We start from the raw sequence: 72,089 nt of genomic DNA on the forward strand, positions 1-72,089 counted from the left end.
TTTGCGTAGTGGTGTGATGATGGATGGTGTTTTTCACCCTCAGAATACCTACATGCAGACCCTAGGGGACTGCACAGCACAACTGGCAGAGCTCAAGGCTCTTATCTTGGTACTGGAACAAACAGATCCTGCACATCTCACACTAATAGTGTGTAATTCGTATTATTGTGTCCAATCCAACAATGATTATCTTAATCACTGGTGTGTTAACGGGTTCAGAGACTCCAAGGGGAACTCATTAAACACAGAACTCTGTGGGGGAGGGTAGCTGATATTAAAGACACACTACCGGAGGCTCATTTAGTACGTACATTGGGCCATCTACACTTTGTAAGAAACACTTAGGATGATGAAGCTGCCAAATCTGCAGTTGCTACAACTTCTGTTGCAGCATTAACTCGTTCTCACACAAAGTTAGACAATGAGACAATAGCTGCCATCAAAACTTTAGCTGATGGCCAGCCTTTGCCAAAATAATTCCCTCCAAAATATTCTCATCACATCATTGCACATCATTTTGCTTTTGCAACCCTTCCTGCGTTGGGAGATTGCGTGATTCCCAATGAAGACCAGAGATTAGATCTCATCAAAGCAGCACATAACGGAGTTGCTTCTGCTTATGCAGGGGTGGCAGTGTTGTGGGTACACAAGCACATCCAAGAGCTCAAGTACAGTAAGATGTTGTTGCTTACTTTGGTATATTCATTAAATCCTTGAATATCAAGTTTGCAATAACCAAAGTTTGTTAAATGTCTCATTTATCATAACCAATGCTTGTTGGCTATCCACATTGTATTTCACCTGCTCCAACTGTACCTGCTAAAGCATGTGCTCTTCACAATGTAATCTGTATTGAGCATGTGCCACAATAAGGAGAATAATTGCTCATTTCCTTAACACACAATCAACTGCCAAAAGGCACATGTGCACATTTGATTACTTCAGGATGCTTGTGAGTCAGAGGCCTTGCCTCTCATCGTACCCATTGCTCTGCTCACCTGTTTCCAATCAAGTCCAGTTCCTTGTCCTCCAGCCTGCCTTCAATCGAGTTCCAGTGCAAGTTAAGTTTCTTGTTCTCCAGCCTGCCTCCAGTCCAGTTCCAGTGTTCTTTGTTCTAATGCCAGCTTCTATTCGAGTTCTAGCATTCTCGTCCTCCGAACAGACTCCAGTCAAGTTCTGGCAATCCTTGCCCTCCAATCGACTTCCTGCAGACTCCTGGGTCTCCTGTTCTGTCTTCAGCCGATGATCTCATATTTCCTGTAAAAGAGAGAAAATAAGAAACGTAAAAAGACCCAGTTTGGGTTCCTCTGAAATTTTCAAGCAAGTAACTTCATTTCAAGGTTAAAAAAAAGTACTCGCTTAAATGAAACAAACAGAGCTCTGCCTTTTATATATTTAATGACAATAAGAAATAGCGTGATTTATCGTTTGAGTGGGTATCCAAGATACCACTAAACAGACATTAAAGAAATATATAGGGGCATATTTATACTCTCTTTGCGCCGAATGTGCGTCAAAATTTTTGACGCACAATCGGCGCAAACCCTGCCCCATATTTATACTTTGACGTCCGACCCCGCGGGCGTCAAAGTTCCACCATGTGCGTCATTTTTTGGAAGGGGGAACCAGCCTTGCGTTAATTATATGCAAGGTAGGCGTTCCCTTCCAAAAAATGACTTTAAGGCCTGTGCGCCTTATTTATACTGTGACGTCATTTTGACGCACAGGAGGGGGCAGGCCTTAAAAAACGGCGCCCAGCCTGATGGGCGCCGTTTTTTAACGCCTGGGTCAGGGCAGGCGTTAAGGGACCTGTGGGCTCAGAAGGATCCCAGAGGTGCCCTCCCATGCCCCCAGGGACACCCCCTGCCACCCTTGCCCACCCCAGGAGGACACCCAAGGATGGAGGGACCCATCCCAGGGAAGTTAAGGTAAGTTCAGGTAAGTTTTTTTTTTCGTATTTTTTTTGTGGCATAGGGGGGCCTGATTTGTGCCCCCCTACATGCCACTATGCCCAATGACCATGCCCAGGGGACATAAGTCCCCTGGGCATGGCCATTGGGCAAGGGGGCATGACTCCTGTCTTTGCTAAGACAGGAGTCATTTCAATGGGGGTTGGGCATGAAAAAAAATGGCGCAAATCGGGTTGAGGCCTGAATTTTGCCTCAGGCCTGACTTGCCCCATTTTTTGACGACCAAGCTCCATTTTCCCCTACGCCGGCGCTGCCTGGTGTGAGTCATTTTTTTTGACGCACACCAGTCCGCAACGCCGGCTAACGTCAGTCAATAAATAAGGTGCCCGCATGGCGCTTTGGAATGGCGTTAGCCGGCGGTAAAAGTTTTGACGCACGACTGCGTTGGCGCAGTTGTGCGTCAAAAAAGTATAAATATGGGCATAGTTCCTGTAACAAGTGCTCCCCTTTGAATTAGGAGATTGGAAATAGAGCAAGTTTATCAAAACTATTATTGGCAAGAGATTACGCCAGAACTCAAAGAAGCTCTTTAGTCAAGTTGATTCTTTTTGAGTTTGGACATTTCTCCAGATAGTCTGAAAATATTGTAAAAAGAGGAAGAGACTTGTTCAGCCTTATAGAAATGTTTGCACAATGTGTCAACAATAAATGACATTATGCGAAGTACAATAGTTGATGCAAGTTGAACTCATTCTTTTGCAGTCCAGAATCCTAAAAACCAGGAACCTAGTATTTTGAGAAATCAGAAGTCCTGATGCCCAACACAACACACAGTCTAGGGTCCAGCAGTTTGATTCTGCAGTCCACAAAGCAGAAGCTGGTATCTTCTCTTTTTCTCTTCCTAAACCCCCCTTCCCCTAGACGACCTGCAAGAGGGCAATGTACTCTTCATCATGGTCACGTTAGTCCTCACCACGATGGGGGAATTCTCATCGCCCCATCGGAATACCTGGAATTCAGGTGAGTGGCTCGCACAGAACAGGCAGCCACTATTTCTGTCTTTCAGAAACACTTTTGGTGGCCATGGCTTATACAAACAGACCAAGCAATATGTCATTTTGTGACCTTTGCCAGCAAACAAAGGGCTCAAACATCAAACGCCCAACACAGACCTGTCCCTCTTAGTGTCCAACAGGCCACCACAATGTGGGTACCTGGACCTTTGCAGTCCCTTAAAACCTGACGGTGCATACAAATACATCTTAGCTGCTGTAGGTTCTCGTTCTAAATTCCTGTAGGTATGGCCACAGTGGTCGGCTGACACTCAAACTGTTACTAAAGACTTGCTGTTCTTTATCGGTACATATGTGGTTACATGATTTCACTTAGACCAGGGCCCTGCCTCTACTTCCAGGACAATCAAGGACAAAATGGGAACAATGGGTGTCGAACTCCATTACTCCTCACTGTATCATCCTGAGGGTAACAGTGTTGTAGAGAGGAGGAACTGAGACTTAAAGCAGTCCTTAACAGCAAGAGTATTAGGTTCAGGCCATAGTTGGCTTCATCACCTATATGGGGTTCAGAGAGCACTGAACAATCTGCCAAGACGGTCCTTGCTAGGGCGTACTCCATATGAGATCCTGTTTGGGATACCTATGTATGTCACAGATCTTGATGGTCCTTGCATGGTGGTGGCTGACACACAGTTTGACATAAATGAACTTGTCACTGTTTTACAGGAACTAGAACAATTTTGAGATTAGAATTCATCTGCCTGTGCTGCCACCTTGGGAATAAGGGATTCACCAACAAAATCTACAGGCTGGATTCCCAAAGTTGGGGATCTGGTTTGTGAAAAGATTGCTGTGGAGAAAGAATTTAGCCCGTCTTACAGAGCACTGATTCCAGTCCTGGGAATACATAGTACCAGAACAGTCATCATACCATCGCTGCCTAGTTCCAAAGGGAACAGGTTCGTCTCCATTGACAACATAAGGCTACACCATGTGGCGTATTCTGCACAATAGATCCAGAGGTCCCTTGGGTAGTACCTGCTCCCTTCTCACTACCTAATAGGACATACCTCTAAAAACACTAAATAGCACTTTTGCAACTACATGTACAAGCAACAATGCTACAATTGCCTCTCAGAGCATGGGGAAGGCAGAGAACAAGCTTTTGATGACTCCTGTTACAACTTCTTTGACAAAAACTGTCCAAGACATGGAACAATACTACTCCAATTCAACGCAGACAGATGGAATGGTCTACTATGAACCATTGCAAAAAGTGAGTCCATCCACCAGTGTTAAATCGGTTCCTGTGTTTGCACAGACTACTTCTGGTTATTTCATCAATATTGGTCACTTTTGTTAACTTCATCTAATTCTGACACAGAAACTGTTTCAATGACATGTACGCTTAACACTATGGCTTAAAAGTAACTATTTAAATTATCCCTGGTTTTATTTGTGGATATCACTGACATTGTTTGACTTTCTATTTTGGATTGGGTTTGTCATTGTTTTCTTTCATTTGATAAATGGACATTATCTTCCCGAACGCGGTGCTGTTGAGCCAGTAGATGAAAGTTTTGAACTCCTTAACTTTTCTCCCATAAAGTGAGTAGAGACTTGTCCATTTTGAGCATTTGAACAATTCCTATTCCAGATGGGATAGTATGGGATAAAGTTCCCTTACATATATACGATCCTATTAAGGTCACTTAAAATAGCATTGACTGATGTAATTACACCTGGTGTTTTTTCAGATGACTGGGATATTAGGACGGTTAATTCTGTGCTTGTTGAGCTAGATTACTATACTGATTTTGAAAGTGAAGATGTGTATATGAACCCCGCAAATTATGGGGAAATGTACTGTTATCATCATTGGGGACATTACCTTCTGCGCCAATCTAGCAAACACAGATTAGTTTACTATTACACACAATGGGAACAGTGTTCAACTCCACATGTGGAAAGTTCCAAAAGATATGTAGATAAGTTTGCATATTTCACTAGGCATGACACTAATAAGGCTGAGTCATATTAATTTAAATTACCACCATCCACAATGCGGAAAGTACTGCTCACTGACACCAAATTAATCTATTCAGATTCCTTTGTTTCCCAGCTTGCTGTCGAAGGCTATGAGTTTGAAAAAAACACTATTGAAATGAAGAGTGTATGGGGGACAAAAGATTGGCAAACACAGGGTAAGTAGGCTTTATTTGGAGCATGCCTTATTTCTTTAAAATTGATAGTTTTGAATGAAACTGTAAAGCAAACATCCTGCTTAGGGTTAGCTAAAATAAAAGAAATGAATGCGCCCAGTATTCCCACACTAGCAACATGTGATAACTGGCAAACATTCCAAAATGTCACTGAAGAAGTTTTAATGCTTGGGTTTAGATTGGTACCTTTAATTCCTCACTTTCCATTCCTGGTGGGTGGTTATTTTGGCCAAAGGACAAAAATGTTTGCCAGGCATGTTTTGTCAAATCCTCAGGGGGTTTCAGGACTAGACAGCCGGACCCTCACTTTGTCTCGGGACTGCTCTCAGGTAGCATCAGTACATATAGTGTGGGTAAACTATGCCAACAATGGTTATGCTCTTCCACCTTACCAGCAGTGAAGGAACATCTTAGTCTCATGTCAGAGGAAGCTGACTTACAAGATTTCTTGTTAGGTCCAAGGAAGCCATGCTCGAAACGATTCTTGTATGCCATTTATAATGAAATATGGAAGCTTTCCCAAATGGAAGCAGCTATACGTCTAAGGCAGATAGATAAGGAAAACATGGCAAAGTCTTTAGCTGTTGTTGATAATGTCACAAACACTGTCCAACAGAATGTATACCCTAAATAACATTGTGTCTTCTGAGATTGAAATCATTCAGAATGACGTGCCCTTTTTACAAGTAGGGCAAAGCCAGCTGCGTTCTATTATGCAGCTAAGTTGGCACTGCAGGTTCTCAAAAATGGCTGCGTGCCATGGAAACACATTAACAGTAGCAATTTATGTGCTGCTTTTAATTTATTTGTCTAGAAAATAACAGATAATGGCTAAGAAGGAAGCTACTTACTCTATGCTTAATATCAAAAAGCTTGAAAAGCTGCCTTTCACTGTGGTAAAAACACCATTCGCTGTATTTTTAGTACATTGAGTTATAAATTAGCCTATATCCACTTTTCCATTTTACAAAATGTTTGAAACATCTTGCTGTAGACAAATATGAGTAGTTAGGAGATAGTTACATACACAAGGAGTGGGAGTTGCCTTTCAATTTCAGGTGTCTGAATGGTGAAACGGAGGGCTTTCTTAGCGGAAACTAATGTGAGACTACTGTGAATCATGCAATGATCTGTAAGTGTCCTTTCATGGCCTTTGCAATGCTGAGGTTGCCTACTTGGCATGCTTTCTGAAGAGTACTCCTGTTCCTTTGATTCATCCAATATTTCATATTCTTTCAAATGGAAGTTATTGGTTCTGAACGATCAAAGCTGCTGAGGCATGAAGCCTGACATTAGCTATGCAATTTCGGTTTCTCAACTAGTAACTTGTTGTGGCCAGGTTTTATTACCCCCCACACATGGGTTAAGGGTAGCAGAAATGTGGCTACGTTTAGTGTGAAATTTGTCAAGCTTAGCAGACTGAAAGCACTATTGTTCCTGAAATAAGAAGCTCTGACATCAGAAAAGGAGACATATAATCTCCAGATAGCAAGATCATCTGCTGAGATTCAGTACCTATTAAATACCATCTTCTCTAAGCATTTTGGAGAATTGGTGGCAGGAATATTTACCACATCTGACACTACGAGGATTGTTCACTTCTTTAAAAGCTGTCAGTTCTGGATGTGTCAGCACCTTCCAGACCTTGTTTGGAGTGATTCCTTCAGCCATACATGCGTTCTTTTTGAGTGTTTTTGGTGGATTCCCAATAACTTTGGTGTTAATTGGCAGAATTCTGCTGCTGCTTTTTTTTATATGTAGTGGCTGTCCCATCTCAGCAAAGCGGACTGATGGAGCTACCACCAGCCCAGCTGTGTCGTGAACGTATGATGCAGTACTTCAGTGCACTCTTTCTGGAGGAGCTGGAGAACAATTGATTGTTGTCATTCGGTCCAGCCTTATGGTGTGTGCAGCCTGTATTTCATTGCATCTAGTGCTTCTTCGAATGCGCACCTACAGTGTGTTATTCCATACAGCCTGTGCTTTCTGTGGACAAGGAACTGTTAATGTTCTCAATGAGGGTTCTACCTATGAGCCACCATTTGTGAACTATATGGCGCCAACACTGTTTGGCGCAATGGATGATGCCACATATGCAGGTTCCTCTGCATTTGAGACTTCTGCACACTTCTGCTCTGTGGATCCTTTTGCCAATCCACTGGTCACTCTGACGACTGACGAAGGAGAGTCCTTTTTGGGTTCTGTCTCTTTTTATGACATTGAAGACCTCCTGCATGAGCACACGTATTGTTGAGATTTTAATTTTGGCTGTTTTTAATGTACAAATTGTGGCATCAAATTTCCATTTGATTCGGCCTTTCTCTTGGCCTGCTTTGCTTGTCACCTTTGACATTATATATCTCTCACATATGTTTTAAATTGCTTTAATGTATGCTTTTAACATGATTTTCGATTTTAAGTTATAGCATTTCTAGGTCTCAGGCTATTGCACCCTTGTTTTCGGCAACGGGGAGGGTGTTGTGGATTTATTTGAGTACCCGGCCTGGAAACACAAGATAGCTTAGCTTTTATCTTGCAGACCTATTGCCCTTTTTACCTGATCACCTTTGACTTATATTCATGCTCTGTTTTATTCTATTTAATTATTTATTTCCTTTCAGCACTGTTTGCAGTTGCGTGTATTTTAGAGAAATGTTTTCATTTTCCAAATCAGTTTTATTCTGAGAAGGCGTCAGTATCAGTGAGGTACATGGGTAATGTCATAATGCTCCTTTTGTTTTACATTGACAAGAACAGAATGCAAACATGTCAGGTATTTGTTATGTAATTGCTGTGGTGGAAATGGGGTCTCTGGTTGGCAGTCAGTTTTCACTCTGTCCAAACAGGGACCCTCACTATAGTCAGGGTAAGGGAGATGCACACCTAGGATAACCCTTGCTCACCCACTTGGTAGCTTGGCACAAGCAGTCCGGCTTATCTCAGAGGCAATGTGTAAAGTATTTGTACAATCACACACAGTAACACAGTGAAAACACCACAAAAGAGCTCAGCACCAGATTAGAAAAGTAGCCAATATTTATCTGAGTAGAAGACCAAAATAACATCAATTCAGCATACACAAAGCAAAGTTGTTAATTATATTAAAACTTTCATATAGCGCTTAGAAAACACAACTGCTTTGAATTGGTGATACTGCGGTGTTGTGACGGAGTAGTTCTCAATACTCCAGTGCTAATGGTGGTCAAGGAGTCACACTGAGCCCCAGTTACAGTAGCATGTGAAAACGAGGAAACAAGCCGGTGCACAGAGTTGGGGACTGTCCGTTGCTGTGGAGTGGAGGTGTCTATGTAAGGCGTTGGGTCCTTGCTGTGGAGCTGTGAAAGTGAGGCGGCATTTGTGTGGAGCATTGGATCCACGCACTTCCTTCGGATACATTATCCGGCAGTCACGGCGTGGTATGGCAAAGTCAGATGTCATGGTCGGTATATACACAACACTTTGGGACTCACGGAGTCGTGGACTTTAGGAAGGCTGCGGGCACGTTAGCCCTGTGAGGTTGTCGCACTCCAGCGAGGACCACAGCTTCAGTTGCAGGTGGCGTTGGGGAATCCAGCAGCAGCGTCACTCCGGAGTCGTCCAAAGTTGGTGCACTTGGTTTGTCTTGGTTTTTTAGCAGCTTCTCCTTTCGAGGGCCCAGGGACTGGATTATACACCACTTGGCAGGATAGGAGTCTCAGCAGAGAGTCCAAATGCTGGCAGAAGAAGTCTTTGATGGCCCTCAGACTTCAGAACAGGGGGCAAGATCATTCCAAGACCTTGCAGAAACTTCACAAGCACGATTCACAGCAAAGTCCAGTCTTTGTCCTCTCTAAAGCAGAAGCAGCAACTGAAGACCAACCCAGCAAATAAGACACACAGCAAAAAAGAGACATGGTACTCAGCTTAGTTTTGAAGTGAAAATGTTCAGGTGAGGTGGCATGAAAAAAGGGGGATATTGTGGAAGAAATTGTTGTCAACATTGGGCACGATGTTGGCTAAGGAAGGATATCCAGATTTGTGGTTTGTCCAGGTTGGGGAGAATGACCTGGTGAGAACTAAAAGATTGACATCACTCTAGGCAATAAAGAAGAATTTGATGAAAATAAAAGCGAGATGGTCAAGCACTTAAACATTGTGGATGGTACTGAAGCCTCATAGGGAATGAGGGAATAATGTGAGTGGGAAGGGCAAGCAGCAATTGACAAGGCTAGGAAGAAAATTAACAGGGAAATGAAAAATTTTTGGAGGGAGGTGGCAATTTAAAGACTCTACCAAACAGACACAAAGGGCCATATTTATACTTTTTGACGGAAAACTGCGCTAACGCAGTTTTGCGTCAAAAAAATTAGCGCCTGCTAACGCCATTCTGAAGCACCATGCGGGCGTCGTATTTATTCAATGACGTTAGCCGCCGGCGCTGCCTGATGTGCGTGAAAATAAATGACGTACACCAGGCAGCGCCGGCGTAGGGGGATATGGAGCTTGGGCGCCAAAAAATGGGGCAAGTCAGGATGAGGCAAATTTTTCGCATCAACCCGATTTGCACCATTTTTTTCGACTCCCAACCCCCATTGAAATGACTCCTGTCTTAGCAAAGACAGGAGTCATGCCCCCTTGCCCAATGGCCATGCCCAGGGGACTTCTGTCCCCTGGGCATGGTCAGTGGGCATAGTGGCATGTAGGGGGGCACAAATCAGGCCCCCCTATGCCACAATTTTTTACAAAAAAAATACTTAGCTGAACTTACCTTAATGTCCCTGGAATGGGTCCCTCCAGCCTTGGGTGTCCTCCTGGGGTGGGCAAGGGTGGCAGGGGGTGTCCCTGGGGGCATGGGAGGGCACCTCTGGGCTCCTTCCGAGCCCACAGGTCCCTTAACGCCTGCCTTGTCCAGGCGCAAAAAAACGGCGCAAAAGCGGCTGGACGTCATTTTTTTTGACCCGCCCACTCCCAGGCGTGAATTTTGCCTGGGAGTGTAAATACGGCGCACATGCCTCGGAGTCAATTTTTTAGACGGGAACGCCTACCTTGCATATCATTAACGCAAAGTAGGTGTCCACGCTAAAAAATGACGCAAACTCCATGGACTTTGGCGCTAGACGCGTCTAATGCCAAAGTATAAATATGGAGTTAGTTTTGGGTCGGAATTGCGTAAAAAAAAACGACGCAATTCCGCCGCAAACAGAGTATAAATATGCCCTAAAATTTGAGAAGGTGCAGTTCTTTCGAGATGATGGAGTACACTTGTCACCTATGGGGATGGAGCTCAACATCTTGAAGCTGAGAAAATGTCTGGGAAAGGAATTAGGGTGGACGTCTTGAAGGCAGTACGTCCAAGTTTTGGAGGGGGACTGAAAAACTCCTTCACAGGGATTTTCTGTGTGGCAGAATTTTAAGAAGATTTCAATGTTAAATATCAAAGATGGGGATGAGGATAACATTACATTTGTGAAAGATAGGAAGTTGTAGGTAGGCTATGAAATTCTTAAAGTTTTGGATTTAACTAATTTTACAGTGACAGCTATCTGAGTTGTGGGGTTATAAGTGGTTCTTAGAGGTGGAAAGACGGGGTGATGTCCACGAATACAGATATTTAACAAAGTAGTATAGTTTTGTATGGCAAAGTTACCTAAAGATATGTTTGAAATGTAATATGCATCTGCTTCATCAAAGCAGCCTTTTCCACACTGTACGTGTGATGAAGGCTGGGGGGGAAACCGTGACAAAATATCAAAACCAACAATATCGAGATACAGAAATATTGTGTTAAAAATAATAATTCTAAAAATATTGTTTCAAAAAGTATAGCGCCTGCTTGCGCCATTCCAGGATGCCAGCCGGGCACCAAATTTATGGAATGATGCAATCCGGCCCAAAGGGTGGGCTAAAGTCATGGAAAATGGTGTTAGCTAGCAACCAAAAAAAATCACGTTAGGCTGGTTAGAGTAAAAAAAGGTGACTCTAGCCAGCCTAGCATCATTTCTTGATGCAAAACCATCCATACCACACAACTCCTGTCTTATAAAAGACAGGAGTCATGCCCACCACCCCAATGGCCAGCACAGGGGACAAGGGTCCCCTGGGCATAGTCATTGCACCTAGTGCCATGTAGGGGGGCAATTTCAGGGCCCCCAATGAACTTAAAAAATTATAATAAAATACTTACCTCTACTTACCTATACTTACCTGGGATGGGGGCCCCCATCCTGTGGTGTCCCTCTTGTGTGGGTGAGGGTGTTCCTGGGGCTTCGGGAGGGCACCCGTGGGCATTTCCCATGGTGTTTGACCATGGAAATGGGTGCACAGGTCCCCTAACACCTGCCTTGACCCAGGCATTAAATAATGGTGCTAAGCAATCTTTATGTAGGCCCGCCTTCCTTCGAGCACCATTTTTGTAAGGGCGGATAAATAAGGCGCTAGGGCCTTGGAGTAATTTTTTGGATGGGAACGCCCACCTTGCATCTCATTGATGCAAGGTGGTTTCACGCATCCAGAAAATGAGTTTAACTCCAATATTTTGGTGCTAGACTAGTCTAGCACCGAAATATAAATATGGAGTTAAGTTTGTACTGAATTAGCGTAAACAAATGACCCTAATTCAGTACAAACAGAGTATAAATCAGGGCACTAGTGTCTATACAAAAAGTGTTTTTTTACTTACCTATATCTTTGGTGCCTGTTGATGAATCGTCACAAAATTGTACCCCAAAACTTAACATTTACTTCAGCTGCTGTCTGGAAAGATTGGGGGTGATCCATCAAGCGGGGTCATGGAAAAGGGGTAGTCCCAAGAAGTGATTTCCTGGTGTTAATTCCCATAGGGTTTATGAACAGGACTACAGTTCGAACCACTGGATGGAATGACACCAAATTTGGCATAATGGTAGTTCTTGGTCCAGAAAGTGTCCTTTTTTGTTATTTGGTGTAAAACTGTTCAGTCGTTTTTGAGATATTAAAGAAAATTCAAATTTTTATATACAGGGACTCAACTGCTCTGCGAAACCTTCTGATCTAGTGCTGAGATCTGATTGGCTTCCACACTTCAACAAGGCTGTTGGCAGCCATTGTGGGGCTCTGCTTCAGCCGAGTCCCTAAAAAAAAAGATTAAAAAAAGAAAGGGACACCCGGACCCCTTAGCTCTGGTGCAGGACAAAAAAGCAATTTTTTAACTTTTCACTGAGAGCTGCAGCAGATCCTGGGAAAATGTTTAAAAAAGAAGTGCAGGCTCCTGCACTTGTTTTGGAAAAAGCCCCCAGGTGGGCCAGGTCCAGCGGCATTTTTTTTAAAAAGGAGAGGAGTGCACGGGTTCCCCCTCCCGATGCTGAATGAGTCCCAGAGAACACCACCTCCCTAGGGCTAAATATTTGTAATGAGGTGGCCGCCCGGACCCCCCCAAGCCCAGAGACCGCCACCTCAGCAAGGCTGTTAAAAATAAATGGTGGGACCCTGGAGACCACCATCTCCCTGCTGCCAAAACACGTTTTGAAAGTGGGAAGGGGGCCACAGAGCCCCCCCAGGCCATATATGCCCCAAAGACCGCAACCCCCCCACAGCTGGTTCCTACTATGTCCCGGCCTTTGACAGCTCCTGCCAAGTCAGAGCAAACACTACTCCACTCCCAGGAATCCAGAACTGTAAAACAGCTCTCGCTTGCTGGGAGCGGAGTTTACATCTGTTTCCCAGACACGAAGGCAGGCAAGCAGATGAAAAGATTGCACTCACACACAGGGAGCTGAATATTAACAGCTCCCCATGTGTTACAGCAATGCCAGCTCACGCATGAGGCGGGGAGCTACCTGAGACCGCAGGGCTTTCAGGCTCCCCGCGGTCCCAAATGCTGCAGACTGGGTGCCCTGGGGAACACCCAGGAGACATGGCTGGGCCCAGGGGAATGGGGCTCCAGGGTCAAAATCAGCCTGAGAAAGGGGACTGCTTCATCCCCCACACACATTAAAAAGTAATGTATTTTAAGGCTTGGCCCCGGTGGATGGTGGCCGAGGGATGTGGCACCCTTCCCCTAATAAAATGTGACATCCTCACTGGAGGTGAATGCATCTTTCATCTATTGGAGCTCATTCTGTATGTGACTGTGACGAGTGAGTTCTTTCTTGTCCTCTCCTGGTGAGAGCAGAGTCCATGGTTCTCCCTTTAAATTGCTATGAGTATGCAAATGTACAAATTACCTGGAAACTGTGCCAGCTTTGTCCTGCTCCATCCACCATAGTAGTATGCAAAGATCTTCCCACCTTTTGCCAGCATGATGGACAGCTTACCAAAAGGCCTCCCAATGCCTTTTTCCACCCATTTGGCTGGTGCATTCTTGACGGCGAGGAACATGTGGACATTTCCACAAAACAAAGAAGCACTTACCTCATATAGATAAAAGGTTGTGACAGATGAGGCCAGTCCATGTTCACAGCCTAATACACACACCTGTTATCTGAGAAAGAGGTCTGACAGGAGAGGCTACATCATGTACATGTCCTACTATGCACAGCCATCATCTGAGACAGAGGTCTGACAGAAGAGACCAGTCCCTGTACACACCCTAATAAGTGCAACATCATCTGAGAGAGCGGACTTAGGCCCTCATTCCGACCCTGGCATGACGGAAGCACCGCCAACAGGCTGGCGGTGCTTCATTCGTCATTCCGACCGCGGCGGTACAGCCGCAGTCGCCCAGCTGGGTCCGGCGGTTTCCCGCCGGATTTCCCCCGGCTGGGAGAATCCTCCAGGGCAGCGCTGCCTTGGGGATTCTGACCCCCTTCCCGCCAGCCTGTTTCTGGCGGTTTTCACCGCCAGGAAGAGGCTGGCGGGAACGGGTGTCCTGGGGCCCCTGGGGGCCCCTGCACTGCCCATGCCAGTGGCATGGGCAGTGCAGGGGCCCCCTAACAGGGCCCCATGATGCTTTTCATTGTCTGCCTAGCAGACAGTGAAAAGCGCGACGGGTGCAACTGCACCCGTCGCACCGCCGCAACACCGCCGGCTCCATTCGGAGCCGGCTCCTGTGTTGCAGCCCCCATTCCCGCTGGGCCGGCCGGCGCTAACTTGGTTAGCGCCGGCCGGCCCAGCGGGAATGTCCGAATGCGGGAAGCGGTATTTTGGCCGCATGGCAGCCAAATGCCGGTGCCCGCCAGAGTCGGAATGAGGGCCTTAGTGGAGAGGCAGTCGCTCACCATACACCGTCCTGCGCAAACCATCATCTGAGAGAGAGGCCTGGAATGAGAGGGAAGTTTATGTACACACCTTACTATGCACTCTCGTTATCTGACAAAAAGGTATGGAAAGAGAGGGCAGTCCATGCAGACACCCTACTACGCTTACTCTTATGTAAAAGGGAGATCTGAGGGAAGAGGCCAATCTCTCCTCACACGCTACTACACACACCAATCATCCAAGAGAGGGTCTCAGGAGAGAGGCCAGTCTCTCCATACACACTACTATGTAATCCTGTCATCTGAGAGAAAGGTCTATGTGGAGAGCCCAGTCTCTCCCTACACCCTATTACACACAACTGTCAGGTAAGAGCTGTGTCTAAATGGAGTGTATACTCTGTCCCACATACTATTTTCAGCAAAGTGGCAGTAATCCTCCTCCTCCAGCTCTTCAGCTCTTCTCCTTGGCAGGTTCCTCTTGGTTCCAGAAGTATTCTAATAATCATGGGTTTTGTGTCAACTACTTATGCCCCTTTCTGCCTTTGAAGTAGGCATACTTCAAAGGAAAGTCTCTGTTGTTCACAAGATCATGCCATGCCAGGCCTTGCACCAGACATACACAAGGCAGTTGGAAACTACATTGTATGTAGGTAGGCACAGCCCATTCCGGTGTAAGTGTCAGCTCCTCCCTCTATCCTAGCCTAGAGCACCCATCAGGCTATGCAGGCTACACACCAGCTCCCTTTGTGTCATTGTCTAGTGGAGATTCACACCAGTACATGTCCTACATTTAACATACACTGCACCTGCCCATGGGGCTACCCAGGGCCTATCTTGGGGTGCCTTACATGTACAAAAGGGAAGGTTTGGGCCTGGTGAGTGGGTACACTTGTCAGGTCGAATTGGCAGACTAAAACTGCACACACAGATACTGCAGTGGCAGGTCTGAGCCATGTTTACAGGGTTACTCATATGGGTGGCACAACTAGTACTGCAGGACCAATAGTAGCATTTGATTTACAGGCCCTGGGCACCTCTAGTGCACTTTAGTTTGCATACACAATCTGATGTTTAGGTACATACTCACATCAGGATTCCAGCACAAACAATAACATGTGCCCTATGAATACACCTCACAAGTCCAAGGTCATAGAGGTGTTTCCACCAGCATACAGCATCTAGACTCCACGCTGCTTTGCAGTGAATCACAGCTTTGTGTCTCCACGATTCCTGATCCTGAGACTATGGGGCCGATCTCATCCCAAGGTAAAGGGGTTGGGGTGTTTCTCATGACACTATACTGGCAGATTAGGCTTTTCATGCCCAGCTCTTGCTTTAAGGTAGGGTATAGGCCTTATTACTAAGAATTGCATATTTGATTTCATTGCAATGTGTCGGGGTTTTTCATTTTACCACTTTTATCCTCACCATTCTGCTTCTCTTATTTCTCATTGTCATTATCATTGCAGCACACACATTGTATTGTAGATTGCAGTCTTTTCAATAAATAGATTGAAAACTGTCCTGCATCTTCTTCGTTGCCTGTGTGTGTAAGAGACGTATTTCTAACAAGTGAAAAGGGGTAAGATTAGTTATACCACAACTTCACTGAGTGGTCCCCACAGTCCATGTGCTAGGCTGCCAAAATTCACTTTTACTACTTATGGTTTGGGTGAGGTTCTGGCAGAAAGCTAGGAGGTTCCTAACAGCTTCTAACTGGTATAGGAGTGACTCAGCCACCTACAAACAAAATGGTTGCTGCCCCTAATCCAGCAGTCTTGCTAAGAAGCTAGAGTCATTCATGACAATGGAGGTTAGGGTGCCTGAGGAGAAAAAGCAGGGCTTGGTGACATTGATTGATGATATGTTGAGGAAAAAGGAAGTACAAATGAGAGATAATCAAATATTTCTGGGCCACTTTAACTTTGCCTTTAAATTATTTCAGGCTGGCAGGATGCTTTTCCAAAGGTTAGGGATTGGCTCTGTCAGGCCTGACATTGCCACATCATAGGATATGATCGGCAGCAGGTGTCAAAGAAGACTTATGGATGTGGAGCCACTTTCAAATACACTGCCATGGAATTTTGCTGAAAGGTCTTGAGGAACAGGCAGAATGGCATGTACAGATATTCTTTCATATGGCAGGAGGTGTGGGGTATGGCCTATACTGATAGGGAAAATGGTGTTCGGAGGAATGACCAGCTGCTTGGAAGAACAGAGGCAGAAGCATTGCCTTCTGGAATTCTTCCCATTGTGGGAAGACAGGCTTGCAAACTATGAACTGGCAAACTCCAAGGGATATTAAGTAGCACCATGTACCAGGTATTGGCAATGATATTGCAGATGCTTTGTCTCATTCATAGAGGAGGAGATTCTGACGGCTTGCTGTAGAGGCAGATGAAAAGAAGAAAGCGATGCCAGCAGAACTGTGGGCACTAGGAGAGCGAGATTCATACAGTTAGTGCTGGGTTCATTATTACAATCGGCTAAGAGGGCTTATGCTTTGGCATGGCAGGAGTTTTTGGCATCCGGGATGTGTTGGAGAGAACCTAGGGACAGAGAGAGGATGTGGTTTAGTTCATGATGAACATGAAGGAGCAGGGGTTGTCCAAGGTAATTATAGCAGGTAAGTTGACAGAGATAGCTTTTGTGGGAAAATTGTTCTAGAGTTATGCTGCATTTGCTGGGGAATTGGGTAGCCAACTCTTGGAAGGATGGGCGAGCAAAGGGGGAATGGGAGTAGATTGCAGAAGGCACTAACATGGGCTATGATATGGGGGTTAATTGATGGCCTTCAGTTGACATGTTCAGATGAGTCAGACGTGTTTTCTTAGACACTAATGTTATTGAGGCTTTATGGAGCCTTTCAAGTGTCAGAGGTATTAGGATAAAAGGGTGGTTTGGGGCTTTCTACTGGAGATGTAGAGCAGGGAGCAGATGGAATTGAGAAGGACAAAGACTGATCAGGGGCAAAGGAGGACAACATTGTTGATTTGGGCACACTCTGGGAGGTGTTTCTGTGTGGTATTCTGGTGGAACTAATACAGAGACAGCAGTAGGAGTACAACAGGCCAGGTGTTCCTGCACCAGGATGGGTTAATGGCAAAAGTCTTTCAGTTGTTGGTGGTGTTGAGGTAGACTTTCTGCGATTTGGGACTGGATGGTGCAGAGTATGGGGCACTTCTTCCCAATAAGGGCAGCAACAGAGGCCCGCAGCTCAGAATAGTCAGGAAGGGTGACAATGCAGCTATAGCGTTGGGCATCACAATGCTACAAAAGATAAGTTAGGACCAGGGAAGAAGCCAGAACTACAGGTTATGTTGATTTTGATGTTGGATCCCTTCAGGCACCACTCCAGGCTCAAAGAGGGAGGACCTGACAGTCTGAAAATTGTGAAATTCCTTTGTAGAATGAGCTCAGAAGCAAATTGTTGTGATCCTGTGGGAGTGAAGCTTAGTGCATTGACACATGCGATTTTGCAAGAAGCTCTGGAGGTCTGAGGGAAAATGACTGAGCCTGCCACCAAGTGTTTTATGATCCTAAGAGCCTGCTGCGATACCCGCATAGAAAATTACTTGCCCTGCCACAAAGTGTTTTATGATCCAGAAATCATCTTGCAGGAGTTGTAAGTCTGTTATCAAAATAGCTATTACAATATACATACTATACTATAGTAATAAAGATTAGTGTCCAATAATAACTGACCAGTTGAAAAAAACTGTACATCAGTTTAGAGCAAAATGTATAACTCCACGATCCTGCAACTGTTCATTGAGAGAGATCACATACCTTAACCACTTCACAGCCAAGGACGTAATGGTTATGTCCTTGGCTGCGGCGCTGTGGTGCCAATGACGTAACTGTTACGTCCTTGGACTGGCTCATGGGGAGAGTGCTAGCGCTCCCCCATGAGCCTCGCGTCAGCACCCCCAGGGTACCCACCCCTGCCCGACCCCCCTTGGCATCTGATGACGTCAATGTGCAATCGCGCACTGACCTCATCAGAGGCCTACCCTTCCCCTCTTGGGGGCAGATCAGTCTATTTTTATTAGGCCGATCTGCCCCCCCTTGGGAGGGAAAAAAACACTAGGCACCAGGGATTTTTTATGCACCAATTTCATGCAAGGGGAGCCACCCCTTAGGCAAGGGTCGCTCCCCTGGGGGGGTGGGGGATTTATTTTAGGCCATTTCTGCCCCCCTTGGGGGCAGATCGGCCTATTTGTGGAAGGCTTACCTGCCCCCAAGGGGGGCAGAAAGCCCACCAGAGACCAGGGAAGATTTTTTTTTTTTAAAAGAGGGTGGGGGCATGGCCATACTGTAGGAGGCTGGCCTGGTTTGTAGTGGTACCAAGGGGTACTTACACTCTGCACCAGGTCCAGTTATCCCTTATTAGTGTAGAAGAGGTGTCTAGCAGCTTAGGCAGATAGAAAAGGGTAGCTTAGCAGAGCAGCTTAGGCTGAACTAGGAGACGTGTAAAGCTCCTACTATACCCCTGGTGTCATATGCACAATATCATAAGAAAACACAATACACAGATATACTAAAAATAAAGGTACTGACAATATGCCAAAAGTATCTCAGTGAGTACCCTCAGTATGAGGATAGGAAATATACACAAGATATATGTACACAATACCAAAAATATGCAGTAATAGCAATAGAAAGCAATGCAAGCAATGTACAGTCACAATAGATTGCAATGAGACCATATAGGTATAGGGGCAACACAAACCATATACTACAAAAGTGGAATGCGAATCACGAATGGACCCCAAACCTATGTGACCTTGTAGAGGGTCACTGGGACTGTAAGAAAACAGTGAGGGTTAGAAAAATAGCCCACCCCAAGACCCTGAAAAGTGGGTGCAAAGGGCACCTAAGTTTCCCAGAGAGCACAGAAGTCGTGTTGGGGGAATTCTGCAAGGAAGACCAACACCAGCAATGCAACAACAATGGATTTCCAGACGAGAGAACCTGTGCAACAGGGGGACCAAGTACAAGAGTCACACTCAAGTTGTGAGTGGGCAGATGCCCAAGAAATGCCAGCTGAGGCTGCAAAGAAGCTGCCACTGGATGGTAGAAGCTGTGGATTCTGCAAGAACGAAGAGGACTAGGAACTTCCCCTTTGGAGGATGGATGTCCCTCGTCGTGAAGAAGCTTGCAGAGGTGTTTCCGTGCAGAAAGACCGCAAACAAGACTTGCTAGCTGCAAGGGTTGCAGTTAGGGTTTTTTGATGCTGCTGTGGCCCAGAAGGGACCAGGATGTCGCTAATTACGTGAGGAGACAGAGGGGACGCCCAGCAAGACAAGGAGCCCACTCAGAAGCAAGCAGCACCCACAGAAGTGCCACAACAGGCACTACAAAGAAGAGTGAACCGGAGCTCACCCGAAGTCACAAAGGAAGGTCCCACGATGCCGGAGGACAACTCAGGAGGTTGTGCACTGCAGGTTAGAGTGTCGGGGACCCAGGCTTGGCTGTGCACAAAGGAAATCCTGGAAGAGTGCACAGGAGCCGGAGCAGCTGCAAATCACACAGTACCCAGCAATGCAGTCTAGCGTGGGGGGGCAAGGACTTACCTCCACCAAACTTGGACTGAAGAGTCACTGGACTGTGGGAGTCACTTGGACAGAGTTGCTCAGTTCCAGGGACCACGCTCGTTGTGCTGAGAGGGGACCCAGAGGACCGGTGATGCAGTCTTTTGGTGCCTGCGGTTGCAGGGGGAAGATTCCGTCGACCCACGGGAGATTTATTCGGAGCTTCTAGTGCAGAGAGGAGGCAGACTACCCCCACAGCATGTACCACCAGGAAAGCAGTCGAGAAGGCGGCTGGATCAGCGTTACAAGGTTGCAGTAGTCGTCTTTGCTACTTTGTTGCGGTTTTGCAGGCGTCCAGAGCAGTCAGCGGTCGATTCCTTGGCAGAAGGTGAAGAGAGAGATGCAGAGGAACTCTGATGAGCTCTTGCATTCGTTATCTAAAGAATTCCCCAAAGCAGAGACCCTAAATAGCCAGAAAAGGAGGTTTGGCTACTTAGGAAGGAGGATAGGCTAGCAACACAGGTAAGAGCCTATCAGAAGGAGTCTCTGACGTCACCTGCTGGCCCTTGGCCACTCAGAGCAGTCCAGTGTGCCAGCAGCACCTCTGTTTCCAAGATGGCAGAGGTCTGGAGCACACTGGAGGAGCGCTGGGCACCTCCCAGGGGAGGTTCAGGTCAGGGGAGTGGTCACTCCCCTTTCCTTTGTCCAGTTTCGCGCCAAAGCAGGGCTGGTGGATCCCTGAACCGGTATAGACTGGCTTATGCAGAGATGGGCACCATCTGTGCCCATCAAAGCATTTCCAGAGACTGGGGAGTCTACTCCTTCCCAGCCCTGACACCTTTTTCCAAAGGGAGAGGGTGTAAAACCCTCTCACTGAGGAAGTCCTTTGTTCTGCCTTCCTGGGCCAAGCCTGGCTGGACCCCAGGAGGGCAGAAACCTGTCTGAGGGGTTGGCAGCAGCAGCAGCTGCAGTGAAACCCCGGGAAAGGTAGTTTGGCAGTACCCGGGTCTGTGCTAGAGACTCGGGGGATCATGGAATTGTCTCCCCAATGCCAGAATTGGGGTGACAATTCCATGATCTTAGACATGTTACATGGCCATGTTCGGAGTTACCATTGTGACGCTATACATATGTCGTGACATATGTATAGTGCACGCGTGTAATGGTGTCCCCGCACTCACAAAGTCCAGGGAATTTGCCCTGAACAATGTGGGGACACCTTGGCTAGTGCCAGGGTGCCCACACACTAAGTAACTTAGCACCCAACCTTTACCAGGTAAAGGTTAGACATATAGGTGACTTATAGGTTACTTAAGTGCAGTGGTAAATGGCTGTGAAATAACGTGGACGTTATTTCACTCAGGCTGCAATGGCAGGCCTGTGTAAGAATTGTCAGAGCTCCCTATGGGTGGCAAAAGAAATGCTGCAGCCCATAGGGATCTCCTGGAACCCCAATACCCTGGGTACCTCAGTACCATATACTAGGGAATTATAAGGGTGTTCCAGTATGCCAATGTAAATTGGTGAAATTGGTCACTAGCCTGTTAGTGACAATTTGGAAAGAAATGAGAGAGCATAACCACTGAGGTTCTGGTTAGCAGAGCCTCAGTGAGACAGTTAGTCATCACACAGGTAACACATACAGGGCACACTTATGAGCACTGGGGCCCTGGCTGGCAGGGTCCCAGTGACACATACAACTAAGACAACATATATACAGTGAAATATGGGGGTAACATGCCAGGCAAGATGGTACTTTCCTACACATACCCCCACCCCAAATAAATGAGGCCCCAGTTGTTCTGCACCCTGGTGGGAAGATGTGGCAATTACCCCCGATCCACTCCCTGGGGGGACAGAAAGCCTACTAGATGCCAGGCAATAAAAAAAAAAAAGTGGGCTGGTGGCTACCAACCAGTATGGGCATGGTTATGCCCTCACCCCAACTGAAGGGGGTAAAAGTCTTTCATCTCTCACCGGCACACTAAAACATCTTATCCCATGGCAAACAAGAGGACATTTGATTATTTGGGGTTTTGGTTTCACATTTGGGCCATGAGAGCTTGTCTAACTCTCAAAATCGTCACACCTGGAATGGTGAGGGCTCCATTTTTTGGACTTTGGGACGCTGCCATGTAGAAAAATCCACAAGATCTAGACACATCTGAAAACTAAGCACTCCATATGCACCCCACACCATTTTCTTACCCACAATGCCCTGCAAACCCCAAACTTAGCTGGAAATCACATATTTTCCCCACATTTTTGTGATGGAACTATCCGGAACCTGCAGGAATCCACAAAATTCCTACCACCCAGCATTGTCAGCCTAAAAATGTTTTTTTTTAAACTGCCCTTTTGGACCCGCTTTGGTTCCCCCTCAGTTTTGACATGTTTTTGGTTCTTCCCTGTCACAGGCACTTGGCCCACCTGCCCACCTGTGAGGTATCATTTTTACCAGGAGACTGAGGGGAACGTTGGGCGGTAGGAAATTTGTGCTGGTGCGGTGAGCCCACAAAGAAATGGGGGAAAAATGTAATTGTTTAGCTAAATTGGAGGTTTGCTGAGGATTCTGGGTAAGAAAACACGAGGGGGTCCATGCAATTCACACTTCCCTGGATTCCCTCGGGTGTCTCGTTTTCAGAAATGTTTGGGTTTGGTAGGTTTCCCTAGATGGCTGCTGAGCCCAGGACCAAAAACGCAGGTGCCCCTCCCCTCAAAAACAGGTAGTTTTGTATTTGATAATTTTGATGTTTCCACATAGTGTTTTGGGGCATTTCTTGTCGCAGGCACTAGGCCTACTCACACAAGTGAGGTACCATTTTTATCAGGAGACTTGGGGGAATGCTGGATGGAAGGAAATCTGTGGCTCCTCTCAGATCCCAGAACTTTCTGTCACCAAAATGTGAGGAAAAAGTGTTTTTTGGGTCAAATTTTGAGGTTTGCAAAAGATTCTGGGTATCAGAACCTGGTGAGATCTACACAAGTCGCCCCATCTTGGATTCCCCTAGGTGTCTAGTTTTGAAAAATGCACAGGTTTGGTCAGTTTTCTAGGTGCCGGCTGAGCTAGAGGACAAACTCCACAGCTAGGCACTTTGAAAATAAATAGATCTAGTTCTTTGGGAAAATGTGTTGTGTCCATGTCGTGTTTTAGGGCATTTCCTGTTGTGGGCCCTAGGCCTACCCACATAAGTGAGGTACAATTGTTATTAGGAGACTTGGGAGAACGCTGGGTGGAAGGAAATGTGTGGCTCCTCTCATATTCTAGAACTTTCTGTCACTGAAATGTGAGGAAAACGTGTTTTTGGCCAAATTTTGAGGTTTGCAAAGGATTCTGGGTAAGAGAACCTGGTGAGAGCCCCACAGGTCACCCCATTCTGGATTCCCCTAGGTGTCTAGTTTAAAAAAATGCATATGTTTGGTAGGTTTTCCTTGGTGCCGGCTGAGCTAGAGATCAAAATCCACAGCTAGGCACTTTCCAAAGAACACATCAGTTTTCAATGTAAAAATGTGATGTGTCCATGTTACGTTTTCTGTCACAGGCATTAGGCCTACCCATGCAAGTGAGGTACCATTTTTATCGGGAGACTTCGGGGAACACATTATAGCAGAACAAGTGTTACTGCCCTTTGTCTTTCTCTACATAATTTTCTTCCAAATGTGAAACAGTGTGTAAAAAAGATGACTATTTGAGAAATGCCCTGTAATTCACATGCTAGTATGGGCACCCCGGAATTCAGAGATGTGCAAAAAAACACTACTTCTCAACCCCTTATTGTGTGCCCATTTTAGAAATATAAAGGTTTTCTTGATACCTATTTTTCACTCTTTATATTTCAGCAAATGAATTGCTGTAGACCCGGTAGAGAACAAAAACCCATTGCAAGGTGCGGCTCCTTTCTTGGCTCTGGGTACCTAGGATTCTTAATGAACCTACAAGCCCCACAACTAGAAGAGTCTAGCAGATGTAACGGAATATTGCTTTCAAAAATCTGACATCGCAGGAAAAAGTTACAGAGTAAAACGTGGAGAAATATGGCTGTTTTTTTTCACCTCAATTTCATTATTTTTTTATTTCAGCTGTTATTTTCTGTAGGAAAACTTTGTAGGATCTACACAAATTACCCTTGCTGAATTCAGAATTGTGTCTACTTTACAAAAATGTTAGCTATCCGGGATCTGGTATTGTTTTCATACCCATTTTTGTCAATACCTGGAAGGAGGCTAAAAGCACAAAAAATTTAAAAAATGGGGAGTGTCCCAGGAAAATGCCAAACTTGTGTTGAAAATGTGGTTTTGTGATTCAAGTCTGCCTGTTCCTGAAAGCTGCAAAGATGGTGATTGTAGCACCACAAACCCTTTGTTGATGCTATTTTCAGGGAAAAAAACACATGGCTTCTTCTGCAGCCCTTTTTCCCCATTTAAAAAAAATAATAGTCTTTTTTTTATATTTGGGCTAATTTCTTGGTCTCCTCCATGGGAACCCACAATCTCTGGGTATCTCTAGAATCCCTGGGATGTTGAAAAAGAAGGATGCAAATTTGGCGAGGATAGCTTAAGTAGACAAAAAATTATGAGGGCCTAAGTGCAAACTGCTCCAAATAGCCAAAAAAAGGCCTGGCACCTGAGGGGGGAAAGGCCTGGCAGCGAAGGGGTCAAAAGTAGATGTACATATTGAAAACACATAGTTTACAGTATAGGCACTGATCAGTGTATTTTTGAAATAGAAATATGAAGTTTTTGTATAGATACATTCAAGGGCTATGTAAACCATGCTGGGGATATTTCTCTAGATGTGAGTTACAAAAACTATGAAGTTCAACATTCTCAGCGCAAACACTGTTGGAGTAGTAAGTGTCTGCGTTTTATTAAATATATTTTTAAAAACCTTGAAATTCACAGGAAAAAACAACGGTTAAAGTAACGTTATGGTTATGTGTAATAAAATGATGAGTTTTCGACTCAAAAAAATGTTAGAAATTCACTTGAGATGTCATCAGAAAATTCATAAATGATGTTATATAACAAGTCATGAGTGATGTCATGTGAGGTCATAAGCAGTACTTGGCAGGGGCGCAAGTTATAGTTAGTGTTGTTAACTATAACAGTATTGCTCCACACACCCTACTATGCACATCTGAGAGGGGTCTAAAAGAAGAGGTCAGTCACTTCCCACATCCTACTATGCGAACCTGTTTTCTGAGAGAGAGGTCTCAAAGGAGAAGCTAGTCCATTCACACACCCTACTATGCACACCTGTTATCTGAGAAAGAGGTCTCAAAGGAGAGGCCAGTCCATGCAGACACCCTACTATGCCTATCCATCATCTGAGAGAGAGGTCTCAAGGGAGAGGCCAGTCACTCTCCATACACCCTACTACGCACACCCGTCATCTGAGAGAGAGGTCTCAAAGGAAAGACCAGTCCATCTATACATCCTACTATAAACATCTGACCTGTCATCTGAGAGAGAGGGCTCAAAGGAGAGACTAGTTCATCCATACACTCTACTATGCACACCCTTCATTTGAAAGAGAGATCCAGAAGGACTGGCAAGTCCCTCCCCATTTCCCACCATGCACACCCATCATTTGACAGAGGGGTCTCAAAGGAGAGGCCAGTCGCTCCCCATACACTTTATTATGCATGCCCATCATCCAAGAGAGGGGTCTCAGTATATAGGCCTGTCCGTCCACACAACCTACAATGCATACCTTTCATTTGGGAGAGAGGTTTGAAAGTAGAAGGCAGTCCCTCCTCACATTTTAGTATGTACACCCAATATGAAAGAGAGGGTTGTCATTGGAGAGGCTAGCCCCTTCCATATACGAATATTTCCCTACAATACTTCTACGATCTAGCAAGAGCCTCACCAGAGTAGAATGCAAACTTCGGGCCGTGAAGCTTGCAGCATGAGGCTCGTTCAGTTCTGTGTGATTCTCGTAAGACGCAAATGGAAAGTTACTGAGCCCGGCCCAAGGTGTTTTACAATCCAGCGAGAGTCTCGCAAAATTGTATGGGGAGAAGTAGAAAAAAGGGCCAAAGTCAGCCAATAGTTAACATTCTTATTAGATGGTTTTAAAATCATGCTGTGATTGGCTGAAGAACCAGATAGCTCAGATTGTTCTTAGTGCTTTGGAGATGAAGTAAGTCTTTTTGAGTTGTGCTCAGCAGGTGTGACTTAATTTGGAGCTGAAAGAGACTGGTGTTTCAGCTGCATTTAAGAAACACTGCCAAACTCAGGTATTTAAAAATATACAAGGACGGACATAAAGCTCGGCATTTGGTCCCGGGACAGCCAGTGATTAACCTTCCGCCGGCCTCTTGCCCTTATGTTGCAACTTTGGCCAGAGTACTGGAGCTCCAAGTGGGTCAGAAGGAGGGCCAAAGAGATCTGACTAATACACGTATCTACTGGTTGGTTCACCAAAGGAACTTCTCCTTATCCATGGTGGAAATTCTTATTACACTCTGTGTGGGTTGGCCGAGGTCTGACGGCTATTGAGGGTGACTGTATCATAAATTTTACATCCCCGAATGTTGTGCAAAGGCTGCTTTTTGGGCCCCATGGCAGTGATGCTACTGAGGGCACGATAAAAAAGAGCAGTTCCATCCTAAGTCCCCTCTTTGTGTTTTTAAAGTATTGCCCTGGAACATTGCAGGGCTTGGCTCTAAACTCAATATCCCTGAGTGGGCTTTATTTATTGATCTACATACTATATGCCTCTTCCAGGCAACCTGGTCTGTCTGTCTGTCTACTTAATCCACCCAGGTTTGCAAATTTTAGTAAGGAGGCCATCTCTGGTTGAAGAGGTCACCCTTCTGGGAGCTTAACAACCTGGGTGTATACAAGTTTATCTTGCCAAGTAAAAGAAGTTGTGGTTAACTGCTGGATATCCAATGTGTTGCACTAAGCTTAGCCTCTCAAACTCTTTAAATCTATAATGTGCACCACAGGCCGGGAGGAGCTAATAATGATGCTCCCATAATCAAGATATTGAACTTGCATATGTCAGAAGCCACAGCGGGCATTCTTAAGATTGTAGGGGGAGACTTTAATTGTCAGTTTCAACCCCTAGATAATAGTGGTCCCACTATTACTCAAGTAGAGGATGATGTCGGCAGAATTCCCAAGCTGGATATGATGCCTATTAAGAAATGGCATGCTCTGGCCCTGCAAATTAATGTTTTTACCTTGAAGCAGGGCCTTCGAGCAGAGAATGGGAGAAGAGGTCAGATAAAGAGTGGAGCCATCCTTTTACCCGAGCACCTTGCACTAATCTTATTGACTATATATTTTAGTAGGTATTAGGTTGTGGCCATTAATGATGGATATGTCCATTATCCCCGCCAAGATAGTGACCATAATGCATTGGTCCTATCAGTTGCCCTTTCCTTTGTGGGTAGGGATTTTAGTGTAGAAGAGCCCTCTGATTGTGCTTTATAACTAGCTAGTAACATGCACTAAGTGAAATGGGCTAATTTGGTCAACTCTGAGAGTTTGTTGGGGAATATTTACTCTTTGGTTGCAGACACCATTGGGTACCTTTGGGGGGCGCTCTGACAGGGCTGAGAGGGACAGATCCATTTGATCCATAGAAATTTGTTTGCCAATCTTAAGAATATTTTCTTTGTGGCTGATAGACATCCCAACGGTAGGAGGGACTCTCATACTTGGTCTAATAAAGCCTGTAGAGCTGCCAGGCTTCCCTTGGTCTCTGCAATCAAACAACAGGATAGTGGTGAGATTCAAACCCAGAGGGCTACATATAAAAACAATATTGTTTCTGCCAAAAGAGAGAGTAAATGACCAAGTGGAAGGATATGTTAGACATGGCTGGGAAGGGAAACCACTGTGGGTTTTGGAATCTGGTTTTGGTGGGCAAAAAGGAGGTGGCTTGTTTTGCAGGGTCAACAGTTTTAGCAGCTGAATGGTTTTCTCATTTTTCCAACCTCTACTTCTTGAACAGGAGAATTGCCCCTTGAACAACCTTTACTGGATGATAAACCTGTGAAAGAAATGGCTGTGTTTAATAATTGTGAGTCTTCTACCCTACTCACGGAGGAGGACATCCAATTGTCTATTGCCAGAAAAGCCTCCAATAAAGCCCATGGCTGGATAAAAATCCAGAGATCCTTTTCTTAATGCCCCATATGTTTCAAGTCCTTACTTTATTGTCATTTTTAAAAACATCATGGATGGTGCCGACATCCCTCCAACTTGGGTGGGTGCTGAGATTATTCCTATTTACAAAAAGAGATCCTTAGAGGATCGCTGCAATTATAGGCCAATTAGCCTTCTTGATTGTTCCCAGAACCTGTTTAGTTCCTTCCTTTTGGATCAGTTGCTCCTTTGGGTGGATGAAAATGAAATTTTGACACACCACCAATCAGGTTTCAGGGAAGAAATGAATGCTATCGATCAGGCCCTTAGATTCCAGTTACTCTATTGGAAAACAGTGGTGTTAGGAGGCTGTAGTTTTTATGTCACCATTGTTGATTTGCCCTCCACTTTTGATTTGGTCCCTCAAGCAAAGCTGTGGCATACTTTGGCAAACCTGGGGGTTCCTGCTGATCTCTTGAACATGCTAATTAGAGTGCATAATAATAATTTTGTGCAAGTTCGGTGTGGATCCTGTGGGAAGTTGATGGTTCCTTTTCCTGTAGATAGTGGGGTTAGACAGGGTTGCATGTTTGTCTCTACACTTTTTCAACTCTGTTAATGATTTGGTTAGCCACCTGAACCTGTGCTATGGGGATGTTCCCTGGTTGGCCAACTTTAAGATCCCCGCACTTCTTTTTTCGGATGGCACTCTCCAAATCACCAATGGGTTTGCAAAGAATCCTGGATCATTTTAAGAGGTTTTGTGTGATGAAGGGCCTTGAATTCAATGTAGGTAAAACTAAATTTATGATACTGAATTCGGGTCACACTTCTAGGTCCAATCCTAAGCTGTCTTGGGTACGTTTAGATTGAGTGTATGTATTTCATTTTTGGGGCTGACTTTTATTTCTAACCTAAATTGGTGTTGCCAGCTAGAAAAACAAAGGCTTAAATTGGTGCACTGTTTGGGGGTGCTTGTGAGTGTCCATAGAAAGTCTTGTTTTCATCCGATCTATCCTGTTATTCAAATATATAAATTGCAGGCACTAGGAACAGCACTTTATGGGGATGAGCTTTGGGGATATAAGAACTTGACAAAACTCCTTGTCCTGGAGAACTCTTTTCTGTGCCAATTAGTGGGCCTTCCAACTAGTACTCAGCTAATTCCTTTTGGACTTGATTTGGATATAAAACCTATTACATTGGAAGAGGGTTTGAGGCCTGTTCTTTTCTGGAGAAGGCTGTGGGCCCCTCCCTAACTTGTTACTTTTCAGGAGGGTCTCAAGGAGGTGTTAAGTCTTTCAGGCTCAGGAACCACCCCATGGCTGAACTATGTGAAAGAGTTTTTAAACAATATGGGATGTGATGGTCTTTGGTCTGAGCCAGAGGCGGCTGCTGGTTTCAGTAAATTAACCTTTAAAAAGTTGTATTTTCAGCATTAAAATGGTCTCATGTTTGCCAACTCTGTTTCTGGCACTCTGATACAATCACTCCTTTAATTTAAGGATGATTTCAGGTTTGAGCATTTTTTGGATGAGATGGAGTCCCCGTTGGCAAGGAAGCTGCTATCTGCAATTTTGATATAGTACATTGCCTATTGCAGCTTTTACAAGTATTTGGGCTAATCAGCAGAGATCTGCTAAGCTTGAATGTGCTATTTGGGGGGCACCCAAAGAGACTGAGGAGCATGTTTTATTTTTTTGTCTGGCCCTCACCCAAAGCAGATGAAAATGGATAATTAATGTTTCCGGATGTTGGGGGTAAGGGATTATCAATCTGCACTACTTACTTTGAAATCTTGGCCTCTGGATCCCCAGAAATACATGAGCAACAGATTCATCCTGGTCTTGGTTGACAACACCACCCTGTGCCTAGAAACCATTCCTTTGAGGTCCATCACCTACCCTGTGGTGGGACGTGCTTTGATGGGGGTTTTCACCCGCATGGGGTTCCCCAAGGAGGTGGTTTCTGATAGGGGTACCAACTTCATATCAACTTTTTTGAAGTGTCTGGGGAAGGAGTGTGGAGTGACATATATGTTCACCACTCCTTACCACCCCCAAAGTAACGGTCCGGTTGAGAGATTCAACCGCATCTTTAAAGGCATGATCATGAGCCTGTCAGAGCCCTTTAGGCGTAGGTGGGACGTCCTCTTGCCATGCCTTCTGTTCGCCTACAGGGACGTGCCTCAAAAGGGTCTTGGATTTAACCCTTTTGAGTTATTGCATGGCCCACCTGTTAGGGGACCTTTGAGTCTGGTTAAGGAAGGCTTGGAGAAGGCCCCCAGTAAGGCCCCCAGGATGTATTGCATTACATGATGGCTTTTAGGAACCAGACAGCCCGCTTCAGGAAGCTCACCCAGGAGAACCAGGGAGCAAGCCAGGAAGATATGAAGTGCTGGTATGACCAGAATGCCACTCTGGTTGAGTTCAAGCCTGGCCAAAAGGTTTGGGTGATGGCCCCAGTGGACCCTAGGTCTCTCCAAGATAAGTGGACTGGGCCTTTTGAGATAGTGGAGCGCAAGAGTGATGTCATCTATCAGGTGAATTTGCAGACTCCCGGGAACCCTTTGAGGGTCCTAAATGTCAATCACTTTGAGCTTCAGTTTGAGAGAACAGAGGTAACAATGCTCTTGGCAACAGATGATGGGATGGAGGAAGAGAGTGGGCCTCTTCCTGACCTCCTGTCTGCCAAAGAGAGAGATGGTTCAGTGGAGGGTGTGAACCTCTCTCTCTCCCTGACCCCAGAGCAATAGAGGGACTGACGCTAAGTGTTGGGGCAGTTTGCCTTTCACTTTTCCTTGATCCCAGGGATCACTCATCTGTGTACACATGATGTGGACACCGGGTAAAGTCCTCCTCTTAAACATTAGGTTTACAGAGTGACTGACAAGGTTAGGGCCAACATAAAGGATGAGGTATCCAAAAATTTTAGCCCTTGGGGTAATTGAGTTCTCCAGTAGCCCTTGGGCCAGCCATGTGGTCTTGGTCCCAAAAGCTGCTACTCCTGATGCCACTCCAGAACTCAGGTTCTGTGTGGATTACCAGGGACTCAATGCAGTCATTAAGACTGTGGCACACCCCATCCCCCGAGCTGATGAGCTCATTGATCAGTTAGAGGCTGCCAAATATCTATGTACTTTTGACTTGACATCTGAATACTGGCAGATTGCTCTGACTGAGGTGGCTAAGGAGAGGTCTGCATTTTCCACCCAGATTGCCACTACCAATTCAGGGTGATGTCCTTTAGGATGAAGAGTGCCCCTGCCACCTTCAGAGGTTGGTCAACCAGGTGTTGGCTGGGCTAGATGATTTCAGTGCAGCCTACCTGGATGACATTGCTGTGTTCAGCTCCTCTTGGGAGGAACACTTGCAGCACATCTGCGAAGTGCTAGAGGCCCTGCAGAAGGTAGGCCTCACTATTAAGGCTAGCAGGTGCCAAAAAGGGCAGGGTTCTGTGGTGTACTTGGGACACCAGGTGGGGAGTGGCCAGGTGGCACCCCTACAGCCAAAGATTGACACCATTCTGGCTTGGGAGCCTCCCAAGACCCCGACTGAGGTGAGAGCCATTTTAGATCTGATTGGATACTATAGGAGATTTGTCAAGGGGTATAGTACTATTGTTGCTCCCTTGACTGAGTTAACCTAAAAAAAAGCAGTCCAGAAAGGTGATCTGGACTGAGTTGTACCAGACAGCTTTTGATGTTCTGAAGGTCACCCATTCTGAAGGCACCTGACTTCTCGAAACAATTTGTTGTGCATACTGATGCTTCAGAGCATGGTGTAGGAGCAGTGTTATCACAGCTAAACGAAGCAGGCCTAGACCAGCCTGTAGCCTTTATTAGTAGGAGATTACTGCCCCGGGAACGTAGGTGGAGCGCAATTGAGTGTGAAGCTTTTGCTGTGGTCTGGGCATTGAAGAAGCTAAGACCCAACATATTTGGGACTCACTTCTGGGTTCAGCCTAACCACATGCCCCTCAGATGGTTAATGCATATGAGGGGTGAGAATCCAATACTGTTGTGGTTGTCCATTTTTCTACAGGGGATGGACTTTACAGTGGAACACTGCCCTGGAACAGAACACATTAATGCTGATGGTCTGTCCAGATTCTTCCGCCTTAATGATGAGAACTTCCATAATGTTGAGTAGTTGTCTCCACTTCCACTGGGAGGACATGTGTTAGACCTGGCATCTCTGGTGTGGTCTCCCCTGTCTTTTTTGCCTCTGCTTCCCATGTTTTAACTGTGTGCTGGACTCTGTTTCTGCTGTTTTTGGTGGTCTGGGCACTTCACCACTGCTGACCAGTGCTAAAGTGCAAGTGCTCCTGTGTAAATATATGTGTAATTGGCTTTTCCATGATTGGCATATTTTGTTTACTAGTAAGTCCCTTGTAAAGTGCACTAGAGGTGCCCAGGGCCTGTAAATCAAATGCAACTAGTAGGCCTCCAACAATGGTTGTGCCATCCACATTAGTAGCCCTGTAAAATGGCTCAGACCTAACACTGCAGTGTCTGTGTATGCAGTTTTAAACTGCCAATTCGACCTGGCAAGTGTACCCACTTGTCAGGCCCAAACCTTGCCTTTTTATACATGTAAGGCACCCCTAAGATAGGCCCTATGAAATCCAATGGGTAGGGTGCAGTGTATGTGACAGTTGGGACATGTACTGGTGTGTTTTACATGTCCTAACAGTGAAATACTGCAAAATTAAATTTTCACTGTTGAAAGGCCTATCTCATTCATAGGTTAACATGGGGGCTGCCTTTTATATATCCTTAAAGTGTAGTTTCCCTTTGAGAGCAGATAGAAATGTGGAGTTTGGTGTCCCTGAACTCACAATTTAAAAATACATCTGTTAGTGAAGTTGGTTTTTAGATTGTTAGTTTGAAAATGCCACTTTTAGAAAGTAGGTGTATTCTTACTTTAACCATTCTGTGACTCTGCCTGTTTGTGGATTCCCTGTTTGGGTCAGACTGACCGTTGGCTGTTTGTGAATCTCCTCTAGACAGTGACACAAAGGGAGCTGGGATGTAGCCTGCATATCCTGATTAGCCTTCTGAGCTGGAATTGGAGGGAGGAGTGGTAACTTACACCTGAATGGACTGTGCCTGCTCTCTCACAATGCAGTCTCTAACCCCCTGGTGTGTGTCTAGGGCCTAGCCTGGGCAAGGCAGGATCTGGTGAACATCAGTGACTTTCCTTTGAGGTTTGCCTACTTCAAAGGCAAAAAGGGGTATAAGTAGTGGACACAAAACCCCAGACTTTTAGATCACTTCTGGAACCAAGGGGAACCTCTGCCAAGGAAAAGAGCTGAAGAGCTGAGGAGAAGTGCTGCCCCTGCCTGTGCTCTGTTGGGCTATCCCTCAGTTGCTGCTTCTGCCTATGAAAGGGGACGAAGACTGGACTTTGTTGTGCTTTCCTGCTTGAAGAAGACTCTCCAAGTGTTTGAACTGAGCTTGTCTCCTGTTTTTAAGTTTCAGGGCAATCAAACACCTCCTCTGCAGCACCTGGACTCTCTGCTGAGACTCCTGCCCTGCCAAGTGGTGCCCTATTTAGACTCTGGGCCCTTGATAGGTGAAGTTGGCAGAACAAGGACTGTAATCCACGCACAGAACGCCGTGCAGGGAACTTTTCTACGCAACATCTGCAACACGGCTGATAAATGACGCGCCACCCAATTTGCGGCTAAAATCAATGATCCACCTGCATTGCAGCTGGGAGATCGATGCATTGCAGCTGGTGAAATGACGCAACACTCACTTGCGGCTGCTGATAATGATGCAAACACCAAGCAGCACAATTTTCTAACACCGTACGACCGGATTTCTCACGCATCGTCCCTGGGCATCAAAGTCATCATGATTATGAGTGGATCTGAGGTGCCCTGTCTGGAAATCAACCCATCACTCGCTGGTGAGGGAGAAAAATGGCACACCGCCTACCCGACCGGAGAAAAAACAAAGCATGGCCTCATTTGTGAGTAAGGACTTGACGCATCACTGACTTTTCTGACGCACACTCACCCGTGCAGCTTTATTTTTGAAGTAAACCAGGTACTTTGTGTAAAATCAACGTTTCCATTGTTTTCTATGGAGTAAGACTCCTGGGGCCAGATGTAGGAAGCAGTTTGCATGTCGCAAACACCAAATTTTGCTGTTTGCGACGTGCAAAATGCACTTTGCAATGCACAAAACCCATTTTGGGGTTCGGTAACCTGGTTATCGAATCGTAAAACGGGTTTGCGAGTTGCAATTAGGAAGTGGTGTCCCCTTCCTAATTGCGAGTCGCAGTGCAATGCAGGATTGGTTTGTGACTGCAAACGAGGTCAGAAACCAATCGCAGTTTGCACCCTTTTGAAATGGGTGGTACCCCATTCGCAAAAGGGAAGGGGTCCCTATGGGACCCCTTCCCCGTTGTGAATGGCATTGCAAACATTTTTTCAGAGCAGGCAGTGGTCCACTGCCTGCTCTGAAAAAATGAAACAAAAACGTTTCATTTTTCATTTTTGTAATGCATCTCGTTTTCCTTTAAGGAGAACAGGCTGCATTACAAAAAAAAAAATGCTTTATTGAAAAGCAGTCACAGACATGGTGGTCTGCTGTCTGCATCAGGCCACCATCCCTGTGAAAGCCGCCACTCGCAAGCGGGTCGCAAATTGCGACCCACCTCATGAATATTCATGAGGTGGGCCTTTGCGACCCCCTTGTGAGTCGCTCTAACTTGCAATTTTCTGGTCGCAATATGGAATATTGCTACATCTGGCCCTTATTCTTTTGAAAATGCATATGTTGACTTGTGTACGTTGGATTGTTGTTGTTTTGGTCTTTAGATTTACCTATTTTTCTAAATTGGTGTGGTGTCCATTCTGTAGTGTTTTCACTGTATTACTGTGTGTCTTGGTACAAATACTTAACACATTGATTCTGAGATAAGCCTGGCTGGTTGTGCCAAGCTACCAAGGGGGTAAGCTAAGTGTGTTTTTCCATTGCCCTGACTAGAGTGAGGGTCCCTGCTTGGACAGAGTGCAAACTGACTGCCATCCACAGACCCTGTTTCTGACAACCAGCTTAGGTCTACTATATATTGCCTCTAGTTTTACTCCAGGTTTCTGTTGCTTTTTAAATATTGGGGATTCTGTACTTTGATAGATTTAATTGTAAACCTTTTCTCTGATGAACTGGGACTTAAGTGTTGTTACTGATTTTAATTACGGCTCTCAGATCTAAAAGTTGATGGGGAGGAGGCTTACTGTTACCAATGACTTTTAGATTGTTGCTTTTATTGCTTTTTATCAGTAAACATGTATTGTGTCTTATGAAGTCTTGGAATGTCCTGTTTTTAATGTTACTTTTATATCAGTATGCCGAAATAAAGTATTAAATGTGAATGTAAATGTAAAAATATACTTTATGAACTTTGTTGAGAGGTGTGAGCAAGTGCACTACTGTTAAATTTATTCTTCACAAGGTTTACTGATTTAAAAGCTGTTTGTCAGGTGTAGATTTCTAAATATAACTTTTCAGAAGTAGACATTAGAATGTAGAGAGATATGTGCAAGTATTGCATGTTGTGATAAAACATGGACGGTTCATTCTGTATATAGTTGCAAGTTAAATAGGAAGTGTTTCCTAAAATATAAAACAAAGAATTTTAGTGTTTTAGTGAACCATACTGTGCACAAATGTTACCCTTATAAGGTTTTTCAGTGGAGATATTGCTATTTCTAAGACACCGTGCTCACTGTTAGGAAAGGTGCGTCAAGAGGAATGTGTTACTTTATAAAGGTTTGATGGCATGTTATACTTTAATTGTAAAACAAATGCACTGGTTGAGAGTGTAGAATTTATCAGGAGAACAGAATACCAAGTTAGTGGTATGCTAAATATAAACGTGTGATTGTGGGTGAAACTTTTAGGAAAGTTTTAGAATCTAGTGATGAATCACTGGTATCATTTGTTGACCAGTATGTAAGTTTTCATTTCCTGGTTATTTTCTCTTTTTGTAGGAGGAACATTGAAAACACAGATTGCAAAAAAGAAAGCTATCATGTCACAATATATATGGAGGGAAAAAAATGTGTTCTCTCTTGAAGAAACAGGAAACAATAACTATGTGGAAAGTCAGGAAGAAAAACATTAATTGCAATAGTGATTTTGTTATTTTTGCCTACGGGGTCATTTGAGGTCTTGAACAACCTTGTCCTGTGCAGCTGTACTTGTATCTTGAAAAGATTATCTGCTTACATAAGCAATGTAAAAGACCCTTACTAAGTGAAACAGGATGATCTTGTTCAACATTAGGTAGGCACAGTGTATCCAGGTTGAAAGGATGTAGTAGCACATGAAGAGCTCTCAGGTCGGCAGCACGAGCTAACTCTGCCTGAGCGTTCCTTTGTGATTTCCTTTTTTAAAACTGTATGCATGACAACTTTGCTGAGACTGTTTCTCAGATGGTCTAAAAAGCCAAAGAAGTGCTAAATGAAAGATTCATTTGCAGGCTGAGATGGCTGACGTGCAAAAATATACATGCCTGTTCATCATAATCTGATGAAGACACTGTAAATTTGTGAAGATAATTGTTTTGTTTGTTTTACAGTGTTTAAATAGTTTATTAATATGGGTGTTGTAGTTTTGCATTGTTAAGTTATTTTGTTGTAATTCAAAACGTTTAAAGTTAGTAGTGATTTATGTGCTTAATAGTTATTATACATTTCAATATTATTACAGCATTGCAATGTTAATTAAAACTGATTTCCATTTTCAGGGAATAAAGAACTGTTCCCACCTGTATATGTATAAATACAATACTATGCACATGTTTTATGTTACAGAGACTTGTTAATGGAGAAGCCAATTACTTGAATACACTACTATGCTGACTTGTCATGCAAGAGTGAGGTCTGAAGAGAGAGAGAGATCAATCTTGTCTACAATGTAGTACAGAGATCTCTGATAAACGAGAGAGGTCTTGGCACAGATGCCAGGGCATTTTTTTGCTCTATTATATACTGCTATCAGCTGGTAGAGATTTGATAGTGGAGAGGGCAGTTGTTTTGCACATGTTACTACATGTGCTTGTGACTCTGGAGAGATGATTGAGCTGAGGGATCTGTCTCTGTCCACACCCTACTACACATGGCTGTCTTCATAGGGAGACATTTGAGGAAGAACTGAGTGTGTCCTCACATTCACATATGCATACCAGTTGTCCAAGACACAGTTGTCAACAGAGAGGATACTCTATTGTATACCCTACTATGGACATTCATCACCATGAAAAGAGGAATGAGCAGAGAAAGCAGTCTCTACCCTCTGCCTTCTTTGTACATGTGTTACTTTGGGGAGATGTCTGAGCTGACAGGGTAGTGTGTTTCCATACGCTATTCTCTACTGTTGTTATGCAAGTCAGACTTCTCAGCATAGAGGTAATGTCATCCCCAAAACTTACTTCTACATCTGTCATCCTGGGCAGAGCTGTGCCCAGAGCCCTAGGATCCTTCTCGATCCCTAACTTGCACACCCATCATCCAAGAGATGGGTCACAGGGCAGGGGTCTGTGTCATCCCACATTCTACTATGCAGACTTAAGATCCATGAGAGATGTGTCAGCAAAAAGGGCAGTTCCTCCCCACAGCCTGTAATATATACCTGTCAGCATAAAAAGAGGTATGAGCAGAGAGGTAGCTTTTAGCAAAGCTACTACACACACCTCTCACCCTGGGGAGTTGTGTTAGCAGACGGGCCACTCCCTTCCCAGACACTGCTGCATATCCCTGTTGCTATGAGGAGAGGTGACAGCAGAGAGGCCACTCCTTGCCTATACAGTACTAACCAACCAGGTTTTCCTGTAGATAGGTGTCAGTGGAGAGGACAGCATTTCCCTACACACTACTGTGTATGTCTGTCGTCCTGGGGAGAGGTGCCATTAGACAGACAAGTTCATTCCCACAACCCAATATTCATGGCTGTTGACCTGCAGAGAAGGTTTTGTGGAAAGGGCAATACCTCTAATAATGAAGTAGAAAGCTCTTACATGTTAGGTGAGTACTTTCAACACCCTAATATGTATACTGCTTAGCCTGGGGAAAGGTGTGAGTGGAGAGGCAGTGTCTCTTTACACCCTACTCTACACACTGGTTACCTTGATGCAAGGTCACAGTGGATAGGCCAGTTCCTCCCCATACTGAACTGTACACAGTTGTTGGCCTGGGGAGAGGCCATGCACTGTTTTTATACTATACTAAGGTCTCATTGGTGAAGCCACTTTCTCCCCACACTCTACTAATGAGGACTATGAAGTGTATGTAAAGGAAAGTTTACATTCTCATCCCAAAAAGGTTTCCAATCTAGCAAGATTTTTGTGGGATAAAAAAAAGGGGGGGTTAGAGAAAATCTTTGTCAAGAGAGAGGTGTCAGTGCAGAACCTTGTTTATTTGCACAGGGTAATACACACACCCTATGATACAGAGATATTATGCACGAAAAATAGGTTACATGTTTGGACTTACAAGATTCTTGTGAGAGCTGGACAAATATACAAGTGTGGGCAGGCATTTGGGTAATCTCGCTCTGACAAAACTCTTGCGGGTGTCAGTATCTCAAAAAAAAAGATATTCACACCATGAAATAATCACATAATGTTGAAGTAGGGTCGCTTTGACTAGAGTCTTTGTATTTATAGTGTATAATGTCCAGTTACAGATAGAGCTGGATTGTGTCCTTGGCGTTATTAAGGAAGATCCTGCTCCCATTTGGGGTGAAGTGCACTCCATCTCGCCTAGAGAACCCTATAATATCGGATTTTGTAATGATATATAGAGCCTATTCCAAGGTCACCTAGAAAGACAGAAACTGTTTCATTGATATGCTTCCAGGCTTTCTCAATCATAGGATAAAACTCTTTTGACCATTGCCATTTTTGCCTTTGACACACATTAGAATATGCAAAGGCAGTGTGAGGAAAGAGAGAGATCCGTTGTGAAAAGGTCTCCTTCATTTAGATTTCAAGCGCAACCCCTGTGATTGTGCCTAGGTCATTTCTACCACAGTGCACTACCATCATGTCTGGGTGCTCACTGGAGGTGGGCGAAATTTCTTGTCACCTGCGGAATTGGAGGAATGTAACAATTCTGTGATACTCAAGTTTCTAATAATGTCCGCTGCTCCCTGGCGGGATGATTTGCTTCCATGTCTGCTGCTCTCTTGAGTGTCTCTGTAATTTGAGCTGTGTGTGCATTGTTCATACCGAAAGGGTGTATATATGACCATGGATCACTATGTCACGGGCTTTTGTGTGCATGAGGCCAAAGGGATGGGCTTTGCATTTGCTTAACTTTTTTTGCTTTATAGGTTTGCACTGCAGCAACCTCTAGCGTCTAATGCAGAAAATTAGACAACGTCTTCATATGCTGCTGTTGGGGCATTCTTGGAAATATGAACGTGTCCCAGCGCTCGCTCGCGGCTGAAATGTGAAGTGAATAATGATGACTTTTTAAAAGAGTGGAAGCTTGAATATGAGTTTCAATTCAATGTTCTTTTGGCAATATCTTTTTCTACACTTTGCTGCTGAAAACATTTAATGACCTGCAAATTCTTCCCCTCACACACAAGCTGCTTGCATCTAATTTTGAGCAACTTCATATATTTCTCAAGGACACAACTTGGTGTTCATTTTAAAAAACCCTAGGGAGTTGTCTTAGCGGACAGGTCACTCCATTCCCAGACACTACTGCATATCCCTGTTGCTATAGGGAGAGTACTCAGCAGAGGGCCTACTTCTTGCCCGTACCATACTGCACAACCATGTTGTCCTGGAGGTAGTTGTCAGTGGAGAGGACAGTTTTTCCCTTCACACAACTGCGTATGCCTGTCTTCCTGTGGAGAGGTGTCATTAGACAGACTTTTGTGGGATCGAAAAAAAAGTAGGGGGTAGAGAAAATCTTTAGCAAGCGAGAGGTTTCAGTGCAGAGGCGTGTGTATTTGCACAGGCTTACACATATTATGCATGAAATATTGATTACGTGTTGGAGCTCGCAAGACTCTTATGAAAGCTGGACAATTATATGAGTGAAGGCAGGCATTTGGGTGCTCTTGTCTCTCGCAACTCTTGCGTGTGTCAGTATCCCCCCCAAAAAAGATATTCACACCATGAAAAACATCCACATAATGTTGAAGCAGGGTGGCTTTGACAAGAGTCTTTGTGTTTATAGTGTGTAGTGTCCAGTTACATTTAGAACTGGACGCCATCCTTGATGTTATTAAGGAAGGTCCTGTTCCTGTCTACGGTGAAATGCACTCCATCTCGCCTATAGACACCTTGCATATTAATATAAAGAGCCCATGCCCTGGTCACGAAGAAAGACAGAAACTATTTTATTGACATGCTTCCAGGCTTTCCTAATCTTAGGACAAAACTCCTTTGACCATTGTCATTTTTGGCTTTGACACACATTAGAATATACAAAGGCAGTGTGAGGTAACAGAGACATCCGTTGTGCAAAGGTCTCCTTCATTTGGATATCAAGCACAACCCCTGTGATTGTGCCTAGGTCATTTTCACCACAGTGCACTATCATCATATCTGGGTGCTCACTGGTGGTGGGTAAAATGTTTTATTCAACTGGATTGTAGGAATGTACCAATGCTGCGTCACTTTTGTAGCCCAGAGTTAGTAATAAATTCCACCATTGCCTGGTGGAATGCTTTGTTTCCATGTATGCTGCTCTCTTGGGGTCTCTGTAAGTTGAGCTGTGAGTTAATTGTTCACACTGAACGGGTGTATGTATGCAAACATGGATCGCAAGGTTGCAAGCTTTTGTGTGCATGAGGCCTAAGACATGGGCTTTGACTTTGCTTGCCTTTTTTGCTTTATAGCTTTGCAGTGCTGCAACCTATGGCACATAATGCAGACAATTAGACGTCTTCATGTGCTGCTGTGTCATGGTATTGTCTGAAGTAGGAATTTGTCTCAACAGTAGCTGGCTGATGAAACGTGAATTGAATAATGCTGAGATTGTAAACGAGTGGCAGCTTGAACATGAGTTTCAATTCAATGCTCATTTGAAAATATTTATTCTACAATTTGCTGCTGAAAACATTTCATGAACTGTAAATTCCTCCTCTCACACACAATCTAGCTTTAAGCGACTTCATATGTCTCGCAAGAACGCAACTTGGTGTTCATCTTAAAGAAAAGGTTTTTCTGGAAAAACAAAAAAGAGCATATGTCTAACACAATTGGGCACTTTTAGCAATGTGCTCCCTTTTAGCCCCTCTCAACAGTTCCTGCAATGCCGCCGTCACTCCTAACAGCAAATTACTAGCTTCACTGTGACCTCAAACATCGGCAGTAGGTCAATAGAGAAAGGGCCAGGACCTTACATCACACACTCATTTTACCGCTGCATTTCATTCAGGACTCAGGAGAGGACACTGCTATAGACAGCTGGGAGCGGGTGCATGCACCAGATTGGAGCTCTGTGCAGCCCTGCCCCCAAAGTCAATTTGGAAGCTGTTCCTGCTGTGGACCTACATGGAGAGAGCGTGGCGTCCACAGGCACCTACAGTGGTGGACGTGCATGATTGCCTCGGCCCCCGTCACCCTGCTTGAGTTCTTGTTTGGCTGCATCCTGAGAATGCCCTGCTACCAGTTCAGCTCCAGCCTGGCTGACTTAACACAACCAGAAAGCAATACAAGCAAATAACAGGTAGTCAATGTTAATTATTAAGGTAAAATAGGTTACAAAATCAATAAAGGGGATTATGATACATGTAGAGTACATGTACTGTGAAACAGACACATTTCTTCTGTGTAGAATGCAAGACTGTGATTATTTTAGGGTCAAGCAATAGTTGACTTTCCCTCTACAAATTTATAAAAAAACAAAAATGTGATTGGCTACAACGCTTGAGGGGTCAGATACTCATTTGTGTTGCATCATCCCAGACACCTGAGATTGCCCTTGGTGGGTTGGAGATGAAGTACGTGTAATCTCTTTGATTTGTGCTTAGCAGAGGTCATTTGACTTTTGATTAAAGGTGATTGGTGTATTCAGCTACTTTCAACATACAGCTTTATTTGTAGGACATAAAAATATGGTCTAATTTAAGTATGAAGTTCCTGATACATATTAAAATAAAATAACATATTTAGAAGCAAATTTCAATATATCTGTTTATTATGCCAGTACTAATAACAGAAGGTTTAACATTCTAAGTAGAAATTAAACGTTCTTGCTATTGAACATTGTAGGAGGCTGGCCTGGTTTGTAGTGGGTACCTAAGGTATTTACACCTTATACCAGGTCCAGTTATCCCTTATTAGTGAAATGTAGGCAGTGTTCTAGCAGCTTAGGCTGTCTAGAGGTAGCTGTAGCAGAGCAGCTGAGGCTGAATTAAGAGACATGCAAAGCTCCTGCAATACCACTATAGTTACACAGTACTTATACACAAAAAACGACAATACTCAGTGTTACCAAAAATAAAGGTACTTTATTTTAGTGGCACAAGGCCAAAAATATCTTAGAGGCAATACTCCTTCTGGAGGTAAATATTATACACAATATATACACTAGTAACTAAAATAAGGTAAGTAAACAGTCATAGAATAGTGCAAACAGTAGAAAATACAATAGGTTGCAATGGGCCTTGGGGCAACACAAACCATATACTAAAATAGTGGAATCCGAATGTTGAATTTCCCCCTAGGCAAGTGTAGTGTGTAGAGGGGCGCTGGGAGTGTAGGAAAACACCAAAGGTAAGTAAAGTACCCCACCCCAGAGCCCAGGAAAGCAGGAGTAGAGTACAGCAAGTTTCCTCAGGACACACTACAAGTCGTGACAAAGGATTTCGCTAAAACCAAGCAAGACTGCAAGCAACAAATGAAGGATTCCTAGACCTGAAGACCTATGGAGAGAGGAGACCAAGTCCAGAAGTCGAAGAAGAGTCCATGAAGGACAGGAACCCCTGCCAACCTAGAAGAAGTTGCAAAAGTGGATTCTCTGGTCAGAAGAAAAGTGCAGAAGAGCACCAAAGAAGATGGCTGTGGATTCCTGCTTGGTGCAGGATATGTCCCATGTCGACTTGTTGGATGCAGGCTATTTGTGTCACAGGATTCTGCTAACAAGCCTTGGTTCAAGCAAGTATGCGATTTGCATCAAAAAGGAGCTGCCTGGACCCAGGGGGGACATGGGGATCTCAACTGGGACTGAGGAGACAGAGGTTGCTCTCAGCACTTCAGAGAGTGCTCAGAGGATCAGTCAGCACCCACGGGAGTCCCAGAACACGGGGACAAAGAAGATGCAAAGTGCGGTCATCGCAGCATTACACATGATGGTCCCACGCCGCAGGAGAACAACTCAGGGAGCTGTGCGTTGCAGGAGTGTTGAGGACCTGGACTACACTGTGCATGAAGGATTCTTGGAAGAAGTGCACAGAAGCCCAAGGAGGTACAGAAAACACAGTGCACAGGGGTACTGTTGCAGCACATGGAGGCAAGCTCTTACCTCCACCAAATTTGGACAGCTTGACCTTTGGACAGTCTGGGGCACTTTGGTCCACCACCTGTGTTGCAGGAAGCACGCTCGTCGTCAGTAGAGGAATCCCAGAGAACCGGTTGTCTTCTCAGAAGTGTGCCTGCAGAAGAACGGAAGTGACTCTGTCACGCCACAGGAGATTCCTTTGAGGTTTTCTAGTGCAGGGTGAAGACAGGCAGTCCTTAGAGCATGCACACCTTGAAAACTGTTGCAAATGCTGGCTGGAGCTGAAGTTGCAGGTCACAGGAGTCATCCTGGACACTTTATTGCAGTTACAGTGGTTTCTGGAGCAGTCTGTGGTTGATCCGATGGTCAGAAACTGAAGCAGAGAATGCAGAGGAGTCCTGGATGAATCTTGCAAACCGAATCTGAGGAAACACCCAGAGGAGAGACCCTAAATAGCTCTGAGAAGGGGATTAGATACCTTCCCAGGAATGCACCTATCAGGAGGGGTCTCTGACATCACCTGCTGGCACTGGCCACTCAGAGGTCTCCAGAGGGTCCCCACACCTTGGAATCCAAGATGACTAATGCTGGAGGAGCTCTGGGCACCACCCCTGGGGTGGTGATTGACAGGAGGGTGGTCACTTTCCTTTCCTTTGTCCAGTTTTGTGCCAGAGCAGGGACTGGGGGTTCCTGAACCAGTGTGGACTGGATTATGCAAGGAGGGCACCTTTTGTGCCCTTCAAGGCATTTCCAGAGGCTCTGGAAGGCTACCATTCCCATGCCTGTAACACCTATTTCCAATGGGAGAGGGTGTAACACCCCTCTCCTAAAGGAAATGCACTGTCTGTGAGGTGGCAGCAGCTGGGGCTGCAGTGGAAACCTCAGAGAGCTGGTTTGGCAGTACTGGCGGTCCATGGTGGAGCCCCCAGGGTGCATAGGATTGTCCCCCAATACCAGATTTGGATTGAGGAGACAATTCCATGATCTTAGACACCTCACAGAGTTACCATTGTGAAGCTACATATATGTATTGACAATAACTGACAAAAAAACCTTTTTTTGAGGAATGGCTTACTAACAAAAGGTTTTTACACCGAACATTTACCACACAGAGAGGTCTCAGTAAAGAGGCCATTTTGTAAGTAAAGTCTTTCACTGGTATTGTTTAACTTGTACAGGACTGTCTGGAGAAATGGTGTGCTGTTGTAACACTGAACCATTCAGTCTATATGAACTTTTATAAGAAGCAGTTACTCTTTCATGAAACATTACCACAACCAAAGTGTACCCTGTTTAAATTTGCTATGGGAAGGCCTTGTGTTTGTGTAAAACCTGTACACTAACTCTTTACTCTCTTCAGAAATATCAGTAGAGATCTTGCTGTCCGTGAACCAATTCATACATCATGTTCTAGTACAAGAGACACCTTTGTGCAGGGGTGACTTACTCATTAAACACAACCTACGACATCTACAGACCTCCTAGTAGAGAGGGAATGTTCTGATAGAAGTGAGCCAATCACTCTGTAAACAACTCCATTACAAACCGTGCATCTTACATCAAACTTTATTATCCATCATCTTCACTCTGGTAAAATGTAGTAGCACAGGGGCTAGTGTTTGTCTTATGGCTTTTACACACACCGTTTTCCCTGTTCCCAGATATCAGTAGACAGTTTGCTCTTTATAAAGCAATGTACCAAAGGAGGTACTAGCTCTCAAAGGTCTTCCACACAAAATATTAGCTCTCTATTGAGCTGTCAATTATACAGAGTACTGAGATAGGGTGGTATGAGATAGAATCACTGTTCGATCAACCTTTACCATGCAGAATGTGAAGCATGCTGGAATAGAGTAGTACGGGGTCTCTTTGTTCTGTTTCTGCTTCTACAGAGACTGTCTTTTATGATCAGAGGAATCATTAGAGACGGTGGTCCTACTGTACTGAACTAAACAATGCTCCCTCTAATCCAAGCTGAGAAAGCTTAGTGAAACAAGTAACAACTGCCTGGTTCCAGAAAGGGGGATGGGATAAAATAAGAAAAGATGAACTTGCATCACTGTAGGAACTGCTTTGCTGTTTTGCACACTGCCTAGTAGGATCGGGCCCCCTTGATTTTGTATCCTCAATGCAGGTGACATACCTTGATTTTGTATCCTCAATGCAGGTGACATACACTAAAAGCAGCAGTTCCAAATCTGTGTGCCATGGCACCCCTGTGCGCCATCAAAACTAGCCAGGTGTGCTGCAAACACAGTTTGGTAATCATTGACTTAAATATTGCCATTTAAAGCTCTCTCACATATTCCTGCATCTCTGTTTTGGTCTGCCTTTCCTTGAAACAAGTCAAGCAAGCAGGGGTGTATGTAAACAAATACCTGAATTCACCTGCGTCTTCATTTTCCAGGTAAAAAGTCTTAGTTTGGAACTTTCAGAAAACATATTTCTTTTCTGCCGTATGTTATAAAGCAAAATGCTTATTTCAGCTTTTCAGTTTTCAGAATGTATTTTACGCAACCAGTCATCACTATAGGGAGCCAAAAAATAAAAGCACTAATTTCTCCATAAAGGGATTCTAAAATGTGTCACACTGGTTACACAAAGATTGTTACAACAGGACTCAGCTTCTGACAGGTGCAGATAATACTCACCTTCGTGCAGTTTTCACACTTCATTTGTGATTCTGTATTTCTGGTACCACCAAACTCCCTCAGTTTCCATTTTCCAGGTTCAGCTGCTAAACACAGATTGTCAATGTTTGCATGGGGCGATTAAAATCTCCTGTGAGGGAGAGGAGGAGGCAGCGGGTTAGTGGGGCCTGGGTACTCTTTTTCTGGTCTCTCATGCTGCGTCTCCAAAATCCTGCACTTCTACCAGGAGACGTGCTCCATCCAGCATGGGGCCATTGGTAGCAGGAAACCCAAGGTGAGAACCTCCACTCTGGGATGGGTGCACTGAGGGGTCGGTGGAAAGAAGGACAGCAGGCGCAGGATGCGCACCTCCACCTTGAGGCACAGAGCCGGCACACTGAGGGGCTAGGTGTAGAGTGGGATGGAGGCCCTAAGTATGAACTTCCACTCCAAGGCACAGAACTGGCAGACTGAGGGGGGCAGGAAATCCTACCAGGGACCTTCCACCATAAGGCACAATGCTGGCACACTGAGAGGGCTAGCGGAAAGAGGGGAAGTGGGTCCAAACTGCACACCTTCATTCCAAGTAATGGTGCTGCCAAAGAGACGCAGGAGGAAAGAGGGGCAGGAGGCCGAAGGTGAGCACCTTCACCTCCAGCATTGGAGCTGCCACACTGAGTGATGGGAGACAGACACTGGGCCCAAGGTAAGCCCCTTCCTGCTGCAGAATTGAGTGAGTGCAACCGGCACTGTGAGGGGGATAAAATGTACACAAGGCAGCAATTCCAATGTGTTCACCTCTTTCCCTGGACCCACTGTTGGTGTTTGAGGGGAGACAGGGCAGCAGGCACAAGGTGAATCCCTCCACACCTGAACGTAAAATGAGGGCTGCTGGCATACTGAGTGAGCTTTAGTGGAGAAACGAGAGCATGCCCAGGATGACCACCGTTCCACTGGTGCCATACTGAGTAAGCCTCAGTGGAGCAGCGGGAGGAAACCCAGGATGATCATTGCTCCATGTGCGCACTGTGTGCACTCTGTGAACCCTGCGGACGTACTGAGAGGAGCCCAAAGGTAAATACCTTGTCACTGAGATGCTATAGGAGCACCACTGCCACATAGTCTCCAGCAAAAGCTGGAGGGACAGGCCTAGCACCTGCATCTGTGAATGTGCACACTGCTGACACTGTGGGGCTGCAGGCAAGAGGAAGGCCATATGATTATAATACCTTCATCAGCTTCTTCACAATTATTTTCAGAGAGAAAAATGGAAGCAATCCCGAGGCCGGGTTTGCATCCCCCCACCCGCCAAAAAAAGTAACATAATGGGGAGCCACTGCCAACAGCCAATTGGTCAAGGGTGTCGAAGGTTGAAAAAGTTTGGAAAACACTGACTAAAAATAACAAGAGGCAGTGTTACTCATAGGTTACGAACTCATAATGATCCATCAATTATTTACACTCTCTGTACACTTGCAGGCATAATCTTAAGTATTGCATGAGAGAGAGCACAAACCCTTTTCAAGAATAAACTGGAGATTTTCTGGCACTTCGGAACATACAGGGTTCAGGTTCAGGCTCAAATACAACTTCAAGCTCAAGATATTTGTCCCAAAAATACTAGATGCAACTTCTCAAGAAACACAGTGATAAACTTTCAGGTCAGGTACCACAGAGTTCAGAGCGCTGCAATGAAAATGTCCATAGAGCTAGGCTTCAATGGGTTTAATACACAAAGAATGTTCAATGTCCAAAACATGCTCACCCCATTATAGGAATCTGCCTTGGAATTATACGCATTCACTAAACTATGGAGTAGTGCACACTAACTTAAGGGGAAATCACTTAGCCAAGTCTAGTACTTGAACAAGGATCTAAAGACGACAAGAGACTTGGTGCAAGAAGCTCAAGAGGAGGCAGCATTGTAGCTCCTGAAGGAAGAAACTGGAAGTGTTGCACATGCCAGGATCACAGAATCATCAAGAAAGCAGTTCAGGTCAACTCAGGAGGTGAGTGCAGTAACAATGCTTGTGCAGGACTGGAAATGAGGCCAAGCCCCGAGGCAGGTTCAGATGGAGTATTTGTACTGGAAGCAAAGAGTGTATCAGAATGCACGTAACCCACGTGGAAGTGTGGAATATTACAATGAAACTGGTGTTACATGCTAAAAATGAGAGGCTTAGCAAATGGCAGGTGCATCCAGTAATTGGCAACAATAAACAAGTACAACAAAACTCCAAATGCTTGATGGTACAATTCAATGGTTCACAGTGGAAATGTAGCTATCCTACATAGACACTTGATATATGTAGGTGCAAAATAGACTAAACTTGCATAGCAAAAGAACAGGAGGGTTGATGGTTCAGGCTTTTTGGGAAGGAAATCATGTAGTGCTTGAGACTGGAAGGTACCACAAAGGAGACATAACTTGAAGTACTCTGGCCAGCCGGGCGCCACAAGGGAAAGGTGACATTAGCCCAGCGAGTAAAAAGCACTGCACAAAGGGCACACAATGGAGTCGTGCAACCTGTGTAGGAAAAGGAGCCCCTCTCTCCTGAAACTGAACCATACAGAATTTGTGGCTTATTAAGGTGTGATAATAGAAGGCCTAGTGTTTGCATAGATCTTTATACATGCATCCTTTATTCCCTTCAGAAGTGTCAATACACAGATAGCTGTTTGTGACCTGAACCAAACACCCTCTTTATTCTAAGGAGACCCAGATTTACCAACTAGTCACTCGGCGCAGTGCAGCAGTGAAAATTGATGCTATGTGTGACAGGGAGGGAGCAGGAGAGTGACATATCTACAGAGATATGGCTCTCTTCCTAACACCGGTCCCTGATTTTAGCTGCTGTGCACTATGCACACACCTTTGCGCCATAGTGCAAGGGTGTGTGCATGAGTCTAACATGAGTCTAGCATAGGTTTTGTACTGGAAGGGTACTTTCTCAGTACAAAATACAACACCTAGACATGTTTTAACATTTCTTCCATACTTTATATGTGCTGAACAGTGCAGCACGCATGCAAATTCAGAGAAGAAATGAGAAACAAAAACATTTCTCATTTAAAGCCTGCTTTTAAAAAACTGTAATATTTGGTGCAAAACCCTATTTGCTATTGTTTGTAGATGGAGTTTTGCATCAAAAGGCATGGGTAGTTGCATGGGAATGCCCATGCACTACCGCTTCTAATGCCACCTTGGTGCTAAGTAACACAAAGCAGTGCTTTGCATTACTTTTACAGTATTTTCCAGTGAAAAACAAGTGTTGCACTAGAAAGTCAATTAGGAAAAAAAGAAATTGCTGGTTGGCGCCACATGGGGCGCTAGCCCAGCAAAAAAATGTCTATAAATCTCCCCCATGGCTTTATTACTAAACCTCTTCACACCCACTATTTAACTTGTACAGGGGTATCAGGAGAGATTGGGTACTGATGTAAAACTGAACCATTCCCTCTGTATGGACTTGTATAAGAAGGAGTTAATCTTTCATGAACCACTACCACAATCAAAGCATACCGTGTTTAAATCTGGTACGAGAGGGCCTAGTGCTTATCTAAAACCTTGTACATTAACTCTATATTCTCTTCAGATGTATTATTAGAGACCTTGCTGGTAAACCCATTCATATATCATGTTCCGTAGAAGAGAAATCTTTGTGCAGGGGTGACTTACTAACTAAACCCTTTCACACCCAGCTTATAACCTGTGCAGACCTATTAATGAAGGGAATGTTCTGATAGAAGTGAAGCAAGCACTCTGTATACAACTCTATTATAAACCTCTCATTTTACATCAAACTTTATTATCCCTCATCTCTCCTCTGGTAAACGTAGTAGCAAAGGGGCACCATGATTTCTCTTAAAAGACACCTTTGTTCATGGCTAGCAAACTCACTAAAGCCTTTCACACCCAACCTTTAAACTATACAGACCTATTAGGAGAGAAGGAATGTTTTGATGGAAGTGAGCCAATTACTCTGAATACAATTTTTTTATAAACCTGTTATTTTTCATCAAATTTTACTATCCCCCATCTCCCCTCTGATACAATGTAGAGCACAGGAAGTAGTGTTCATCCGAGGCCTTGTATACACAATCTTTTCTCTTTTCACAGATATCAGTAGACAGCTTGCTCTTTGTAAACCCATGTACCGTAGGAGGTACTAGCTAGCAAAACATTACAAAACTTAAAAAAAACAATAGTTTTCTCTTGAGGAGTCACTTAGAGATACTGCTGTTAGAGGAAAGCATGAGATAGGATCATTGTTTGATTACACTCACCTCTCGGTATTTCAGAAGGGTGCACACAAATCAATGGTACGCCCATTGAAAAAGAAACGTTTGCGTCTAGGAATATTTAATGAAATATAGTTCAACGTCCTTGAAAAACAGTTTTTGAGTGGAAATGTAGAAACATATGCAACATAAGGCAATAGTTTTGACAACCGTAGACTCTTCTTAAGCAAATACAGCAAAGAAACTGTGAAAGTAAAATGAAACTACTCAGAAGCCTTGATCCTTGTCCAGTAAGGATACTGACAAACCTTCAAGGACATTCATTGATTTCCTTATTATAGTAGGAATGTGACAGTAGTTTTCATCATGTATGGGTGCTGTCTGTGACCACACTAAAATGTGTAATCTTGTAGGAATATTGGGCCACATGGACAAAGATACGGTTTTGCGACTTGCAAACTGCGAGTCTTAGCGATGTACAACAGTGTACTTTACACTGTTTGCGATTCCCAATGGAGTCGCAAATGACCTACCTCATGAATATTCATTTTGGGAATTGGATGTTCTTTCTGACATTTTTTTTAAACCTTTTTTGCGTTTTCAGTAATTTGTTTTTGGGATCACTTTTATTTTCTACTTTTTTGTGGATTGCGTCACTTTAAAAAAAAACTTTTGTAAATGAGATAAAGACCTCGTCATTGCTGGAGAAACATATTATTCATGGATGGATTTCTACTGGACCTTTTTTGGGAATTTCATTTAGGAAATTGGATGTCCTTTCTGACTTAAAAACAACCCTTTATGTATTTTCTGGAATTTGTTTTTGGGATTGGCTTTATTTTTTACTTTTCTGTGGATTGCCAATCACTGGAGATTATTTTTTTGGAAAAATTGTTTTCTGGAGTGGGGCTTTCTCATGGATGTTGGTTTCACTCTTGGGATTATTGGATTACTTAAGACTTTTCTTAACAGGTGGACTGAAACATCACCAAGAGTTGAAAGAAGAACACAACCATAGGTAGAAATATTAATTATTCTTTTAATTTGTTAAAACAAAAATCAAAAATGCCAATTGAATTAGTAAGTGTTGATAAAACAGGCCAGTAATTCTACAGGTTGTTAGTATATGTTAGAAGTGTAACATATACACAATATTTTCCAGGTAGTCTGAAGCTCCCATCAAAGAGAATTGATGAATTTTAATGAATAGTTTTTCAGTCATTTCTTTACTTTTTTTGAAACACAAGGGTTTAGACTACCTGATAATGATTGTGCCATCGGTATTTCCTGGAAACTGTGTTCTTTCTTGAAAATGTATACCAAGTGATTAAGGTTTGGGTGAGATCTTCCAACTGGTGTGCCAAATTAATTGTGCCATGACTCTATGGTGTTGTTTGTCTTTGCACCCCCTTCTAGGAAAGTTGAGTAACAGTTCCACCGTCAGTGGGAAACCTTAGACTCCTCCTCGATCTGCTTAGATGGCTGTTAGAAATGGGCTCTTTGATTGACAGTCAGGTTACCCCCTGTTCAAGCAAGGACCCTCACTCTAGTCAGGGTAAAAGAGAATCACCCTCAGCTAACCCCTGCTTACCCCCTTGGTAGCTTGGTAGAGCAGTAGGCTTAACTTCAGAGTGCTAGGTGTAAAGTATTTGTACCAACACACACAGTAACTTAAGGAAAACACTACAAAATGACACAACACAGGTTTACAAAAATAGGAAATATTTATCTAAACGAAACAAGACCAAAACGATAAAAATCCACAATACACAAGTCAAGTTATCAATTAAAAAGCAAAAAGAGTCTTCATGTAGTTTTAAACACACACTAACACTGTTAACGTGAAAATGTAACTTGGGTGCGTCAAAAAGGGCTTGTGATGCGTCAATTTCACTCACGAGCGAGACCTTGCATCGTTTCTCCTTTTGTCAGGTCAGGCGCATTGTTTCTTCTCTCCGCAGGAGAGCGATGCGTTGATCCGGTCAGCACTCACTGGTCCGGGGAGGCTTTGCGTTGCTAACACACAGCCAGCGGTACTTGCGTCAGAAATCCAGTCGCACGATGATTTGAAAACCACGCGGCGCGTGTTGCGATCTCCCCAGCCTCCGTCAGTGATGCTGCGTGTCGTTTCTCCAGCTCCGTGCGTCGATTCTATGGTCACGTTACAGGCGAGCGTTAATTTTCAGATGCGAAGCCGGCGGCACGTCGATTTCCCAGCTGCAGATTGGAGTCGTGGCGATCTTTTCCCCGTATGGCGCTCTGTGCGTGGATTTCCTCCTCTTAGGCTGCCAGCTTCTCCTTTAAGGGTCCCAGGAACTGGTTGGGCACCACAAGGCAGAGTAGGAGTCTCTCCAGAGACTCCAGGTGCTGGCAGAGAGAAGTCTTTGCTGTCCCTGAGACTTCAAATAACAGGAGGTAAGCTCTAAATCAAGCCCTTGGAGATCTTCACAAGATGAAAGGCACACAAAGTCCAGTCTTTGCCCTCTTACTCTGGCAAAAGCAGCAACTACAGAATAGCTCCACAAAGCACAGTCACAGGCAGGGCAGCTCTTCTTCCTCAGCTCTTCAGCTCTTCTCCAGGCAGAGGTTCTTCTTGGTTTCCAGAAGTGTTCTAAAGTCTGTGGTTTGGGGTGCCCTTCTTATACCCAATTTCTCCTTTGAAATAGGCCTACTTCAAAGCAAAGTCTCTCTTGCATGTGAAATCCTGCCTTGCCCAGGCCAGGCCCCAGACACTCACCAGGGGGTTGAAGACTGCATTGTGTGACGACAGACACAGCCCTTTCAGGTGTACGACCATTCCTCCCCCCCTCCTAGCACAGATGGCTCATCAGGAGTGAAGCCTACACCCTAGCTCCCTTTGTGTCACTGTCTAGTGTGAGGTGCAACAAGCCCAACTGTCACACTGATCCAGACAGGAAATCCACAAACAGGAAGAGTCACAGAAATGGTATAAGCAAGAAAACGCTCACTTTCTAAAAGTGGCAGTTTCAAACACACAATCTTAAAATCAACTTTACTAAAAGATGAATTTTTAAATTGTGAGAGCTCAGAGACACCAAACTCCACATGTTCATCCGCTCCCAAAGGGAATCTACACTTTAATCAGATTTAAAGGTAGCCCCCATGTTAACCTATGAGAGGGACGGTCCTTGCAACAGTGAAAAACAAATTTATCAATATTTCACTGTCAGGACATATATAAAACACATTACTATGGCCTTCATTACAAACCTGGTGGTAAATGCCACCTACCGCCGTGCTGACGGCGCCAACATACCGTGACTGCGGCGGTAATCCGCCATGGGTATCATGACCCACACATAGAATACCGCCACAATACAGACACCCACACAAGTCCGCCAGACCAAAGGTCATTTATAAACTGGTGATAGCAAAACCCACACCGTTATGCCAACAGGAATACGCCCATAGAATCACGACCCACGAATCAATGCGCCGCTCTTTCAACTGCGGTAAACCATCGGCGGTACACACTGCTGCGCTCAAAATACACACACACTTACAAAAGGACACCACATTGGACAATTCAAAATACACACACCTGACACACATACACACACCACACCCACACACCCAATCCAATATAAAGCACACACCCACATTACCCACAATCCCTCACAACGAAAAAAAAAGAGTGACAAGCCAGGAGCACCCACTCAATCAGAGGCACAGAACACAATCATCCATTCAACATTTATGCACACACAGCATACCCAACACATCACCCCACACATCACCCCACACATCCTCACACATATCACTCACACCACATCCATGGCACCCCAAAGACAACCCAGGTTTTCTGAGGAGGAGCTAAGGGTCATGGTGGAGGAAATCATCTGGGTATAGCCACAGCTATTTGCTTCAGAGGTGCAGCAGACTTGCATTGCAAGAATGATGGAGCTATGGCGGAGAATCATGGACAGGGTCAACGCCGTGGGACAGCACCCAAGAACCAGGGATGACATCAGGAAGAGGTGGAACAACCTATGGGGAAAGGTGCATTCCGTGATATCAAGACACCAGATTGCTGGGCAGAGTACTGGCGGTGGAGCCCCACCTCCTCCCCCACAACCAACAACATGGGAGGAGCAAGTCTTGGCGATCATGCGTCCTGAGGGCCTCGCAGGAGTAGCAGGAGGACTGGATTCTGGTAAGGCAAATCTTAACTACTTTATCCCCCCACCCTACCTGCATGCCATCACAAACTCCTACCCCTACTCTCACCCCTATCACTCCACCAACTCACATATACCCCACTAGCACAACCCACCCATCCCAATACCAAGCCCTGCATGCACCCCCAAAGCATGGACACCCATCACAGACCTGCATGGACACCCATCACCCCAGCATGCCCAATAGAGAGACTCACCCAGCCCACAAAATCACCAGTCACACAAGGCCAAGCCGACAGGGAAATCACAATCATAGGGTGAAACACACCCATGGACAAGATGGCACACGAAGATACATTAACAATGCACTTGCATCCCAAAAGGACCCCTACCCAACATCACTGGAGAGGAGGTGCCAGCTACATCCAGGCCCCCCCCCCCAGAAGAGGCCCACAGTGATGACAGCAGCTTTGCACGCCTGGATCACGATGACCAACCTGGCCCATCAGGGACCTCTAGACAGGCGGTTACCCTGCCAAGGTCCCAAACCACCACAGAGCCTTCCCCCTCAGGAAACACCAGCCCAGCACCCACCCAGCGGGCCCATTCCACTGTCCCCAGGATACGTCAATCAGCGGTGTGTCCATCACTACAGGGACCTCAGGCAACCCCACAAACACAGGACGATCAGGGACCTGGGGTCAGTGGCAGTGGGCTCACGGTTCAGGGGACAGAGGCACAGGACAACAAGGAAGCTGGGAGGACTGCTGTGCGACAGGGGGAGGACAAGCCGAGGGAACCGACTCTCTACGAGGCACTCCCAAACATCATGGGAGCATACCACCATTCCCAGGAGACCATGGGCCAGGTACTGCAGGAGGGACAGTACCTGGGGATCAGGGAGGACCTAACACCAATATACACCATCCTGGTCACCATTGCAGGGGTGCTGGCTGACATGGGCAAGACCACGAGGGAGGCAGTGGCACAACAAAGGGCGCCTGACACTAACCAAACCGAGGAACAGCCTTCCACCTCCGCCGGCACTAGTGGACAGGAGGCCCCACCACAGGACCAACAGGCCACCAGCACCCCACCTCCTGCAGAAGGAGAACTACGCCCCAAATGGTCCCTGCGATCCAGGCAGAAGACAGAGAACATTGCCAAGACCCCTGCCAGGGAATAGGGCTCTCCTGATTGTCATCCTTCTGTCCCACTCTGTTACCCTGCCCACCTTGAACTGCCATTGCTCCCCTTCCCCCTTCACAGCCCCTTGCAGATACCCTCATACTTATTGGCACAAAAATAAACACCCTTGAAACAAACACCATACTGGAGTCAGTGTAATGAATCTCAAATGTATTAGTACAACATTATCAAAGCATTGCAACATATATGTTCAGTGAAATATATTACAGGATGATCTTTGGTGGACAGCAGTACATATAGCAGGAGCCAGAATGGGGCACACAGATCTGAAAATCGAGAACCCAAAGGGAACAGCCAGTGTCCATAGACAGAGGGTAAGAGACTGCAATGTACAATGTCCAAAAGATTACTGAAATGTTAAGTTGAGTTACAGTCCATTACCTCTGTGTCACTGGAAGTACTGTTGTATATTATTTGTCCTGTTGTCAACATCTTCTTCTTCTGCCTCCTCTTCGTCACTGTCCACAGGCTCCAGCGCTGCCACAAGACCATCTCCAGGCTCACCCTCCAGCAGAAAAGGCACCTGACATCTCAAGGCCAGGTTGTGCAACATACAGCATGCCACGATGATCAAGCACACCTTCTTGGGTGAGTAGTAGAGGGATCCACCTGTCAGATGGAGGCACCTGAACCTGGCCTTCAGGAGGCCAAAGGTTCTCTCAATAATCCTCCTTGTACGCCCATGTGCCTCGTTGTAACATTCCTCTGCCCTTGTCCTGGCATTCCCCACGGGGGTCAGTAGCCATGAGAGGTTGGGGTAACCAGAGTCACCTGTAAATATCGAGGGACAACTATTAGATACACACTAACCCTTAGGGACAACCCCATTCCCAGACACATACTTATACTGTGTGGGGACCTTGGGCTCACCTATTAGCCACACCCAGTGCCTCTGGAGTCGGCCCATCACATATGGGATGCTGCTATTCCTCAAGATATAGGCGTCACGCACAGACCCAGGATACTTGCCATTCACATAGGAGATGTACTGGTCCGCCAAACACACCATCTGCACATTCATCGAGTGATAGCCTTTTCTATTTCTGAAAACCTGTTCATTTCTCCGGGGGGGGGGGGGACAAATGCCATAAGTGTACCATCAATGACACCAATGATGTTGGGGATATGTCCCAGGGCATAAAAGTCAGCTTTCACTGTGGCCAATTCATCCACCTGGGGGAACACGATGTTGCTGTGCATGTGTTTCAGCAGGGTGACAACACTCTGGACAACATGTTGGAGAACATTGGCTGAGACATCCCTGATGCTGTGGCCACCGTAGTTTGAAAGAAACCACTTGCCAGGAAATGGAGCACTGACAGGACCTGCACAAGAGGGGGGATTCCTATGGGCTGGCAGATAGCTGGCATCATATCTGGCTCCAATTGGGCGCACAGTTCTTGGATTGTGGCACGATCAAGTCTGTATGTGATGATAATGTGTCTGTCCTCCATTGTCGACAGGTCCACCAGGGGTCTGTACACCAGAGGATGCCGCCATCTCATCATCTACCTCAGCGGTTGTAGCCTATGGAGGAGAATGGTGAGCAGAAGGTCATATTTTCACATAGATTGCACTACTATTGCTGAATTTACTTCACATAAGCAGTATGTGAAGTCGAGAGTCAGTTGATGTACCAATGTCTGCTGTGACACAGTTAGGTGCCATGCCATGTGCCCCCCTGAAATGGCAGCTGCCCCACCTGTGAGAAGTGGAAATGAAGTAAGTGCAACTTCGCATTGGTTATCATTGGGCCCTGTGGGTTCCAGGAGCCAATGGTGAAGTACGCTGGCGGGGACGGTACTCACCGCCACGGACTTCATCATAATTTTCTAACTATTCACTCACTTGCTACCTGACCCTCAACAGGAGAGGACCTACACAGCAAGTGCTGCTGTGACCTGTGTCTGGAAGCGACAATGGCTAGAGTGTCTGGGGAAAGGGCCCCTGCCTTCACTGTGGAGGAGTTGGAGAAACTGGTGGATGGGGTCCTACCCCAGTACACATTACTATACGGTCCTCCAGACAAACAGGTGAGTACACTGTCAGCATGATGTGTGGGCAATGCATGTTTGGAGTGGTGTGGATGCAAGCCACATGTTGGGGGGTGCTGAAGCTTCCGGAACTGAGTGCTGCATGAGAGGTGGTCAGTGTATGTGCGTCAGGGCATGGGTGGGAACTGGTGGGCAATGAGTATGCCGGTCCGGATGGGTAAATAATTTCATTTTCTGCTGTCTATTTCTTCCAGGTCAGCACCCACCAGAAAAAGGGTATTTGGCTTGCCATCGCCAAGGAGGTGCGGACCCTGGGGGTCTATCACAGATAGAGCACCCACTGCCGCAAGAGAGGGGAGGACCTGTGCCACTGGAACGGGAAAACGGTGGAGGCCCAGCTGGGACTGGCCTCCCAACGTGGAAGGGGTGCCCGTCGCACCATGACCCCCCCTGATGTTCCGCAACCTGGCGATGGCCTATCCGGAGTTGGATGGGCACTTGAGGGCATCACAGCAGCCCCAGGGGGGTGAGTACAGATTCAGAGAGCTGACTTTGCGCTCTTTAGGAGCTAGCTGGGTGGGGGATGTGGGCTGTGGGTGCCCCTAGGCCAGGGCGATCATGGCAGGGTAGGTCCCATGTGTGCAGGGTCCGAAGCACTCCTACCCCAATGGTACAAGTGGACGTCTACTACTGGGCAGGGTCCTGTGGGTGTCAGGTGTGCAGATGCTGGCGTTAGGCATTGAAACCTATGGGCTGGTGACTACCTTAGTGACTGGTTGGGCATGGCCTAGTGTATAGGGCAGCTCACTGTGTGTCCGCCAACAGTAGTGTTGTTGCTAGCATTGACCAAGTGTATCCTCTATCCCCCCCCCCTTTTTGTTTTGCCACCCTGTCCTTGTGTGCATTAGCCTAATCTCGCGGAGGAGCAGAGGCACCGCCAATGGAGGGAGCTGCATCGCACATGGGCCTGGATGGCGAATCCACCGAGGGTGAAGGCACCAGTGAATGGAGGGCGAGGGGAGCTCCACGATGGGGGCAGGATGGGAGACCACTGACAGCGACTTGCCTCTGAAGGAAGCTCCCTGGCTGTGGAGGACACCTCTGTGCCCACCCCAACAACAAGTACAGCCGCCACCCCCCTACCAGCACCGCCCTCCCAGCAGCCCCTCAGCATGTTTCCTGTGCCCGCTTACCCAGGAGGGTAGGCATCTTCTTTGCCCCAGGCACCGCAGGCCCTGCCCCAGTCAGCCCTGCTGCCCTCAGTGAGGAGGCTATTTACCTCCTGAGATCCCTCTCTGTTGGGCACCATACTGAATGCCATCCAGGGTCTAGCAGGGCTTTTGCAACAAACAAATGCATACCTGGAGGGCATTCACTCTGGCGTGGCAGCCCAACAGAGAGCATTTCAGGCTCTGGCCTCAACACTGATGGCAGCCATTGTCCCTGTGTCCAGCCTCCCCCCTCCAACTTCCTCCACCCAGACCCAATCCCCTCTACCTCACCCTATCCCAAGCACACCTTCAGAACAGCTTGCACCCAAATCAATACACAAAAGTGGCTCAGGCAAACATAAGCACCACACTTCATTTCACAGGCACTCACACAAGCACCATACCTATGCAAATAGAGCAACATCCACTGCCTCCACTGTGTCCCCCTCCTCCTCGTCCACCTCCCTCCCAGTAGCGTATCCACTCACACCTGCATGCACTACGTCTTCATCCACTACCTCCATCACCAGCACGCCCATCACTACACGCCCCTCACTGGCAGTCACCACCCCCACAACCATGCACACATATCCTGTGTCCTCTCCCAGTGTGTCTGTGACATCTCCTCCCAAAGTACACAAACTCAAGCACCCACCCACCCAACAGCCATCCACGTCACAAAAGCATCCAGCCCAAGCACCTTCACCCAAACTCAGCAGACATACACCTCCCACAAGCACTCCCTCTTCCTCCACTCCCAAACCCTCTCCATCTTCCCATCCCAGTGTGTCTAAAAAGAATTTCCTGGCAAACATTGACCTCTTCCCTACGCCTCCCCCCACCCGTCCTTTCCCTCGGGCCAGGGTGTCAAGATCCCAGGCCAGCACCTCAGCCACCAAGTCGGCGTCCGCTGTGGTACCTGCAAGTCCCAGAGGATCAAAGGGGGCACCCGTCAGGGCAGCCAGTGTGCCACTGACACCTGCAAAGGACCAACCCATTCCACCACCTGCCAAGGTGAAGAAGGGGTCAGCATGCATCACGGCCAAGAAGCACGACCCACCCAGCAAGGCCTCATCCAAAACTCAAGAGGACAGTGCCAAGGTCCGAGCAGCATCTGCCAAGGTGGGGAAGGGGAAGAAAACCCTAGGCAAGGCACTTCAGGACTCGTAGGCTCCAGATGAGGGAATGGTGCCCACCATCAGTACCGACAGCCCCTCAACCTGTACCACAGAGAGCACCGCCGCAGGCTCCGCCACTTGCACCGACATCTGCCCCGCCACCTGCACTGCCACCTGCACCGCCACTGCCACAACAACTGTCAGCAGCATCATCCCCAGTGGGCAGCCGTCCGAGGCTGCAGGCGACGGCCTGGTGTCTCCCTCCAACACTACCAGCGCTTGCAACATGGCCAGCAGCGGCAGCATTCCCGCCGCAAGCACCGCCACCTGCACCGCTATCTGCACTGCCACATGTCCAGCCGTATCAACTCCAACTGTCAGCAGCAGCATCCCCAGTGGGCAGCCGTCCGGGGCTGCAGGAGGCGGCCTTGATGCTCCACCCACCACTTGAAGCACCCCCACCAGCACCAGTACTACCATGAGTTTGTAGCCTTAGTCGCCCCAGGATGGAGTCTGCCTTTGCCTCCATTGAGGATCAGGCTACCTGGTCCCTGCATATCTTATGCCTCACACACCTAGGTGAGGGAATGGAAACTACCACACACCAGGTGCAGCATCACTGGGCACAAGGCCCCCTCCAGAACCAGTGGAAAAATGCATCCACTAACACTTTCCTTGGCAGGATGAAGCAGACTGGGCACAAGACTCCCTCCAGAATAAGTGGAAGAAGCCACCCACTTGAGAGACTGTGGCTTTGCACTCCCCAGGACCAAGCAGTTGGCAACCCACCCACTTGAGAGACTTGAGAGGCTGTGGCTTTGCACTCCACAGGACCAAGCAGTGGGCAACCCACCCACTTGAGAGACTTGAGAGACTGTGGCTTTGCACTCCCCAGGACCAAGCAATGGGCAACCCACCCACTTGAGAGATTTGAGAGACTGTGGCTTTGCACTCCCCAGGACCAAGCAGTGGGCAAACCACCCACTTGAGAGACTGTGGCTTTGCACTCCCCAGGATCAAGAAGTGGGCAAACCACCCACTTGAGAAACTGTGGCTTTGCACTCCCCAGGACATCGCTGTGGGCATATTGCCCCCTCCAGGAGCAGTGGCGTAGTACCATCTTCCGGCTGAGATGCCCCCCCTCCCCTTCTCCCTGAGGTGCCTGTGTGTTTTCCACCTGATGCCCCTGCAGTGTTCTCTCCGTTTTGAGGCAGGAGTCAAGTGTGGGCTTCGCCCAGGATTTTTTTGCCCACTGGGTCACAAACATTTGCAAAGGACAGTGTACGGCCTTCTGTACATATTGTAAATATTTGTATATACAGTTTTTTTCAAATCATTACCTTTATCTGCATATTTCTAATATATCAATGATTTGACTCTATTCCTTTTGTCCTTGCGTTCTTCCAGGGGGTTGCGGGGTGTAAATGTACTGTTGCGGCATGTGTTTGTGTGTATGGTGTTGTGGATGAGGGTGGGGGTGTTGCGTGTTGCATGTGTGTGTGTCACTCTCTTTTTCCTCCCCCCTCCACTGTGTGCTAGGTGCAGTACTCACCGTGGTCTTCGCCGCTGCCGTCTTTGGCGTTCCTAGTGTATTAGCAGATACACCAGCATCGGCAGGACCAGCATTTCGTGCTCCATGGCGTCCTGGTTCTTCGTTGAGTGTCGAGAGGTGAGTGGTTTCCCTTCAAAGTCCTGTTCCCGCTGAGCTTTTGAAGGTGTTGGTACCGCCCCGGAAAAGCTGGCGGATTGGTGGGTTGTGATAGGGTGGGTGGTACATTCTTCCCGGAGCACGACCTTAAAACCCTGGTCCAATCGCTGGTTCTGTCTAGATTGGACTACTGCAACTCTCTTCTTACTGGCCTTCCCAAATCCCACCTTTCCCCCCTGAAGTCTATTCTCCATTCAGCAGCTCGTTTCATATATGGGGCCAAAAGAAGCGACCACATCACACCCATGTTATCCACCCTCCGTTGGCTTCCCATAGAGGCAAGATCTATCTACAAAACTGCATGTATCACCCACAAAGCCTTGCACTCCTCCTCCCCTCGCTACCTGGTGAATAAGCTGAAACTCTCTGGGGGCTCCAGACCATCACGTAATGCAGAAAAGTTATTGCTTGAACCTCTCATTTTCAAGAAGGAAAGATCAATGGCCCAATCCTTTTCAGGCAACGCGGTGAGAATCTGGAACTCACTTCCGCCTCAGCTTCGGACCACCACCTCTTCCCAGGCCTTCAAAACTGACCTCAAAGCTCTCCTACTTCAAAGACACTTCCAAAGTTAATTCAAGCCTTCTGTTTTCTGAAGGAAGTCCTTCCATTATAGGAAATTCTGTTCTCCATGCCTATAGAAGTGCCTTCCCAGGGTGTTTTTGTGTTTTGAGTGTCTGCCATTTAGTGCAGTATTATACCTCTAGCTGTATTTTGTACTCGTTTGTAACATGCACACGGCACCTTTCCTTTTCAACGTATCATTTGCTACCTCTTATATCTTGTTTGCTTTTGATACATGCACAACGGCCACCACTGCCTCATGTAACGTAACTATTGTTTTAGTGTTTTGAGTGTCTACCATTGATTGCAACTTTTTTTACCTCTATTCGTACTTTATTTGCTCTTGTAACCTGCACACGTCACTTTTTCCTCTCATAACGTATCGTTTGCTACCTCGTTTATTTTTTGCTCTTGATACGTGCACAATTATCACGATTGCCTCATGTAATGTAACGCTTGTTTTTGTAACAGGCTCACTTGTAATTCTTCTCCTCTTCTATCTTTACTTTGCCTATTGTGAAGCGCTCTGACACCTTCGGGTAAAGTCCGCGCTATATAAAAACGCATTAAATAAAATAAAATAAATAAATTATCTTCCGCCTGTTTGTTGGCGGTGACCGCCGCGGTGTTTGTTGCTACCGCCGTGGCGGTCGGAGTGTTAAAGTGGCTGACTATGTTGGCGGTTTCCGCTGTGGTTGTGATCCCATTATTTTTACTGCGGGCCTTTTGACGGTATTACCACAGCTTTAACACCGTCTGCCAGAGTTGTAATGAAGTCCTGTATGTCCTACCTTAACCATACAGTGCACCCTACCCTTGGGGCTACCTAGGGCCTACCTTAGGGGTGTCTTACGTGTAGGAAAAGGGAAGGTTTAGGCCTGGCAAGTGGGTACACTTGCCAAGTCGAATTTACAGTCAAAACTGCACACACAGACATTGCAGTGGCAGGTCTAAGACATGATTACAGAGCTACTTATGTGAGTGACACAACCAGTGCTGCAGGCCCACTAGTAGCATTCGATTTACAGGCCCTTGGCTCCTCTAGTGCACCCTACTAGGGACTTACTAGTAAATCAAATATGCCACTCATGGATAAGCCAATTACATACACATTTTGTAAAGGAGCACAACACTTTAGCACTGGTTAGCAGTGGTAAAGTGCCCAGAGTGGCAAAAACAGCAAAATCAGAGTCCAGCACACATCAACAACCTGGGGAACAGAGGCAAAAAGTTAAGGGAGACCACGCCAAGGATGAGAGGTCTAACAATGGCCAATCCATGTATCCTCAGATTAATTTAGGAGTGGAGCCAACTGTTTCTCGCTTTGTGTAAAATATTCAGATTCTGTCACTGATGTGTAGATCTCATCTACACACTCAGGTGGCACAAAACACAAAGGTCTTGATTGTGAGTTTGGAGGTCGGGGACCACCATGGTGGCAGTCCGACTGCCCCTGTGTTGGCAGTCTGACCGCCCTATTTAGAGACTGGCGGTTGCTGAAGTAGAAACCGCCGGAGTTCCGTCAGCCATCCACTGACTGCAGTGACGCTGGCTGGGGAAAGCACCTGTCACAGGGTGGTATGGACAAGCGTACCACCATGCACATTACGATGTGCTGTCCAACTTAGCCAACTGTGGTGGGAGAGACCGCCTGCTTCCAGATGGTGGAATCAAAGAAAATTTCCATATTTTCCTTTTAATCTCCAACATGGGCCGTTACGTCCAACTCGCCCCCCCCTTTCACTGCAGCAACTTCACCCTTGAAAAAAAAATATAGGTGAATACAAGTTGCATGTTTCTGCCATTGACTGGACTGGGCATATATGGCCAGTCTCCAGCAATGGAGTGGTACATGCACAGAGAATTTTTGCACATGTCATACATATGCGTATCTTTTGGTCAAAATGTATCAATCAATCAATCAAAGGCATTTGTATAGCGCACTGCTCACCCGGAGGGTCTCAAGGCGCTGGGGGGGGGGGGGAACGCTACTGCTCGAACAGCCAGGTCTTGAGTTGCTTCCTGAAGGCGAGATGGTCTTGCGTTGTCCGGAGGTGGATGGGGAGGGAGTTCCATGTCTTGGCTGCCAGGTAGGAGAAGGATCTTCCTCCGGCGGTGGCTCTGCGGATGCAGGGGACGGTGGCGAGAGCGAGGCTGGCAGAGTGGAGCTGGCGGGTGGGCTTGTGGAAGGTCAGGCGGCTGTTGAGGAACTTGGGGCCCAGGTCGTGGAGGGCCTTGTGTGCATGGGTGAGGAGTCGTAACGGGATTCTTTTGTTGACGGGGAGCCAGTGCAGGTTTCTCAGGTGTCCGGAGATGTGGCTGTGTCGGGGGATGTCCAGGATGAGTCGTGCTGAGGCGTTCTGGATCCGAGTTTCTTCTGGAGTTTGGCGGCGGTGCCGGCGTAGAGGGCGTTCCCGTAGTCCAGCCGACTGGTGACGAGGGCCTGGGTGACCGTCTTCCTGGTCTCAGTGGGGATCCACCGGAAGATCTTTCGAAGCATGCGCAGGGTGTTGAAGCATGAAGACGAGACGGCGTTGACTTGTCTGGTCATCGAGAGGGAGGAGTCCAGGATGAAGCCTAGGTTGCGTGCGTGGTCCGTTGGCTTGGGGGTGGCTCCCAGGGCAGGGGGCCACCAGGAGTCGTCCCAGGCGGAGGGTGATGATCCCAGGATGAGGACCTCCGTCTTGTCTGAGTTCAGTTTCAGGCGGCTGTTCTTCATCCATTCGGCGACGTCTTTCATCCCTTCGTGTAGGCTGGCTCTGGCGGCGTCCGGGTCGCTGGTGAGGGAGAGGATCAGCTGGGTGTCGTCGGCGTAGGTGATGATCTTGAGGTTGTGTTGACGTGCGATGGTTGCGAGGGGGCTCATGTAGACGTTGAAGAGGGTGGGGCTGAGCGATGACCCTTGTGGAACGCCGCAGATGACTTCGGTGGCCGCTGACCGGAACGGGGGGAGGCGGACTCTCTGGGTTCTTCCGGCGAGGAATGAGGTGATCCACTCCAGGGCCTTCTCCTGGATGCCGGTGTTGTTCAGGCGCTGTACCAGGGTGCGGTGGCAGACAGTGTCAAACGCTGCGGAGAGGTCCAGGAGGATGAGGGCCGCAGTTTCCCCATTGTCCATTAGGGATCTGATGTCGTCTGTGGCTGCGATGAGGGCGGTCTCCGTGCTGTGGTTGGCTCGGAAGCCGGATTGCGAGTGGTCAAGGGATCCGTTGGTCTCAAGGAAGGCGGCTAGCTGTCTGTTGACGGTCTTCTCGATGACTTTGGCAGGAAACGGGAGGAGCGAGATGGGGCAGTAGTTCTTGAGGACGGAGGGTTCTGCAGTTGGTTTCTTCAGCAGGGCACTGATCTCGGCGTGTTTCCAGCACTCCGGGAAGGTGGCGGTGTTGAAGGAGGCGTTGACGATGTCGCGGAGGTGGGGTGCGATGATGTGGTCGGCCGTGTTGAAGATGTGGTGTGGGCAGGGGTCCGTAGGGGATCCGGAGTGGATGGTGTTCATTGTGCGTGTTGTGTCTTCGGTGCTGACTGGGGTCCAGGTGCGGAGGGTGGTGGTAGGGGGCATCGGTTCGGTGGTGGGGTTCGTGGTTGGTGGGCCGAAGCTGTTGTGAATGTTGGCGATCTTGTCTTGGAAGAAGGCTGCGAGGGAGTCGCAGAGGTCTTGCGAGGGAGTGATGTCATTGTTTCCGGCGTCGGTTCGGAGAGCTCTTTGACGATGCTGAAGAGTTCCTTGCTGTTGTGGGTGTTGTTGTCCAGTGGTTCCTTGAAGGCTGTCTTCTTTGTGGCGCGGATCAGCTGGTGGTGTTTGCGGGTGGCGTGTTTGAGGGCCGTCATGTTGTCTGTGGTCTGGTTGGTGCGCCAGGTGTTCTCCAGGGAGCGGCAGTTCTTCTTGGAGGTGATGAGCTCGTCGGTGAACCAGGAGGCTTTCTTGCTGCTGTGTCTGCTGGGGGGGTTCTTCTTCAGTGGTGCGAGGGCGTCTGCGCAGTTGGTGATCCACTGTGTGAGGTTGTTGGCGGCTTCGTTGGGGTCCATTGAGCTGGTGGGGGGGTTCTGGCTGAGGAAGGTAGTGAGCTGGTCGCCGGTGATCTTGTTCCAGCTCCTGCGGGGGGCTTGTTGAGGGTGGTGGTGGGTCGTCGTTTTACTGAAGCTGAAGTGGACGCAGCTGTGGTCAGTCCACTGGAGATTGGTGGAGTGGCTGAAGGTGACGTATTTGCTGGATGAGAAGACTGGGTCAAGCGTGTGGCCGGCGTGGTGGGTGGGGGTGGTTACCAGTTGTTTGAGTCCGAGGTTGTCCAGGTTGTCCAGCAGAGCAGTGGTGTTGCGGTCCTTGTCATCCTCCAGGTGGAAGTTGAGGTCCCCCAGGAGGATGTAGTCGGTGGAATTGATGGCGTGGGGGCTGACGAAGTCTATGATGTCTTCGCTGAACTGTGTGCGTGGTCCCGGTGGTCTGTAGATGAGGGTGCCTCTGAGCGTGGTCTTGGGGTCGGTGTGTATCTGGAAGTGGAGGTGTTCGGCGGAGGTGAAGGTGTCATCGGAGTTGGTCGTGATGCGGATGGTGTTCTTGTGGATGATGGCGATGCCTCCTCCTGTCTGGTTGACGCGGTCCCTCCTGGTGATTTTGTAGCCTTCTGGGACGGCGATGGCGACGTCAGGCGCTGAGGAGGCGTTCATCCAGGTTTCCGTCAGGAAGGCGATTTCTGGTGCTGTCGACTCAAGGAGGTTCCAGAGTTCGACGGCATGCCTGTGAACGGAGCGGGTGTTGAGCAGGATGCACATCAGGTGTTTGTTGCTGGGGCTCGGTTTAGTAGGTGCGGTGTTGGGTCAGAGGCTGGTGAAGCGGCAGGTCAGGCAGGTGAAGGGTCCGTGGGTGCGTCTCGGGGTGGCTCGGTAGCAGGCGGTGTTTTGGCCGGCGTTGAGTGCGTGGAGGGTTTTGGCATCGTAGATGTGCAGGGTGTGCTGGCAAGGGCGAGGACTAGGGGGTCTGGTGCTGGGCGCGGTCCAGGCGCGGACGGGCGCAGACGGGCTTACCTTTGGCGCACCTTCGGCGCTCAGTCGGTGCTCCCGCTGCACGCGTCCGCTGCGCGGTCACTCTGGGGGCGTCATAAGTAAGGAGCCGGGAGGGAGGAGCAGCTGGGTGGCGGGAGCGGGGCGGCGAATGGAATCACAGGGGGGCGGGGACGCAGGGAGGCAGCGGCGGGAAATACCAAGAAGCAGCGGGCAGCGGGAAATTCCCAGGAGCAGCGAGCGAAGGAATCTGCAGGCAGGAGGCGGCAAAGGCAGGCAGGAGCGGCAGCAGTGAGTGGGGCGACCAAGCCCTGTGGAGGGCTGAGCGGTCACACTCTGTGGTCCCCTACGGTCCCCTTAAGTAAGGAGCCGGGAGGGAGGAGCAGCTGGGTGGTGGGAGCGGGGCGGCGAATGGAATCACAGGGGGGCGGGGCCGCAGGGAGGCAGCGGCGGGAAATACCAAGAAGCAGCGGGCAGTGGGAAATTCCCAGGAGCAGTGAGCGAAGGAATCTGCAGGCAGGAGGCGGCAAAGGCAGGCAGGAGCGGCAGCAGTGAGTGGGGCGACCAAGCCCTGTGGAGGGCAGATGTACACATCTGCATCAACACGTGTAAAAATATACCTTGTATTGCTGACTGCGTCCCCCGCTGGTCCTCCGCCATCAAGTACACAGCCGCTGGGCTAGCGATGACATTGTAATCTGGCGGTTGGGAGACCACCGACATGGCAGTCTTTTTATGACCGCCGTCTTGGCAGTCTGGTATGACTGCTAAACTCATAATCAGGCCCAAAGATTTTTCAATTCATACTGTAGTTTACTGCTTGATATGTACTCCTCAGCTAATGATTTTTTTACAAATTTACACCAATATGCCTAGGAAAAGTAAAACAAACATCCTTGAATTTGGGCTTCATAGTAAGTTTTAATTATACTATTAATCATTTCCAGTACAAATTCAATTACAACTTTTCAAGACTTTTATTCATAGTTTTGGTTTTTATTGCTGATAAAAAATCAGTGTATGTTGAGGATTGCTTGTCAGGCATTAAGCCGTACACTAATGGGACAGTTGTGTTTTTTTTCTTAGCATGAATAATGTTAGAAATGGGGTGTCTAGTTGGCAGTGTTTTTACCCCTTTCCAAGTAGGGACCCTCACTCTAGGCAGGGTAAGAGAGCCACACAGCTAAGATAATCCCTGCTCACCCCCTTGGAAGCTTCGCACGAGCAGTCAGGTTTATCTCAGAGGCAATGTTTAAAGTATTTGTACACACACACAGGAACACAGTGAAAAGACCACTAAAGCACTCCACACCATTTTTAGAAAAATAGCCAATACTTATCTGAGTAAAACAAGACCAAAAGAACAAAACTCCAACATACACAGGCAAAGATATGAATTTTCAAAGATTAACGACCTCATTACGAGGCTGGCGGTCCTATGACCACCGGCCTTGCGTTGGCCATGGATCACCACATTACGAGTCAGGCGGGCACCTAAATTCCACTGCCCTAGCAAGGATCACAGTTTCCGACGGGGTGAAGCGGTCTTGGTTGTAGTCAGCCAAGGTGATGATGAACTCAGCACTGTCTGGAAGATTACAACCTTGTTCCTGTCAGTGTTTTCATGGTGGGGAACCCGCCATGAAAAGACTGGCGGAGAACAAGTGCTGGGGGCCTCAGGTGGGGCCCCGCATTGCCCCTGCTCATGGGATGGTCAGTGCAGGAGCCCCTCTGGCCAGCACAGTTGGTATGTGCACTGTCTGCTTTACTTTACAGTTGCAGGTGAGGTGAGGCAGCGTCGGTGGTGAAGAGACGGTTCCTTACGATAAGGCGGGGTCAATGACACCAGCAGGTCAAGACGTGAGGCAGCAACTTCACGGTGTCACAATCACACCATGGGGCCACAGGTACTTCAGCAGAGATGGGTGTCACAGATGTCAGTGACACGGCACTTGGAACTCATGCTGTGGCAATACTTCAGAGGCACTGCGGCGGCTTTCGGCCTGCAGCATTGGTTACAGTTGTTGCACTTGGTTCCAAAGTTGCTGTGGAGTCTATGTGCTTGTTTCTTTATGGTTGCACCAGAACTCACTCCCACGAGCCCAGGAACTGAATTTAGCAACACTTGGCAAGTCAGGACTCTCAGCAAGAGAGCTCAGGTGCTGGCAGATGAAGTCTTTGTTGTCCCTAAGACTTCTTAAAAGGAGGTGCAAGCTCAGTTCAAGCCCTTGGAGAACCTTTGGAAGCAGGATGTAGAAAGCAAAGGCCAGTTATTTCACTCCAAGGACAGAAGCAGCAGGCCAGCACATTAAAGCAGGCAGAGTGGCAGTCCCTCCTATGGTGTCCAGCTCTTCTTCACGGCAGAATGTTCTCAGTCCAGAAGGATTCTAACTTAGTGGGATCAGAGGTCCAGTACCTCTATCCATTTCTGCCTTTGAAGTATGTAAACCTCAAAGAAATGTCTTTGTTGTACACAAATCCCTGCCTTTTCTGCCTTGTCCCCAGACACCCTCCAGGGGGTTGGAGACCGCTTTAAGGACAGGCACAGCCCTATTCAGGTGCACGTGTCAGCTCCTCCCACCACTATAGCCCAGGAAGATCCATCAGGTTATGCAGGGCACACCTCAGCTCCCTTTGTGTGACTGTCTAGAGTGAATTCACAAACAGCCTAACTGTCATCCTGATCCAGACGTATATTCCACAGACAGCAGAGTCACAGAATGTTTAAGCAAGAGAACGCCCACTTTCTGAAAGTGGCTTTTTTAAACTTACAATTTAATAAACAACTTCACCAAAAGATCTATTTTTACATTGTGAGTTCAGAGACCCTAAACTCCATATCGCTATTTTCTCCCAACGGGAAATTACACTTAAAATATATTTCAAGGCAATCCCCTTGTTACCCTATGGGAGAGATAATCCTTGCAATAGTGAAACCTGAATGTAGCAGTATTTTACTATCAGGACATGTGAAACACACCTGTACATGTTCTACCTTTTAAATACACTGAACCCTGATCTTGGGGCTGCCTTAGGCCTACCTTAGGGGTTACTTATATGTAGTAAAAGGAAAGGTTTGAGCCTGGCAAGTGGGTGTACTTGCCAGGTCGTTATGGCAGTTTAAAACTGCTCACACAGGCACCCCAATGGCAGGCCTGAGACATGTTTATGGGGCTACTCATGTTGGTGGCACTTTTCTTTATGCAGGCCCACTAGTAGCATTTGATTTACAGGCCCTGGGCACATGTGGTGCACTATGCTAGCGACATACTAGTAAATCAACTATGCCAATAATGGATAAATCAATCACCAATACCATTTAGACACAGAGCACTTGTACTTTAGCACTGTCCAGCAGTGGTAAAGTTCCCAGAGTCCTAAAGCGAGCAACAATGAAATTCAGCACAGGATCAAAAACAGGAGGTCATAAACAAAAAGACAGAGCACTTGTACTTTAGCACTGCCCAGCAGTGGTAAAGTTCCCAGAGTCCTAAAGCGAGCAACAACAAAATTCAGCACAGGATCAAAAACAGGAGGTCATAAACAAAAAGACAGGGGAAACCATGTCAAACGCTGACAGGCCTAACAAATAGTGTACAATTGGGTGAAATGATGTGGTGTTCATTTGAAAGTTCCACCGATTATCCAAATTTTACTGCTCTCAAGGATTACCAAGTTATGGGTTGTGCTAAATATTAGTATTCTTTTGAGGGGGTTTTGTTGTCATAATGAAGAAAAGGTTCATAAGTGTAACAAACTGTTAGTTCAGGAGAGATGGTAATTTCAGAATAGGTTTGTGATGTCGCTCTTTGAGGATTACGTGCTTGTTTTAGCCTTCGTATCACTCTCCTCAAATTGGATATTGCGGGCATACTACTAGCTGCATGTATAGGGATGTTTTGGGTTACCGCCCTCAAAACTGAGTTACAGGGTTCATTGGAGGTGGATGCCAGCATTTTAATGTGCTGCACATTTTCTTGCACTTCATTTGCCATTGCAGAGGCGGACTGGTTATGCTCTGTGGGATGGATTCACGTCTTTAGTGATTTCGTCTGTGATCTGTCAAAAAATATGAAAAATATACGTTTTATGATTGTTATAGTGTAGAACTCTAGTTAATGTTTTGAAACCAATGTACCTGCTAAGCCAAAAAAAATGTTGTGGTTATTTGTAACACTGTTGCCGTTGTGGCCAAAAAATTTCCTGAGGAAAAATGGAGAGTAAATTAGGCATTATTCTTTAAATCTGTAGGAAAAAATGTTATATTTAGTTATGAATACATCTTAACAGAATATCTCCCTGAAAAGGTTTTTATCTTTGCATGCGCTGTTTTTATGAGATCTGGTGAACTTTCTTAACTCCAATTGGATATTTGAATATTTTTTATTGTAGAGTTGCTTTGGAAAAAGTAAGTATTTGGGCCCATATTTATACTTTTTGACGCAAAACTGCGCTAACGCAGTTTAGCGTCAAAAAATTTAGCGCCGTCTAACGCCATTCTGAAGCGCCATGCGGGCGCCGTATTTATTGAATGGCGTTAGCCGGCGCTACCAGACCGGCGCTGCCAGGTGTGCGTGGAAAAAAACCACGTACACCAGACAGCGCCGGCGTAGGGGGAAAATGGCGTATGGGCGTCTTAAAATGGGGCAAGTCAGGTTGCGTCGAAAAAATCGTCTTAACCCGACTTGCGCCATTTTTTAACGACGCCCATCCCCCATCAACATGACTCCTATCATTGTAAAGATAGGAGTCATGCCCCCTTGCCCAATGGCCATGCCCAGGGGACTTCTGTCCCCTGGGCATGGTCATTGGGCATAGTGGCATGTAGGGGGGCACAAATCAGGCCCCCCTATGCCACA

Source organism: Pleurodeles waltl, chromosome 11, assembly GCF_031143425.1.
Source record: "Pleurodeles waltl isolate 20211129_DDA chromosome 11, aPleWal1.hap1.20221129, whole genome shotgun sequence".
Taxonomy (NCBI): domain Eukaryota; kingdom Metazoa; phylum Chordata; class Amphibia; order Caudata; family Salamandridae; genus Pleurodeles; species Pleurodeles waltl.